At 44.2% G+C, this 72089-nt stretch overlaps 1 long non-coding RNA gene across 1 annotated transcript; it reads left to right on the top strand.

The window, feature by feature from the left end:
* Nucleotides 1-18126: 18126 nt before the first annotated feature.
* LOC138742598 (uncharacterized) lies at nucleotides 18127-53664 on the top strand. Its single transcript, XR_011344280.1, has 3 exons — nucleotides 18127-18328; nucleotides 43676-43779; nucleotides 53068-53664. It is a non-coding gene; the product is annotated as an uncharacterized lncRNA (long non-coding RNA).
* The last annotated feature ends 18425 nt before the right edge of the window (nucleotides 53665-72089 follow it).

Raw genomic sequence — 72089 nt, forward strand, 5'->3', positions numbered from 1 at the left:
CAACATTTTGGGCCTGAGTCCTTCATCAAGCTATGAGAGAATGCCAGCCAGTGTCCAAATAAAGCTTTGATGCTTGGGGTGGGGTGTAGGGTGGTAAAGGAAGGAGATGATTGGTGGATGAAGAGTTTAGTAGAAAGCAGAGAAATCGCTGTTAATACCATCTGGCTAACGGGTGCCCAGATGGAAGATTAGGTGTTGTTCCTCCAATCTGTGGGTGGTCAGGGTATGGCAAAAGGCTATGGACAGACATGGGAGTCTGTAGATGTTACTCAGAATTGAAATGATGTGCTATTGGGATGTCACTTGTGGTTGCGGACGGAGATGAGGTGCTCAGCGAGCAATCTCCCAATCGGCAACCATTTTCTCCGATGGCAGTCTCCAGTCAGATGGCATTAACATTGATTTCTCTTCTTTCTACTAAACCTGCTTGCCTTTTCTTTTCTCTCCCCCTTTCCTATCTTTCCAGTTCTCTCCTTACCCACGCAGCCATCCCACTTCCCCCTCATTCCTGCTGTCCCCTCCCTCCCTGCATCCACCTATCATATAAGTATATAACCATACAACAATGTACAGAACGGGAACAGGCCATATCGGCCCTTCTACTCCACACCGATTTTTGTGAAACTCCTCTAGTTCCACCTACCCACTCCCTGCCCTTAACCCTCCAAACCCCTCATATCTATGCACTCATCTAATCTCCTCTTAAATGACAGAATTGTCCCTGCCGCAACTACCTCTTCTAGAAGGTCATTCCACTCAGCCACCACTCTCTGAGTGAAGAAGCATCCTCTTATATTACTCCTAAAGTTTTGCCCCAACCTTCAACTTATGACCCCTTGTTCCAATCTCCCCTACCCTCAGGGGAAAGAGCCTATTCACATCTACTCTATCTATTCCCTTCATAACTTTAAAATACTTCCATCAAATCCCCTCTCAAACTTCTACACTCCAATGAATGAAGTTCCAGTCTACTCAATCTTTCTCTGTATTCTAGATACTGCAACATTTTTGTAAACCTTCTTTGCACCCTCTCTACCTTATTTATGTCCTTCCTATAATTTGGAGACCAAAACTACACACAATTCTCCAAATTTAGCCTCACCAATGCCTTAAACAGTCTCAACATCACCTCCCAGCTCTTATATTCTACGCTAAGATTTATAAAGGCCAGCATACCAAAAGCTTTCTTCACCCCCCTATCTACATGGGAATCCACCTTCAAGGAACACAACCATTATTCCAAGATCCCTCTGTTCCTCTGTATTCCTCAATGCCCTCTCTTTCACTGCATGCATTCTATTTTGTTTAATCTTCCCAAAATGAAGCACCTCACATTTATCTACATTAAACTCCAACTGCCATCTTTCAGCCCACTTTTCCAAACTGTCAAAATCCTTCTGCAGTCAACGAAAACCCTCCTCACTATCCACAACTCCCCCTATTTTTGTATCATCCGCATATTCACTCACCTTTTTTACCACCCCATCATCCAAATCATTAATATAAATGATGAACAAGAAAGGGCCCAACACTGATCCCTGAGGTGCACCACTAGTGGCCGGCCTCCATCCTGACAGAGAGTTGTCCACCATGACTGTCTGGTGCCTATCTTCCAGCCACCGTTGAACCCATCTGACTATCTCTATATTAATCCCTGGAGACTGAACCTTCCTCACAAACCTTTCATGCAGAACCTTATCGAAAGCCTTACTAAAATCCAAATAGACCACATCAATTGCTCTACCTTCATCAATCTTTCTAGTCACCTCTTCAAAAAATTCAACAAATTCATCAAACATGACTTTCTCCTCACAAACCCATGTTGGGTGTCCATGATCAACCCCTACCTTTCCAGATATTTATACATATTATCCCCAAGAATATCTTCCATTAGTTTCCAAAACCGATGTCAAACTTACTGGCTGATATTTGCTTGGCCGACACCTTGTGCCCTTTTTAAACGGAGGAACCACATTTGCAACCAGCCAATCTCATGGCACCACACCCTCCTCCAATGACCGTTGAAATATCAGAGCTTCTGCTATTTCTTCCCTGACCTCCCTTAAGGTCCTGCAATAAATCCCATCAGGACCAGGAGATTTATCTACCTTTATATACCCCAGCAGTTCTAAAAACCCCTCTTTACTAATCCTTATCTTTTCCATAACTAACCCCTTTGCCTCACTTATCCTACACAATTCAATATCTCTTTCCCTTGTGAATACCAACGAGAAGAATTCATTCAATATCTCCGATTTTCCAGTGGACCTATTCTATCCTTAACTCTCCTTTTGCTATTCACATATTTGTAAAAACCCTTTCGATTTGCTTTCACCCTATTTGCTATAGCCCCCTCGTACCTTCTTTTTCCTTTCTAATTTCCCTCTTAAGGTTATTTCTACAATCTATGTATAATTCAAACATCTCATCAATCCTTTGCTTCTTGTATTTAATGTAGGCCTCCATCTTATCCCGAACCAACTTCCTAATCTCTAGAAAACCATGGCTCCCTTGAATATTTGGCCTTGCCTTTTGTCCTTACAGGAACATAATGATTCTGCACCCTCAAAATCTCACCTTTAAATCCTATCCAATTCTCCTCTACTTTCTTTCCCGAAAAGAGATCAGCCCAAACTACTCCCTGCAAATCCCTTCAAATCTAGCTTTCCCCCACTCAAAGACCTTCATCATTGAACCAGACTTATCCTTTTCCATAATTAAGCTGAAACTAATGGTACCATGATCACTGGATCTGAAGTGCTCCCCAATACACAGCTCCATCACCTGCCCTATTTCATTCCTCAACAGTAGATCTAACACTGTCCCCTCTCTAGTGGGGACCTTGACATATTGTTCCAAATGCAATCCTGCACACATTTTACAAACTCTAATCTATCCAGCCCACTCACTGACTGTGTCTCCCAATCTATGTTAGGAAAATTAAAATCCCCAACTAACACAACCCTATGTTTACTGCACATCTCAGCTATTTCCCTACACATTTGCTCTTCTAGTTCTCTCTCCCCATTTGGTGGTCTATACAACACCCCCATAATCGTAACCCCACCTCTTTAATTTTTTTAATTCCATCCACACCACCTCCCTTGACGAGCCCTCCAATCTATCACACCTCAGTACCACTGTAATATCTTCCTTGACAAGTAATGCCACACCCCACCTTATCCCTCCAATTCTATCACACTTAAAGCAATGAAATCCCAGAATATTTATCTGCCAGTCACAACCCTCCTTCAACCACATCTCACGAATTGCCAACACATCATACTGCCAAGTGTCTATTCAAACCTTTAGCTCATCCACCTTCCTTACAACACTCCTTGCATTGAAGTAAATGCATTGCAGAGACTTTCTGCATCTTACCTTCTGCCTAACCCCCTCTCTGCCTCCACACTATTATTTGTTACCATCCTCCTTTCCCCTTCATAGCATCTATCCCTTTACTCCTCAATTAACTGCAGTTCCACCCCAAAATTTTGTGAATAAGCCTTTTCCCTTTGCCTACAAAATCTCTCTCTGCTGTCCTCCCTTACATTGACCCCTTCCCCCAACCATACTAGTTTAAAGCCCCCCTGGTAGCATTAGCAAATGACCCCACCAGGAGACTGATCCTTCTGGGATTCAGATGTAATCCATCCTTGCAGTACAGGTCCCATCTCCCCCAAAATAGGTCCCAGTGATCCAAGAACTTGAATCCCTGACTCCTACTCCACCCTGTTAGCCACACATTCAACCTCCACCTGATTCTATTCCTCCCCTCACTATCACATGGCACAGGAAGTAATCCAGAGATTACTCCCTTTGAAGTCCTTCTTCTGAGCTCCCTACCTAACTCTCTATATTCATTCTTTAGGACCACTTCCTCCTTCCTCCCTATGTCGTTGGTACCAACATGTACCACGATCTCTGGTTCATTACCCTCCCAATTTAGGATGTCTTAGACACACGTAGTTACATCTCGGAACCTGGCACCAAAGAAGCAAACCACCATCCGGTTTCTTTTGTTGCATCCTGACCATCAAATCCCATATAAGTATTGCCTTCCTCTTCCTTTCCCTACCCTTCTGGGCTACAGAGGCTACAGAGGCTGACCCTGCATCAGAAGTACAGCCACCACTGCCTTCCTCAGCCTGACTGTCCCCCCTAACACTACTCAAGGAGGAGAACCGATTGCTGAGGTGCTCTCTCATGAACCTCACCCTTCACATTCCTCCCCCCGTGACCCTGGTGAGACCACCTGACTATAACTCTTGTCTATGATGGCCTCACTCTCCCTGACCAGAGCAAGGTCATCAAGCTGCAGCTCCAGTTCCCCGACTCGGTCCCTAAGGCGCTGCAGCTCAGCACATCTAGTGCAGATGTGGATGTCTGGGAGGCTAGAAGACTTTATGACTTCCCACATCTGACACTGTGATCAGCAAACTGCCCTCACACTCATCCTGCCTCTTTCTTCTCTCACCTTACAAGAGAAAAATAAAAGATATATATTAAATTCAATGTGTCCGTTTTACCTTGGTCCTGATATGCTCGTCCTCAGCCTCTTGAGCTAAAGCCTCGAAGTCCCACTCCTTCACCGGGCCACTCCTCGTTGGCTGTTCCTTTGCCTTACCCTCTTTTTAATCAGCCCTTGTCCAATTAATCCCAATGACCTCTCCTAGCTTCTTCTCCTCTGCAGTAGATGCCCGAGCTGTTGAATCGCTGCCTCATTACGTGATCCTGTAGCTGAAAGCCCGGTTAAGTCCAGTCATCTCCTGTCTTTGCCAATCCGTCCCCTCCACCCCCCCCACCCCCCCAATCCTTTTGTTTGGACACCTGCCGGCATTCTTTCATACTTTGATGAAGGGCTCAGGCCCCAAATGTTGATTACATATACTACATAAAGGACACTGTTTGACCTGCTGAGGTTCTCCAGCATTTTGTGTTTTTAATATATGAGAAGAATGTTCCTTGAAGAGGAGAGAGAAGTTTTCTTAGAATAACAGAAATGATGGATTTCTCTTCTCTGCAAAAAAAGAGAAAGTTTGTTTTTGAAATAAGGAAGCCAGAAGGTTAAATGAAGGTTTCATTGAGGAGTTCAAAACTATGAATAATTTTGACAGAGCAAACAAAGCAAGGTTGTTTTTATCGTCTTGATTACACAGTAACTAGAGAACATAGTTTAAGGTGATTGATAAGAGAACCAGACATGACACAAGAACTTCAGTTACATTGCAATCTGGAATCTGCAGTCTGAAGAGGTGATGATGGTCAAAATAGAATTAAGCGTTTGGAGGGAAATAAAAATATGCTAGCTTATGGACAAAATTCCATGGGATTAATTAATTTTATTTCAAACTGCTCTAATTACATAAAAATATGAAAAAGAGGAGAACACAAAGGTATTCAGATAATGATACCAAAATTGCACAGAATGGACCTCTTAACTTTCACCAAAGCAGTGTAGAATCCTGGCAAAATTTTGATGCTTCACTGGTTTGACTCCAATTTATCAGTTGCCTTCATGGTGGCTTGTATCTTCTTTTCTGATCTCAATTACCATATCTTCCCCAAACTACCAAATCTTATAATGCTTCTGACCTCTATAACTCCCCTCCACTCCCAATCATAATAACATCTGTCTTTGCTCAATTTCAATATTCCCATCCCCATATTTTCTTCACATTGCCAATCCTCAAAGCTTGCTACCTTCTCAATCCTCAGAATTTCTATACAGTCTCAGCATGGTTATTGTAGCAGTTTGCAAGACACTGCTACAACACCAGCAACCACAGTTCAAACGTGGTGCTGTCTCCAAGGACTTTGTACATTCACCCCATGCATGCATGGGTTTCCTCCCACCCTTCAAAACATATGGGGGTTGTAGTGTAATTGTGTGTAAATGGGCCTGTTACCATGCTGTATGTCCAAATTTAAACTCCAACATACCGAATCATCAAAATTCCACTTTACTTCTGATCTCTAAAAATAACAGTGCAGTACAGATCCCTGCCATTCCTCAATATTTCCAATCCACAAAACACAACCTAGAACGTAAAATAATACAAGCCCTTGATATTGTGCTGACCCATATATTCCGCCCAAAAAGAGTACTAACCCCTCCCTACCCCAAAACCCTCACTGGTCTATAATTCCCAGGATTCTCCCCATTACCTTTTTGAAACAAGAAAACCACATTTGCCATTCTCCAATCCTTCAGTATCCCTTCTGTGGCTAGGGAAGACACAACAATCATTGCCATTGCCCCAGAAATCTCTTCCCTCGCTTCCTGTAGATATGAAGGCTACATTTTGTCTGGTCTTGGGAACCTATCAATCCTAATGTGTTTAAGAAGATCCTGTACATCATCTTTCTTAACCTCAAATTGCTCCACCACGTTTGTTGTCTTTTGACCTCACATTGACCAAGGTCCCTCCGTCTGGTGAACACTGAAGCAAGTATTCATTTAGGACTTCCCCTACCTCGTCTGTGTCCAGGCACATGTTACCTCATTGATCCTTAAGCAGCCCTACCTTCCCTCTAGTCACCCTTCTGTTCTTTTTGTATCATAGAGTGCCTTTGGGTTTTCCTCAATGTTACTTGCGAAGGCCTTCTTATGCCTCCTTCTAGCTCTCCTAAATCTTTTCTCCAGTTTCTTTCTGGCTACCATATAATTCTCATTAGTTCTTCCTGTTTTTTTTTATATTTCTTAAGCTATATGAATGCTTCCTTCTTCCTCAAAACTAGCTATCTTAGCTTTTGTTTAATCAACCACAGTTCTTTATCCTACCATCTTTTCCATTTCTCAGGAAGACAAATGTATCCAGAACCCATGCAAGTTGTCCTGAAACAACCTCCACATTACTTCTGTGTTTTTTTCCTGAGAATATCTGTTCCCAACTTGTTCTTCCTGCTGAATCCCATTGTAATAGGCCTTTCCCCATTTAAACTCTACCATTTTGCCTACTCCTCTCCCTATCCATAGAAATACTCAAGGTCAGGGGGTTATTGTCACTGTCAATGAAATGCTTCCCCACCAAGGTGTACGTCATCTGACCAGTATGGCCTTTCCTCTAGTTAATTTGTCCACATACAGTGTCAGGAATCTTTCTTGGATACCTTTCAAATTCTGACCCATCTACTCTCTTGCAGTAAGGAGTTCCCAGTCAATCAGTCAATATTAGGGAAGTTGAGGTCACCCATAACACTAACCCAACTATTTTTGCATGATTCTACAATCTTCCTACTTATCTGCATCTCAATATCCTGAGGGCTATGTGAGGACCTATAGAATACTTGCATTTGGGCATCTGACTCCCCCCCCCCCCCCCACACTGACTCAGTAGACAATCCCACCTCAATGTCCTCCCTTTCTTCAACTGTGATACTATCCGAACTAATACTCTTTTACCTCCCTTCTAACCCCTTTAAAACATCTACACCCAGTTATCCGGCATCAGCCAATCCTGGCCTTGTGTCAGCCAAGTCTCTGTAATGGCCAGAACTTCATAATTCCACAAATTGATTCATGCTCTTAGTTCATCTCTCAATTCTTAATACTTCTAGCACTGAAATAAACACATTTCCAGCCCTCCAACAGATTGCATTGATGCTCCCTGCACTTCCTCACCACTCCTTACACATTGCATCAATCTTTCCACAATCTGCTCTATTTTCTGCCCTGTCATTCTGTTTCCCATTCCCCTGCCAAATATCTAAGCCCTCTCCAACCGCTCTAGCAAACCTCTCTGCTAGGATATTGATCCCCATTGTAAGGTAAAACATCATGAGATGGGAATGTGTAAGGAGTTACCCTGCCCTGTACAGGGCTGTAACAAGATGTAAATGCATCCTTGTACTTACAAGATAAGAGAGACATTGATGGATTGAGAGGCAGGAAGCTAGCAGGGAAAGGATAGCAACAGTTTTAGTCATTGGACAAGTAATGATATGATGATGTTCTAAGCATGTATCCAAGGGTATAAAAAATCACCATTTTGCTGATAACGGCAGAATGCATTCTCCGACTAACATGTTTAGTCGCAAGTGTTACAATCCGGTAATAAAGAACAAAGAACCCTGATTTCGACTCAGCCTGGTGTTTGTCTCACTCATTCATGAACAAAGCAGACCTAACACCTTCCAGTTCAGTTGTAACCCATCTCTTTTTGTACACATTTTACCTTCCTCATAAGAGATCCCAATGATCCAGAAATCTGAACGCCTGCCCCTGGTTCAGTTTTCAGCCACACGTTCATCTGCATTATTATTGAGGGGAATGGCCACAAGGGTACCTTGCACTACCTGCCTGCTTAGCTTTCTATTCCCTCTCCAGACAGTCACCCAACATACTCCATCCTGCACGGTTGGTGTGTCTACCTCCTTATAGCTCTTGGCTATCAACTCCTTGTTCTCCTTTGAAAGCTAAAGGTCATCGAGCTGCAGCATCAGTTCCCTAAGACAGTCTGTAAGAAGCTGCATCTCCACGTACTTTGCACAGATGTAATTATGAGGGAGATGGCGAACACTCCACTATCACGTACCATTCTAACTATTCTACCTTTGTGCTAATACAAGGTCAAAGAATAATTAATAATAAACTCTCACCAGTGTCTTACCTGAGTCTACATTTCTTTTCACTGAAGCCTCTTGAGCCAAAGACTCAACACCCCACTCTAACTCTGGTTCACTCACACTGATAACCCTCACCCATTTAAAGTAGCTCACCCTCTCATTCCAACTCCCATTTAAAGTAGCCCACCCGCTCATTCCAACTCCCATTTAAAGTAGCCCACCCTCTCATTCCAACTCCCATTAAAAGTAGCCCACCCTCTCATTCCAACTCCCATTTAAAGTAGCTCACCCTCTCATTCCAACTCCCATTTAAAGTAGCCCACCCTCTCATTCCAACTCCCATTTAAAGTAGCCCACCCTCTCATTCCAACTCCCATTTAAAGTAGCCCACCCTCTCATTCCAACTCCCATTAAAAGTAGCCCACCCTCTCATTCCAACTCCCATTTAAAGTAGCCCACCCTCTCATTCCAACTCCCATTTAAAGTAGCCCACCCTCTCATTCCAACTCCCATTTAAAGTAGCCCACCCTCTCATTCCAACTCCCATTTAAAGTAGCCCACCCTCTCATTCCAACTCCCATTTAAAGTAGCCCACCCTCTCATTCCAACTCCCATTTAAAGTAGCCCACCCTCTCATTCCAACTCCCATTTAAAGTAGCCCACCCTCTCATTCCAACTCCCATTTAAAGTAGCCCACCCTCTCATTCCAACTCCCATTTAAGGTAGCCCACCCTCTCATTCCAACTCCCATTTAAGGTAGCCCACCCTCTCATTCCAACTCCCATTTAAAGTAGCCTACCCTCTCATTCCAACTCCCATTTAAAGTAGCCCACCCTCTCATTCCAACTCCCATTTAAAGTAGCCCACCCTCTCATTCCAACTCCCATTTAAAGTAGCCCACCCTCTCATTCCAACTCCCATTTAAAGTAGCCCACCCTCTCATTCCAACTCCCATTTAAAGTAGCCCACCCTCTCATTCCAACTCCCATTTAAAGTAGCCCACCCTCTCATTCCAACTCCCATTTTCTTACTTCTTTTTATTACACTAAATATTCACTCTAAAACTAAGCTAACACAAATTAAACCATGGAAATATATACTTTCTCCAGTTGTTAATATCAGAAAAAAACATTTTAACAATACTTCACAATCTTTCAAAATTTATGGAATAACTTGGGTGGGAAAAAAAAAATCACTGTTCTGTGAACCCAGGAAATACCTGCACTGTCAGACAATCCTATAATCTCCCTGATCTACCCGTCTCCATCACCTCTGCAGAGCTTTGCTCAAAGTTCATGTTTATTGTCAGAATATATGACATCATATATTCTCTTTCCTGTGGGTCAAGCAGAATTTCTATTGATCAGTAGTTAAAAAAAATGCTCAAGAAAAGATATGTCCAAAAGAGAAAAATGTAAGCAAATAAAGAAATGTAAACAAACTGACAGTGCAAGACAGAAACAAAATACGGTAAATATTCAATAGTAAATAAAGTGCAATGTAAAAGTCCTTAAATGAGTCACTGATTGAATTGGTTGCTTAGGAATCTAATGGTGGAGTGGTAGCAACTGATCCAGAACCTGGTGGTATGAGTCTTGCAGCACCTATCTCTGGCTTCGCTTCGCGGACGAAGATTTATGGAGGGGTAACGTCCACGTCAGCTGCAGGCTCGTTTGTGGTTGACAAGTCCGATGTGGGACAGGCAGACACGGTTGCAGCGGTTGCAGGGGAAAATTGGTGGGTTGGGGTTGGGTGTTGGGTTTTTCCTCCTTTGTCTTTTGTCAGTGAGGTGGGCTCTGCGGTCTTCTTCTAAGGAGGTTGCTGCCCGCCGAACTGTGAGGTGCCAAGATGCACGGTTTGAGGCGAGATCAGCCCACTAGCGGTGGTCAATGGGGCAGGCACCAAGAGATTTCTTTAGGCAGTCCTTGTACCTCTTCTTTGGTGCACCTCTGTCATAGTGGCCAGTGGAGAGCTCGCCATAGAACACGATCTTGGGAAGGCGATAGTTTATATAGATCAATATTATTGCACTGAACAAAAGTTGGCTTTCTTTGCTAGATTCCTTGCATAAGATTTATCTCAAGCAATTTCCTGCTCTGCAGTTATCTGGGTGTAGACCTTCCATCTTAATCCTCAAGGCCAGAACATCCTGTTGTCTTGATCAGAAATCAATTCTTACCCCATATATTTCTAATTATTTCTTTGTACTCATCTGGCCATAGCCTTCAGTTCTACTCAACACCTCCTTATGCCTTAACCTTCCTATCCTGGGTGGTGTGGATCCTTGATGATTGCTGTTGCTTTTTGACGCCAGCTTTCCATGTAGATTTTCTTGATGATGGGGAAAGTTTTGCCTGTGATGTCCAGGACTGTATCTATGAGCTTTTGCAGGGCTTTACGCTCAGAAGTATTGGTGCTGACATACCAGGTCATGCAGTCAGTCAGCACACTTTCTGCTGCACACCTACTGATGTTTGTCATGGTTTTCGATGTCATACCAAACTCCTGAGGAAGTAGAGGCATTGACACGCTTTCTTGATGATGACATTCTTGTGTTGGGTCCAGGAAAGATGCTCCGAGATCTGTGACTTTCAAGAATTTAAAGTTACTCACCCTCCCCACCTCAAACCTCCAAATTAGCCCTGATTTCAGACACCCTTCCTAAAGTCCATAATTAGCTCTTTGGTTTTAGTGACATTGAGTGCAAGGTTGTTGCTAGTACACCATTCAAACAAGCTTTCAATCTCTTTCTATATGCTGACATCACCCATTTTTAAACAACCCACTATGGTGCCATCAGCAAGTTTGTAGAAGGTGTTGTCGTCATACCAGGGCTTGGGCTCAGAAAGGTCAGACTCGGGGTTGGAGGAGAGTGAGTCAGTGCCTGGTGTCGGGTGAGAGGAGGAGGAGGAGCCAAGAGACAGAATCAGAGGGTGAGTAGAATAAATAGCTGGACTTACCGGGGCTTGGGCTCAGAAAGGTCAGACTTGGGGTCGGAGGAGGGAGTGAGTCAGTGCCTGGTGTCAGGTGAGAGAAGGAGGAACCAAGAGACAGTATCAGAGAGTGAGTAGAATTTATAGCTGGACTTACTAATTTGGTTAGTCCAATCTATATGTAAATTCGAGCTGGGAGTCGAAGGAGGAGAAGCTCGGAGAGAGTGACGTGGAGGTAAGCAGTTAAATACAAGGGCTTACTGGGGCTTGGGCCTACTCAAATCGGGCTGGGAGTCTGAGGAGGTAGCAGCTGGAGTTTGAGCTGTGAGCCAGAGGAGTCGGAGCTTGGAGAGAGTGACTGGATTAATTGGTCAAGGTTGATTGGTCAAGGGGCCAGTAAAAGGAGTAAAAGGGGAGGGAGCAGCCAGCGAGGAGCGGCGCACTGAGTGAGTGGGGCACTGGAGGAGTGGGACTTCCAGCCTTTGGCTCAACAGGCTTAGGCAAAAGCAGGCGAGGAGAAGGGTAAGTGGCAATATTTTAGCTCAGTCATGCCTATGGGGTTAGTGCTTTGTACTGGATGTCAGATGTGGGAACCATGGGTGAGTCCCACCCTCCCAAATAGCCACATCTGCGTCAGGTGCACCGAGATGCAGTTCCTTAAGGACCGAGTTGGGGAACTGGAGCTGCAACTTGAGGACCTACAGCTGGTAAGGGAGAGTGAGGAGTTGATAGATTCAACTTTCAGGGACATAGTTACCCCAAGACCAGATGTGTCAGGTAAGTGGGTAACTGTCAGGGGAGGGAAGAAAAATACCAGGAAAATGGAGAGCACACCTGTGAATATCCCTCTCAGTAACAGGTATATTTTATTGGATGCTGTTGAGGGAGATGACCTGACAGAAGCTGGCAGCAGTGACCAAGTCGCTGGCACTGAGCCTGGCATGGCGGACCAAAAGGTAAAAAGAAATGCAGTGGTCATTGGGGACTCCATTGTCAGAAATACAGACAGGAGATTCTGTGAGCCAGATAGGTATGCCCGCATGGTGTGCTGCCTCCCTGGTGCAAGGGTGTGAGATATCTCAAATCGGGTCCAGGGTATTCTAAAAGGGGAAGGCGAACAACCTGATGTCTTGGTACATGTGGGTACCAATGACATAGATAAAAAGGAGGAAGTACTGAAAAAGGATTACAGAGAGCTAGGACAGATACTAAGAAATAGGACAGCCAGGGTGGTGATCTCTGGTTTGCTACCTGTGCCAAGTGCAACTGAGGACAAAAATGGAAGGTTAAGAAAAATGAATGTGTGGCTGAGGGGCTGGTGTAAAGGATAGGGTTTTGGCTTCTTGGATCATTGGGATCTCTTTTGGGGAAGGCATGACCTCTACAAGAAGGATGGGTTACACCTAAACCCAAAAGGGGTCAATATATTGGCAGCTAGGTTTGGTACAGCCGTCAGGTGCGGTTTAAACTAATTTGGCAGGGGGGTGGGAACCTGTATGATAGGGCAAAGGACAGAAAAGATAAAACAGGAAAAGTTAGGTTAGGCAGCGAAAGTAAAAAAATCAGAAAGAGCAAGGAGGATGAAAAAATCAAATCTGAAGGCTTCATATCTTAATGCAAGAAGCATTCGGAACAAGGTAGATGAATTAGCTGTGGAAATTGAGATAAACAAATATGATTTGATTGGGATTACAGAAACATGGCTGCAGGGTGGGCAAGCCTGGGAACTTAACATCCCGGGGTATACGATATTTAGGAGGGATCGGCAAGAAAGCAAAGGGGATGGGGTAGTATTGATGGTGAGAGAAGGGACCGACACGATTGACAGAAAGGATATCAACTCGGAAGATGCAGAATCTATATGGGTAGAACTGAGGAATAGCAAGGGGCGGAAAACGTTAGTGGGGGTGGTATATAGGCCTCCAAATAGTAGTGTAGAGGTGAGGGAAGGCATTAAAAGAGAAGTTAGAAAAGCGTGCAATAAGGGAACAGCTGTCATCATGGGAGACTTTAATTTGCATATAGATTGGACTAGCCAAATTAGTAAAAATACTGAGGAGGAGGAATTCCTTGAACGTTTACGGGACGGTTATCTAGACCAATATGTCGAGGAACCAACTCGGGAGCAGGCCATTTGAGATTGGGTATTATACAATGAAAAGGGGCTAATCAACAATCTTGTTGTACAAGGCCCTTTGGGTAGGAGCGATTACAATATGATCGAATTCTCACTCGACATGGAGAGTGATGAAATTAAAACCGAGACTAATGTCCTGAATTTAAATAAAGGGAATTATGATGGTATGAGACGGGAGTTGAGTAAGAATGATTGGGTGGTGTTTATGGGGGAGTTGACTGTGGATAGACAATGGAAAGCATTCACAGATCTAATGGAGAAATTGCAAAAATCTTTTATACTGGTTTGGCATAAAAATAAACCAAAAAAGGTGACTCAACCGTGGATAACAAGGGAAATTAGAGACAGCATTAGGTTTAAAGAGAGAGCATATCAATTGGCCAAAAAAAGTACCACAACCGAAGACTGGGAGCAGTTCAAGATGCACCAAAGGAGGACGAAGGGATTAATCAAGAGAGCAAAAATAAATTACGAAAGTAAGCTTGAGGCAAATATAAAAACTGACTGCAAAAGCTTTTATAAATATGTCAAGAGGAAAAGATTTGTGAAATCCAGAGTAGGTCCATTGCAGTCGGAATCAGGGGAATATATAATGGGGAATAAGGAAATGGCAGACCAATTAAATTCTTACTTTAGTTCTGTTTTTACAAGAGAGGATACCTCCCAAGGATGTTGGGAAACATAGAGACTAATGCAAGGGAGGAACTGAAAGAAATCAGTATATCTAAGTACATGGTCTTGGGGAAATAGATGGGATTGAAGGCAGATAAATCGCAAGGGCCTGATAATCTACATCCTAGGGTACTTAAGGATGTGGCCATTCAGATAGCAGATGCTTTAAGAATTATTTTCCAGAACTCGATAGACTCAGGATCAGTACCCATGGATTGGAGGGTAGCTAATGTTACCCCACTATTTAAAAAGGGGATAGAGAAAAAGCAGGGAATTATAGGCCGGTGAGCCTTACATCAGTAGTGGGCAAAATGATGGAATCCATTATTAAGGATGTAATAGCGGAGCATATGACTAGCAGAGAAGAGATCGGATGGAGTCAACATGGATTTACAAAAGGTAAATCGTGCTTGACAAATCTATTGGAATTCTTTAAGATGGTGACAGGTAAAATAGACGGGGGAGAGCCAGTGGATGTGGTGTACCTAGACTTCCAAAAGGCCTTCGATAAGGTCCCGCATAAACGACTGGCTTCCAAAATCAAGGCTCATGGGATTGGGGGCAAAGTATTGATGTGGATTGAGAACTGGCTGGCAGGTAGAAGACAGAGAGTTGGGTTAAATGGCTTGTTTTCTGAGTGGCAGGCGGTGACCAGTGGGGTATCACAGGGATCTGTACTGGGACCCCAGCTGTTCACAATTTACATTAATGATCTGGATGAGGGGATTGGATGTAATATCTCCAAATTTGCAGATGACACTAAGCTAGGAGGGGTTGTGTGCACGGAAAAGGGGGTCAGGAAGCTCCAGTGTGATTTGGATAAATTGAGGGACTGGGCAGATACATGGCAAATGCACTACAATGTGGATAAATGTGAGGTTATCCACTTTGGTAATACAAACCGGAGGGCAGATTACTATTTGAATGGCAATAGATTAAGAGATGGGAAAGTGCAGAGAGACCTAGGGGTACTTGTACATCAGTCTCTGAAGGCGAGCATGCAGGTACAGCAGGCGGTTAAAAAGGCAAGTGGTATGTTGGCCTTCATATCAAGAGGGTTTGAGTATAGGAACAAGGATACCTTACTGAAGCTGTACAGGGCCTTGGTGAGACCACACACCTGGAGTATTGTGTGCAGTTTTGGTCACCTTATCTAAGGAAGGATGTTCTTGCAATGGAGGGAGTGCAGAGGCGATTTACCAGGCTGATAACTGGAATGGCAGGAATGATTTATGAGGAAAGATTGCACAAATTGGGATTGTACTTGCTGGAGTTTAGAAGATTGAGAGGGGATCTCATAGACACCTATAAAATTCTGGCAGGACTGGACAGAGTGGATGCACATGGGATGTTTCCAAGGATGGGAAAATCCAGAACCCGGGGCCATGGTTTGAGGATAATAGGCAAACCATTTATGACCGAGATGAGGAGGAATTTCTTGACCCAGAGGGTGGTGAATCTGTGGAATTCATTGCCACAGAGGGCAGTAGAGGCAGGTTCATTAAATATATTTAAGAGGGAATTAGATCTATTTCTTCAGTATAAGGGTATTAAAGGTTACGGAAAGAAGGCGGGGATGGGGTACTGAACTTTAAGATCAGCCATGATCTCATTGAATGGCGGAGCAGGTTCGAAGGGTCGAATGACCTACTCCTGCTCCTATCTTCTATGTTTCTATACTGAGCCACACAGTCATAGGTATGTTGCAAGGAGAGCAAGGTGCCAAGAACTCAGCCATGTGGTGCTCTAGAACTGATGTAAATTGTGGAGGAGATGTTCTTACCAATCCTCACTGATTGTGGACCGGAGGTGAGGAATTACACAGTGGTTATTGAGGCTCATATTTTGGAGTTTTTGATCAGTTTTGAAGGGATGATTGCTGAATTGTAGTCGATAACGAGCAGCTTGGTGGTCACGTCTTTGCTGCTAAAAGTCTGGATACACCCCTGGTCTCTATAAACCTCCAACATTAGTCAATATGTCACCGAATTATGGAAACCAGAGGTGTCCAGGCCTTGGTTAATAAAAAAGGAAGGAAACTCTTTGGGGCCTCATCCGTGCCAGCCAGAGTGCCTTCAGGAATTTATCCCATTTGCCTTTGTTAGCTTATATCCCTCCAAAATGTTCCTATTCATGACGCTGTCCAACTTTCTTTTAAAATTGTACTTCTCTTTAGCACTTCCTCTGGCAGTGCCTTCTAAATGTCCGCTACCCTCTGTATGAATAAAAACTCCCCCTCATGTTCTTTTTAATTCTTTCTCCTGTCACTAAAACTTGTTCTCTAGATTATAAAATGTCCCCAGCCTGTCATAAAGGCTGTGACTATCCACCTTATCTTTGTCTCTCATGATTCATAAACCTTCATAGGATCACCCCCAGTCACCCTAATTCCAAGGAAATATGTCCTCTCCAGTTTCTCCTCATAACTCAAGAGTTCCCTGTTCTTGTGAATCTTTTCTATATCTTCTCTTGCATAATCACATCCTTCTGACCAGAATAGCGTCAAGAAATGTGCACAATATTCCAGGTGTGGTCTCACTGTTATAATTTGACATCTGAATCTTTGACTCAATGGCCCATTGATGAAAGCCACCTTGTCTGCCTGTCTGACCATTTTCAAGGAACTTATGCCCCTCGGACTTGTTTTAGAACATTCCGCTGGCCTTATTATTTCTTGTGTGCATCCTGCCCTACTTTAACTTTCAAAAATCCATCCCTTCAAATTTATTTGAGTTGAATTCCATCTGCCATTCCATTGTTCACTTTCCTAGTTGATCTATATCCTCGACATCTCCAAAGATGTTGCCTTATGCAAATATATTAATTGGCCACCTGCATTCTCATTGAAATTAATAGATATAACAATGGGGACCTTCAGTTGAGGTAATCTGGTATCCTAATTGAATCAGGCTGTTGTATGCCTTCTGACATAAAGCAATGTAGTTGGCTCTGAACTACCTTTTGAAATAATCTCACAATCTGTTGAGTTATATCTTAACTGCTACATTAAAGTAAAAGAAAATGCCAGCTGGACCACCTTGCAAGACAGCGGTGCTAGGTTTTGACGTAATATTACATTCAGTCTACCTTGCAAAGTCCTCCAAATTCTTGTCTGAGGACAGCTGTTCCAGACGATGCACTGAACTTGCTGACAAAGCTGAGCTGATGTATTACCTTCCTCAAGATACACTGCAGTTACTCATCTAGTCCATTTCACCAGCACTTCCCAAACTTATGATTGTTTATAACCTCAAAGGACAAAAGTGAAACAGGTACATGAAGACGTCACTGCTCTAGACTGCTTTCCAACTTACACAATATGGAATAACAGACATTCACTGTTCTTGCAGTGGCCAGAAACCTTTGGAGGTTCTCAGTGTTCTCTTCCGTATTCCCTATTCCAGCTTTCCTAACCCCTTCCCTCTCTATTCACCTAGCCATTCCTCCTCTCCTTGATTGCTGCTGTGCCTTCCCTCCCTTCTCCAACCATCACTTCCTGTCATTGTGACCACACCTTCCTACTACATCTTTGGTCAGACACCTGCTGATATTTTTCCATACCTCGATAAATGGTTCAAGCCCGAAACGTCGGTTACCTATATAAAGGACACTATTTGACCTGATGTTTCTCCAGCATTGTGCTTTTACTTCAGATTCCAAACTTATGCTTTCATTTCTTTGCATTTTCACTTCTTCCTCTTTCTTCTTTTTCACCCTATCATAAGCCCATTTTACACAGACACTTCAATGTGGGAATAATGCTTCTTTATTGCATCATGCCTTCTGTGTAAAAGGCACACAGATTGAATGGGGGGCTGTCATGGTAGTCCTGCCTTTAAGCTGGCAGCTGATGTAGTCACAGTACCAAACCAACATGGTGAGCCAGCAGGCCAGGACCAGGATGGGAAAGGAACTGTATTTGTACCATATTTGACAGCATACAAGAACAACAGACATACAAGACCACCCTCCCCCATTTCAGTGAGGAATATTAAGAATTTTTTTAGTGTATTTACAGGTAAATTTTTAAAACTTGACAAAATGTGCAACTAGGACAACAGCAACTATATATATTTAATAATATTGCTGTAATTTACAAGAGAAAACAGCTTAGCTATAAGCGAAAAAAAAAATTTATGAAAACAAACTGCTGCTGTCGGTCCTTGTGTCCGGTGGCCCGCTGAACCCCTCCCTCCCGGCGGGCCGCTGAACCCCTCCCTCCCGGCGGCCCGCTGAACCTCTCCCTCCCGGCGGCCCGCTGAACCCCTCCCTCCCGGCGGCCCGCTGAACCCCTCCCTCCCGGCGGCCCGCTGAACCCCTCCCTCCCGGCGGCCCGCTGAACCCCTCCCTCCCGGCGGCCCGCTGAACCACTTTCTCCTGGCTGCTCTCTGTCCCATTCTCTCCTGGTGTCCTGCTATCCTCTCTCCAGATGGCCTATTGACTGCTATCTCCCGGTGGCCCATGGATGGCTCCCCCAAGTGGTCTGGCTGTCCCTCTCTTTCGAAGGTGGGGGAGTGAGCTGAGCGGTGGTACCAGTGCAAGGACCGACAGCAAGCTGCCGAGAGAGTCTCCTGACATCCTTCTACTAGCCCCCAGTGCTAGATAATGGTGATGCTGGTGAGCCACGCAGCGAAAATGATCACAGTCGGTGCTACCATCATCACCGTAATTTCAACTTCACACACAAGACCCAAGGGATATTTTTGAACCACTTATATGCCTTAAAATATGGTATGTTATACGTGACACTAGACGCCTATCCTGACCCCGTTAGGTTTCATGTCCCGCCTCTTTTGATCCCAGATTGCTGTGTAAAATGACACACTAGCCCAGTGTTATGCCAACATTGTTTGGTTCAGTGTAAACAAGCAAAGCCGGCTGAAAGACAAGTCTTCTTTATGGAAGTACTGCAGGATCTCTGTGTGAAAAAGGTTTATAGACTTACGCTTTCCTCCTCCACTTTTTCTCCTTGTCTTAAAATTACTTTAAAGTTTGAATGAAATACAACTGATTTGCAAAATGAGCCCTATTTCTCTCTCTACAGACATTTCCTGATTTGTTGAGTATTGGAAACATTTTTGTTTAATTTCAGATTTTCATTACTTTTGCATGTGTAAACGTAATGGATTGAAAATTGTCCTCGCAGAATGTTTCATTGAATGATTTTTTTTCCCCTGAAGAAAGCATAAAAAATAGTTTGACACTGCAGAGAATTGAAACAGCAAAGAAATAAATATCAATTCTCATAGTCTTACATCAAATGGCTTTATCACTGCATGCTTTTAAATCAGAGTATTGAAAGAGGCAGATTGGATCATTTAAAAGCACACATTGTTTGCATGTCAAAACTATCTGTCTGGCACCCTTAACCAAGCAATCTTCAATTATGGTTAGGTAATTCTTTTATTATGTGCACTCAAACCAAATTTAGTTCCCTCCAATCAATTCTCACTTGTAGCATATAAACAAAATTGCTTCAAGCTGAGTTTTCAAGAAACCAGATGTTATATTTTATTTATGTATGCATACCATAAGTGATTTAAAAGTTTAGCTGAGCAAGGATTATTGGAAGACTTTATTCAAAGAATTAAGATTGAAAATATAGTCATGATACTGCAAATTTTTTCAAAGTGAGGTGGTCAACTCAAACTTTATCCACAGTCTTTTGCCACACAAGAGCATCAGCATGTTTCACTCCACTCGCAGAATTTGTTTCACAGGAATACTGCATGTTGTGTTTGGCCTTGCAAACTAGGGTCAAACTCCCCTGCATCAATATGCATTCCACACTATTGAATTTCATCATTTTGTTTCAGGCAGAAATGGAAAAATAGCATGCTTGGAATTGGAATACACAACTATTGTTGCCATCATCCTGTCCACTGCCATTTCGATTAGGGTCTTCAGCTGGGCAGCTTAAGCTCCATCCTGACATGGTTCAAATCAAACCTCTATGATGTTTAAAAAAAATGTAAAGCAGTAATAAGCAGTTCCAAAAACCTCATGCATAAAACCTGAGAAGCATAGCCTTTTAACTACAAACAGGATGCTAGGGTTTGGCGGCATTTAACGGAAGGCAGAGCTCCACTCTTGGAGGAGACTTTGATTCACTTGAAAGATGTCAGCTGATCAGGGAAAAGAATGATAGAATGCCAGCAACACAGAGGAGGGATTGGTAATGTCACATTGAAGGTTTATTGTTGTCTGTTCCCTCACAAATCTGGTTAAAAAGATTTAAATTGTTAGGAAGTTCCTTCTTATTGTATCAATGAAGTTGATGGTTATTGCCCCAAATTTTAATTTTGTTTCAAGACTGCCTTTAATGTTGTTAGAGGACAACAGTCTGAAAGATCAAAATTCTCAACTTATCAACCAAAACAAGGTAAAGTAAATGATAAACCATCAAACCCTCCACTCCCACTGAAAGACAGAAAAGAACTTGCAAGAAAAATCTTAAAAGGTCATGCAAACTGTTGCTTAAGTATCTTCTATGGATGGGTGAAGCTCACAACTGCCTGCTTGCCACAATCAGAGAGGACTGGCGACAAAATCCTCCTCCACAATCACCCTTCACAGACAGTAAGTGTCCAGCAAGGCTGCACAATTGCACCCTATAGATTCCCAGAATATCTATAACCCTGTCGTCAAACACCACTCCAACACCATCTATAAATTCACACACGACCCCGCAATCATAAGCCAGATCTCAAGCGACCATGATTTATCATATAGTAGAGAGATAGATCCAAGAAAACATCAATATCAGCAAATAAAGAAATGGTCACAGACTCCCACAACACAAGTGAAGCTCACTCCCCTAACAATGGTGCCGAGTTGAAGATGATAGACATTTTTAAGTTTCCAGATGTAAACAATTTCAAAGACCTCTCCCAGAACAAACACAGCAACACTTCTGCCTTAGAAGCCAGAGGAAAGTCATGATGTCACCTGCATTGCTCTACAGATGCACCATTGAAAATATTCCGTCATGACGCATCACTACATGATATGAGAACTGCTCCACCCAAGACTGCAAGAAACTGCAGAAATGTGTGAACCCAGCTCAGACCGTCACACAAATCCTTCTCCCACCATCACATTAATCCACGTTTGCTTTGGAAAAGCAGCTAACATATTAAAAGACATCCCACCCAGGTCACAATATCTTCTCCATCCTCCCTCAAGATGAAGATTCACCAGTGTGAGATTAAGTTCAGTCAGATTCAACTGATCTGGTCTCTCTCCCTCTCCCTCCCTTCCTCCAGTTCCACACCCACTTCTCTCTCCATTCAGAGAGCTACACCCTCCCCCTCATTACTTCTCAGCTTTTTTCCCCCGCCCATATCCATCTATGACCTCTTGGCCTGTGCTACTCCCCCTGCACCTTCCTTCCTTCTTCTCCTACCTTTTTATGCAAGTGCATGTGTGCTTTCTGCTCATACCTTGGCAAAGGGCTCAGGCTCAAACTGTTGGTTTCCCTTTGCTTCTTATAGATGCTGGGTGACCTGTTAAATTTTTCCAGCACTTGTGTATTACTCTACAATCACTGCATCTGCAGACTTTCCTTTTTAACTTTCTCACTATAGCCAGTACATGTGACAATAAACTTGAACTTGAATTTGATAGGAAGTACTGAGACTGCATAGACCATAGAATATTAGAGCACATACAAACCCTCTGGTCTATGATGTTATGTTAGCCAATATAATCCTACAAAATTCAACCCATGATGTTGTGCTAAACTGTACTCTATAACAAACAAATCCTTTCCTCCTACATACCCAACACCTTCCATTTTTCTTAGATCCATGTGTCTATCGGAGTCATTTAAATGTCCCTACTGTACCAGCCTCCACCACTGCTTGGGGCAATGCATTCCAGTAAATGCACCTCCACATTTTATACTTTCTCATTTTTCATTTCAAGAAGGGACTAATTCACCCCAAAGAATCAATGCCAGCTCTCAGAGCAATTCCAGACCCCTATTTATTTCCAAAAAATGTATTTTCTCTACAGCCCCACAACCCCGTCAGATCATTCTATCACCCAACTACACTAGGAACAATTAACTGCAGCATTTGCACTAGCCAGCATATGTTACAGATATGGAGCATAACCAGAACACTCAGGAGGATTCCAGGAAGGGAGAAGTTGCAAACTCTACACAAGTCCTTCTGGAGGACTAGCTTAGCCTGTTGGAACTGTGAGTAGCACCTCTGTGCAGCCCACCTGAGCTGATGTACCAATCTTGTCCTCTGTATCTGGGACAGGACAAATTCCTGGAATTATATCCCTCTCCAATTGTGCAAGAGAAATGATTGAATCAGCAAACTGTGCTCTGTCTCTGAAAAACATTCCATTGCTTATTAATTTCCCTTGGAAGAAACTGATATTTTCAACAATTTTTACTCTGCCTCATCATTGCCAGGTCTCTGACACAGTGAAGCGGAATTTCCTGTACATTTCAGAATGAACCAATCTACTTGAGTCATTGAGTCGTACAGTATAGAAATGGACAACTCAGCCGACCTCATCCATGCAGATTTTTGACCCATTTGCACTAATCATATTTGCCCTCATTTGGACGTTAACCTTCCAGGGGTTTTCAGTTTAAGTGTGTCTAAAATCTTCCTTAACATGGTAATTGTATCCGATTCTACCATGTTCTCTCACTGCACCATGATTAGATTTTAGATACAAACCACTCATTGAGTTAGATTTCTATTCAGACTCATTTTTCCTCACTTTAAACCTCTGCCATCTTGTTTCTAGTAGCTCTAACATGAGAAAATTAATGAATACCTATCTTCATAAGTTTATATATCTTTATTGGGTGACTCTTCAGCCTCCTTCACTCCATAGAAAACAAGCCCAGATGATCCAATAATTCCCCACCAATAAAATCCTCCAATCCAGACATCATGATAGTAAATCTTCTCTGTACTCTCCCAAATGTAATCCCATTCTTTCTATAGCATGGCCTTCTGAATTTTAGACCATAGCCCAAGTGTAACATTTTTGTAAAATTTCCGCATATCTTTTTTTTAAAAAAATATAATGGTCTTTGAGTTGGAGACTAGCATGAGAAGGCTTTGGCATGTTGAATTAAGGAGAACTCCAAGGTGTTCTATGTGTATGTGAAGAACAGAAGGATGATGAGAATGAGGGTGGGATTGCTCAAGGATAAAGGAGGTGAAATGTGCCTGGAGGAAAAGGAGGTTGGGAAGGTCAATAATTTGCTTCAGTATTCACAAAAGAAAAGGACCTTGGTCAGGGTGAGATCAGAATAGAACAGGCCTGTGTTCTGGACAATATTGGAGATTACAGAAGAGGAAGTGCTGGATCTTCTTAGAAACATCAAGATTGAAAAGTCCCCGGGCCCAGACGTGATTTATCCCAGGTTGCTGTAGGAAGTGAGAGAAGAGATAACTGGCCATAGGGGATGTGCCGGAGGAATGGAGAATGGCAAATGTAGTCCCCTTGTTTAAAAAGGATAATAGGGAGAATCCTGAGAATTATAGACCAGTGAATCTTACAACCGTGGTGTGCAGATATTGGAGATGATTCTCAAGGTTAGGTTCTTTGAGCATTTGGAGAAGGACAGTCTACTGAAGAATAGTCACCATGGCTTTGTGAAGGGAAGGTCATGCCTCATGAGCCTAATTGTGTTTTTTTGAGGAGGTTAAAAAATAAATTGATGAATGTAGGGTAGTAGATGTAGTCTACATGGATTTTAGCAATGGATTTGATAAGGTCCCTCCTGAGAGGCTCATCTAGTAAGCAGCGAGGCATGGGATTAGTGGAGCCTTGGCTGTGTGGATGTTCTTCCTGGAGGTCAGTAACCAGTAGAGTGTCAGATGGATCTGTTTTGGGGTCCCAGCTCTTTGTGATTTTTATAAATGATGTGGATGAGAGGTGGAAGGATGCTTCAGTAAGTTTGCAGATGACATGAAGGTTGGATGAGTTGTGGATGGAGCTGAAGGTTGGCAAAGGTTACAAAAGGATATAGACAGGATACAGAATTGGGCAAAAAAGTGGCAGATGGAGTTCAATCTGATGTGAGGTGATGCATTTCGAAAGAACAAACCAGCAGGCTGAGTACAGGGTTAATGGCTGGTTACTTAGGAGTGTGGATGTACAGAAGGATTTTGGGGTTCAAATCTATATATCCCTCAGGGTCGCCATACAGGATGATAGGAGAGTTAAGAAGGCCTATGGCATGCTGGGTTTCATTAATAGTGGGATTGAGTTCAGGAGTAGAGAGGTCATGTTTCAACTCCACAAATCTCTGGTGTGACCACACTAAGAGTATTATGTTCAGTTCTGGTCACTTCATTTGAGGAAGAACGTGGAAGCAATGGAGAGAGTGCAGAGGAGATTTAATAGGATGTTGCCTGGATTGGAAAACAAGTTTCACGAGGCAAGGTTAGCAGAACTGGGATTTTTCTCCTTGGAGCATAGAAGGATGAGAAAAGATTTAATGAGGTCTACAAGATTATGAGAGGTATAGATAGGGTGGACAGCCAGCACCTGTTTCCTAGGGCAGGAATGGCAAACACCAGAGGACACATGAACAAATTTAAGGAAAGTTAGGGGAGACATCAGGGTTACCTTTTCACCTTTTTACCCATACGCAGAGTAGTGGGTGCCTAAATTGCCTTGCCTGGGATGGTGGTGGAGGCTGAAACATTAGGGACATTTAAGAAATGCTTAGACAGGCTCATGAATGAAGTAAAAGTAGAGGGTTATGAGCAGGGTAGGTTGAATACTTTTTTCTAGTGATATATGGGTCAGCACCACATCGAGAGCTGAAGGGACTGTACTGTGCTGCAATATTCTACGTTCTACATTCTAGACAATTCCGCTTCTTATTCCTCCCTTCCTTCCTTTCCCTACATTTCTCCCAAATCCTCCCAGCACTTCTCTGTTGACCCCTACTTCTTCCTCGCGCCCTGTCAATTACACCCCACTTTGCCAGTCTTGCACCACAGTTCATACAGTGAAGGTTAAAGCATTCTTACATTGGACCACTTTCTACTGCAATTGTTATTGTGAACAAAGGATTGGAGAAAAAAAAGTCAATGTGAATGCTGACAACCAAAATTTATCCTCTGAACACTAACAAATGAACAATTGAAATATTGGCAGACAAATTAGCTTTCAAGGTTAGAATTTGAAATATTAATCAGGTTTCAGTCTTGAAGAGAATTCTCATGGTTATTGTAATCTGAAGGTGCAAACCGTAGAGCTATATTCTACAGCACAGAAATATGCCTTATGGCCCATCTAGTCTGTGCCAAAATATTATTCTGCTTTGACTTGCACCTGGAGCATAGCCCTTCATACCCTCCCATTTTTCTCAATCATCATAATCATGTGTGTATTCATCACTTCAAATGGGAGCTCCTTCAACACTTTCACCCACTCTGTTGTGAAGTTCCCCTGAATGTTACCCCCCCCCACTTAAATATCTCACCTTTAACCCTTAGCCCATATCCTCCAGTTCTTTTCTTACCTAACCTCAGTGGAAAAGACTGCTTACATTTAATGTTCACTGCTTTCTGTAAAACTTTCTCACCTTTTCTTTCCCTCCCCCTTTCCAGTCTTTCCAGTTTTCCCCTCCCTTCCCCCTTTACCCACCTAGCCATCCCTCCTCCCCAATCACTACTGCCCCTCCTTCCCCTCTCCACCTATCATCTCCTGCCGCCACCACCACCACCACCACCCCCCAACATCTTTTTGTTCAGACACCTGCCAACATTCTCTCATACCTTGAAGGGCTCAAGCCCAAAACGTCTGTTATGTCTTTGCTAGATAAAGGACACTGTTTAACCTGCCGAGTTTCTCCAGCATTTTGCTTACATTTACACTATCAATACCCTCATGATTTTATATACCTTTAGAAAATCTCCCTTCATTCTTCTGTGCTCCAGGGAACAAAGTCCTAAACTGTATAATCTATCCCTGTATTTCCAAATCCTCTGCTTCCTACCAATCAGCCAATGCTCTATCCATGACAAAATGTTTCCTGTTATACCAAAGGCTCTTACCTTGTTAAGTTGCCTTGTGTGTGGCACCTTGTCAAATGCCTTCTGAATATCCAAACACACACAACATCCACTGCATCTCTCTTATCTAGCCTGTTTGTCACTTCCTTGAAGAACTCCAAGCTCTCTAATCACCTCTGGTGCATTACCGGTACACAACACCCAATCCAATACAGCTGATCCCCCACTAGACTCACCATCCACTTTTATTCAGCCTGTTTCTCATTTCCACAAACAATTCCTGAAATTTATCAAGCAAGATTTTCCCTCAGGGAAACCATGCCGACTTTGGCCCATCTTGTCACTTGCCACCTATTAGTCTGTAAACTCATCCTTGACAATAGATGCCAGCATCTTTCCGACCACTGATGTCACACTAACCAATCTATTATTTTCTTTCTGCTGTTGCCCTCCCTTCTTGAATGGTGGGGAGACATTTGCAAGCTTTCTACTAACATACATTACAAACCCACCATCTCCCACAACTACCTGGACTACACTTCCTCACACCCTGTCCCCTGCAAGGATTCAATTCCCTTCTTGCAATTTCTCCATCTCCGCTGCATCTGGCCCCAAGATGAAGTCTATCAGTCCAGATTTTCTGAAATGTCTGCCTCCTTCCACAAACGTGCCTTTCCCTCCACCACTATCAACTCAGCCCTTAACCGGACCACCTCTATTTCCCATTCATCTGCCCTGGCCCCCTATGTTCCCAGATGCAACAAACACAGGATTCCCCCTTGTCCTTAGCTACCACCCGACCAGCCTTTGCATTCAACACATTATCTTCCAGAATTTCCTGCACTTACAACAGGATCCCAAAACCAGACACATCTTCCCCTCTCCCCCTCCTCTCTCTTCCATGGGGTCTGTTCCCCCCCATGACTCCCTTGTGTACTCATCCCTCCCCACCAATCACATTCAACCCAGATTGGGAGATCACTTCACTGAGCACCTTCGCTCTGTTCATACCAGTCACAGGAAACTCCTGATGGCCAACTATTTCACTTCTGCGTCCCACTCCCATACTCACATGTCTATCATTAGCCTCATGTACTATCCCAGCAAGATCACCCATCTGGGCACTCTCCGGCCAGAGGACATTAGCATTGTCGGGTTTCTATTAACCTGCTCTCCCTTTCCCTCCCCCCCCACCTCCTTTCCCTTCCGCTTGTCTTCTTTCCCTCAGCTCCCAACCCCTTCTCTTTCTTCACCAACCATTCCTTCTCCCCTGCTTGCTGCTGTGCCCTCCATCCCTTCTCCACACATTACCTCCTGCCTTTGTTTCCATGCTGCTCCCCCTGCACCTCTCCTCTCACCTTTTCATTCGATGCCTGCCAACAATTTTCCATACGTTGATGAAGGTCTCAAGCCCAAAGCATCGGAGATGTATTTTTAACTTTGCTATATAAAAATCACTGTTTGACCTGTTGAGTTTCTCCAGAATTGTTGTTTTACTTTGATTTTCCAGTCCTCTGGAATCATACTAGAATCTATTGATCCTGAGGTTCATTACCAATGCTTCCACAATCTCTACTGTTACTTCTTTCAGAGTCAGAGGCTGGAATCCATCTGGTCAGGGAGAAGTGTCCACACTTTGATCATTCATCTTCAATCTTGCACTCATTACCCTTCCCTTTGACATCTGGCACACTGCTAATGTCTTCCAGAAAGAAGACTGATGGAAAATATTCATTTAGTTCCTTTCCCATCTCTGTTTCCCATTATTTTTCTCTAGCGTCATTTTCTAATGGTCCTATATCTACTCTCACCTCCCTTTCACTCTTCATACAATCGAAGAAGCTACTCATTTCCTCTTTGATATTATTTGGTAACCTATTTTCATATTTTACCTTTTGCCTCCTTATGAGATTTTGGCTTTTTTTAAATAAATTCCTCATCTTCCATCTTCCCACTAATGTTTGTTTCCTTGTATGCACCCTTTTGTTTTTACATTGGCTTTGTCTTCTCTTGTCAGCCATAGTTGTGACATTTTTCCATTCAAACATTTCCTCTTCTTTGGTATATATTTATCCTTCATCTTCCTCATTTCTAGCAGAATCTCCATCCATTGCTGTTCTTCCATCTTCTCTACTTATGTCCCTTTCCAATCTACTTTGGGCAGCCTAATTCCCTTTACTCCACTGAAATGTCAACACATCTGACTTTAGTTTCTCCTTGTTAAATCTGAAATTGAACTCTTAACACATTGTGATCACTAGCCCCGAATGGTGGCCTTTAGCCTAAACTCTCTAATCATCTCTGGTGCATTACACAAAACCCAATTCAATACAGCCAATCGCATCGTGGGGCTCATCAACAAGCTGCTCTAAAAAGTGAACACATAGGCTTTCTACAAATTCTCTCTTGAGATCCAGTAATAACCTGGCTTTCCACGCATGTTGAAATTCCCCAATGACTACCACATCATTGCCCTTCAGACAACTTTTCTACAGGTAGACCCCAACTTATGATGGGGTTCTGTTCGAGGACTAGCATCCTAAATTGAAATTATCATAAGTCAGGGTTTACTTTTACAGGTAGTATTCTGCCTTGTCCCTGCTGGGAGCCCAAGGTGGTGCTGGGTAACTAGGTGTCACCTTGCATCCTATGTTGAGATTTGGAATGCATACATAGATCCCCCTCCCCCTTCCCCCATCCTTCCCCATCCCTCCCCTCCCCCCTCCCCCTCTCCCCCCCTTCATCTCCTCCATCTTCCCCCCTCTCCCCCCTCCATCTTCCCCCTTCCCCCTCCATCTTCCCCCTTCCCCCTCCATCTTCCCCCTTCCCCCCTCCATCTTCCCCCTTCCCCCCTCCCCCTCACCCCTCCCCTCACCCCTCCCCTCACCCCTCCCCTCACCCCTCCCCTCACCCCTCCCCTCACCCCTCCCCTCACCCCTCCCCTCACCCCTCCCCCCTCCCCTCACCCCTCCCCTCACCCCTCCCCTCACCCCTCCCCTCACCCCTCCCCTCACCCCTCCCCTCACCCCTCCCCTCACCCCTCCCCCTCCCTCCCCCCCCTCTCTCCCCCCCCTCCCTCCCCCCTCCCTCCCCCCCTCCCTCCCCCCTCCCTCCCCCCTCCCTCCCCCCTCCCCCCACTCCCTCCCCCCCTCTCTCCCCCCCTCCCTCCCCCCCTCTCTCCCCCCCTCTCTCCCCCCCTCCCTCCTCCCCTCTCCCCCTCTCCCCCCTCCCTCCCTCCCTCCCCCCTCCCTCCCTCCCCCCCTCCCCCCTCCCTCCCCCCTCCCTCCCTCCCCCCTCCCCCCCTCCCCCCCTCCCCCCTCCCTCCCCCCTCCCTCCCTCCCCCCCTCCCTCCCCCCCTCCCTCCCCCCCTCCCCCTCACCTCTCTCCCCCCCTCCCCTCTCTCCCCCTCCCCTCTCTCCCCCCCTCCCCTCTCTCCCCCCTCACCTCTCTCCCCCCCCTCCCCTCTCTCCCCCCCTCCCCTCTCTCCCCCCTCCCCCCTCTCTCCCCCTCTCTCCCCCCTCCCCCTCTCTCCCCCTCCCCCCTCTCTCCCCCATCCCCCTCTCTCCCCCTCCCCCCTCTCTCCCCCCTCCCCTCTCTCTCCCCCCTCCCCACCTCTCTTCCCCCCCTCCCCACCTCTCTTCCCCCCCTCCCCACCTCTCTTCCCCCCCCTCTCCCTGTGCTCTGCCTCCTCCCCCACCCCCGCCTCCTCTCCTTGATCCAATTTACAATATTATCACCCAGATCATTAATATAGATGACAAAAAACAATGGACTCAGCACCAATCACTGAGGCACCCCACTAGTCACAAAAATCCAGTCTGAGAAGGCAAGCATCCACTACCACTTTCTGGCTTCTCTCAAAGCCAACATTTGATCCAATTTACTACCTCATCCTGAACACTGAGTGAATGAACCTTTTTAGCCAACGTTCAATGCAGGATCTTGTCAAAGACATTACTAAAGAATAAGTAAGCAAGATCCATGGCTTTTGCTTCATCAACTTTCCTGGTAACTTACTTAAAAAATACTACAAGATTGGTTAAGCATGACCTACCATGTAAAACCTCATGTTAACCAATTCAAATCAATCCCTGCTCATCCAAGTATTTGTACAACCTCAAAACTCTTTAATCAATAGAAACCATCAATTGGAGAGGCCACAGAACCATAGAACATTACAGAAAACAGGTACTTCTGCCCTTCTAGTCTGTGTCGAATTATTATTCTGCCTAGTCCCACTGACCTGCTCTCAATTCAGTTCTCCATATCCCTCCTATCCAGACATTTGTCTAACTTTTTTTCTTCAATTTTGAAATTGAGCCCACATTCACACTTCAGCTGTCAGCTCATTCCACACTCCTACTATACTTTATGTGAAGAAGTTACCCCCAAATGTTTCCCCTTTCACTCTCATCTAATGTCACTGGTTTATATCTCACCTCTTTGTTCTTTCTTTGGCTTAAGCATCCTTGCATTTACTCTATACCCCTCAATTTGTATATTTGTAAACCTCTATCAAATCTGTCCTCCATGGAATAAAGTACTAACCTGTTTAACCTTTCCCTGTAACTCAGATCCTGAAGTCCCGGCAACATCCTATAATTTTTTTTTCTTTCAACCGAAGGCCATTAAAAGTATATGCAATTTAAATATTACCATATGTAAACATTAAAAATTATAGAATGGATACAAGCCCCATCTAGTCCATGCCGAACATCTTCTTCGACCTAGTCCCATTGACCCTCACTCGGCCCATAGCCATCCACACCCCTCTCATCCATATACCTACCCAACTTTTCCTTAAATATTAAAATTAAACCTGCATTTACCACTTCGAGCAGATGCATATTCCACACTTTCACCATCCTCTGAGTGAAGAAATTCCCTTTCATGTTACCTCTAAACTTTTCCCCCTTCATTCTCAATCCATATCCACTTGTTTGAATGTCCTCCTCTCTCAATGGAAAAAGCCTGCCCACATTGACTCTAACTGTCCATCTCAATTTTAAATACATCTATCAAATCACCCCTCAATCACCTACACTCCAGGGAATAATGTCCCAGCCTGCTCAACCTTTCACTATAACTCAAACCCTGAAACTCTGGCAACATTCTCATAAACCTCTATACTATTTATATCTATCCTATAATTCAGTGACCAAAACTGCACACAATATCTCAAATTTGGCCTCACCAATGCCTTATACAACTTCAACATAACATCCCCACTCCTGTATTTTATACTCTGATTTATGAAAGCCAACATACCAAATGCTGTCTTCATCACCCTATCCACATGTGATTCAGCTTTCAGGGAATTACGAACCATAATTCCTAAATCCCTTTGCTCTACTTCACTCCTCACTTGTCTACCATTTAACGTGTATAACCTTTGCTAATTAGTCCTACCAAAATGTAGCACCTCACATTTATCAGTATTATACCCCATCTGCCACTTTTCAGCCCACTTTTCTAAATGTCCCATATCCCACTGCAAGTTTTAATAACCTTCTTCACTGTCCACAACACCACAAATCTTCATATTATCAGCATACTTGCTTATCCAATTTATCATCCCAACATCTAGATCATTAATATACATGACAAACAACAATGGACCCAGTACCATTCCCTGAGGCACTCCACTAGTCACCTGCCTCTAATTTCACAAACAATTTTCCACCACTACTCTCTGGCATCTCCCATCCAACCATTGTTGAATCCATTTCACTACTTTGACATAAATATCTAACGCTTGAACCTTCCTAACTAACCCCTTATGTGGAACCTTGACAAAGGCCTTAAGTCCATATAGACAACATCCACAGCCTTCCCCTCATCAACCATATTAGTAATTTCTTCAAAAAACTCTAAAAGATTTGATAAACATGATCTACTAGGTAGAAAACCATACTGACTACTCCTAATCAATATCTGTCTTTCCAAATAATTGTATGTGCCATCTCTAAGGATCCTCTCCATTTATTTATCCCCACTGATGTCAGATTCACAACCTATAATTACTAGGTTAACTTTGAGCCTTTTTTAAACACCAGAACAAAATGAGCCACCCTCCATTCCTCCGGCACCTCCCCTGTGGCCAGTGACATTTTAAATATTTCTGTCAGAGCCCCCACTATTTATACACCAACCTCCCTCAAGGTCCTAGGGAATAACTTGTTAGGACCTGGAGATATATCCCTCTTTATTCTCTTTAAAATAGCCAATACTACTTCCTCATTAATCTGTATATTATCCATGACTTCACTACTAGATTTCCTTACTTCACCTGGCTCAATATTCCTTTCCTTGCTGAATAATGAAGAAAAAATCTTCAAGGGCCCAATTTTATCCCTCACTATTCTTTTACTTTTGATGTACCTGTAGAAACCCTTTCTATTTATTTTTACCTTGGACACCAAAGTAGTCTCATATCCTTTTTTAACCTTTCTATTTTCTTCCTTAAGATTTTTTAATTTTTTTTTTTAAAAAAACACTCCTTTATGCCTCAAGCACCTCATTTATTCCCTGCTGTCTATACCTGTTGTACATATCCATCTTCCTACGAACCAAATTCCCAATATTCTTTAAAAATCAAGGCTTCCTATATTTTCTAACCTTTCCTTTAATCTTCACAGGGACATATTGACTCTGTACTCTCAAAATTTCCCCTTTGAGTATCCTCCCATGTTGCATCTTTCCCAGAAAATAAATTATCCAAATCCACACTCTCTAAATCCTTTCACATCTCTTCGAAATTTGCTTTATTCCAATCGAGAATCTTAACCTTAGGCCCAGCCTTACCCTTCTCCATTATTAACATAAAACTAATGGTATTATGATCACTAGACCTACAGTGTTCCCCAACACCTGACATCACATTTCCTAATAGGAGATCCAGTTAGTTCTTCTATATTTTGATTTAGAAAACTTTCCTGAACACATTTGACAAACTCCAACTCATCCAGCCCTTTTACAGTATAGGCATCCCAGTCAATGTGTGTAAAGTTTAAAATCTCCTATAATCACCACCTTACATTTATTGCACATATATGCAATCTCCTTACAAATTTGCTCCTCTAATTCCCTCAGCCCATTAGCTGGTTGGTCTATAATACACTCCCATTAGTGTTTTCATGCCTTTCCCATTCCTCAATTCCACCCAAATAGCCTCACTGAATGAGCCCTCCAATCTATCCTGCCATAGGACCCCTGTAATGTTTTCTCTAGCAAGCAATGCAATTCCTTCAACTTTTATCCCCTCCTGTTCTATCACACCTAAAACAACAGAATCCTGGAATATTTAGTGCCAATCATGGCCCTCCAGCAACTGAGTTTCATAGATGGATACTATATCATATTTCCATGTGACAATCCAGGATCTAAGCTCATCCTCCTTGCATTGAAATATATACACAAGAGAATGTCCCCAGATTCACTCCTTATATTACCATCTATTTTTACATCACACCTCTCCCCTTTTTCATTAAATTTAATATTCTGGTTCCTCTCTCCCATCAAATCTAGGTGTTTTTCTACCCGATCTCATCCAGAAAACTTATCTGCTCCCATAACCAGTGAGTCCCCAATTACAAGAGCTCTCCTCTTTTCCCCATTCCCTTCAGAGCTGAGGACCCAGCCCTCATGCCAGAGACCTGACCACCACAACTTGCCCCTGATAGGTCATATCCCACCCCACCCCTACCCCTACCAAAAGTATCTATGTTAAGGAGAAAGGCCTCAGGGGTACTCTGCACTGTCTGTCTTCCCCCCTTCCCTTTCCTCACAATCACCCATTTAGCTGACTCCTGTCTGTTTGGGGGTGACTGTCTCCTTATAACTTTTATCTATGATTGCCTCTGCCACCATTATGATCTGAAGCACATTCAGATGCCACACCAGTTCCCTAACACAGTCTCTAAGGAGTTGCACCTGGATGCACCTTTTGCATATTTGTGCTCTCCCTGGCCTCCCAAATCCTGCAATCAAAGCACTGAACTACACCAAATGTCTCCATTACCTACTTTAAAATTAAATTAATTAAAATAAACTTACCAACCTTACCTCACTGGGAGCACTTACCTTAGCCTCAACGAAGCCTCTCGAGCCAAAGCCTTGAAGTCCCATTCCTTCACTACACCACTCACTCACTAGCCACTCCTTTACCTAACTCACTCTTTATTGGTCCTTGCCAATGAACTCAATTATCCAATTACTCAATTGGAAAGGCCAAAGTCTTCACCCCATCCAGCCCTTTTCAAACTCTCCAAAAATCTACTTACTTACATGACGTATTCGACTCACCTCTGACTCTGTCACTCCTCTGACTGGAAATAGGTGGCAAACTTCCAAGTAGATAAATTCTACCAAAAAGAAACATGGTGTGAAAACAATTCCCACAAACCATTTATTTGATTGTTTTGGAAGTAGACCTCCAGGGGCAATATCAGATTCCTTGGTGTGACTAAGCCTAAGTTAATTACATAATTTCTCAATTTGTTGAGTATCATTGCAAAAGGATTATCTCATCCTTCTGGGATATGTGAAAAATCGCTCTGTCTCATCTCATATACCAGCATGCCATTTGCTGATCAGCAAAATGGATTGTTAGAGGTGGATGCCAACATTTCCGGCATTCTCAACTTTCTGATAATTTCGCTCGTTTACTGAGTGGAAATGAAGAATGAAAGAGGATGATAACATTAATAGGATTATATTATAGGCTTCCTGTCAGTGGGAAACAGAGCAACAGATTTGCAGTGATACCAAACAGTTGTGATATTTTTAACTTCCACATATGGACTGGGATACCCATACTGTAAAAGGACTGGATGGCTTAGAGTCGGTTAAATATGTTCAGTAAAGTTTCCTTTGTGGCGGCACGCCGTTAGGCAGGCCGGCCCCGCTTGTAACACACATGGTGGGGCAGCCGGTCAAAATGGCGCCATCAGGGGTTTCCCCTTCAACCTCGGCACCAGGTTCATAAGCCCATGCTTGGGAGCCCGCGTGACGCCCTGGTGATGTCAGTGCCCCCAGTGCAGTTCTCATCCAGGTCCGGGCTGGGAGTATAAGGCCAGCAAGGTAGCCTGCAATAAATACGTTCTGATCACTGAAATCAACCCATCTGATTGTGTGTTATTTCAGTTAGCAGTGTAGCTGCCGCTACAATTGATGACCCTGACAGGTTCAAACACCTTTGAACCCAACATGAGCAACCCTTCGGTCAGTGCTATAGCCGTCAAGTTCCCTGACTTCTGGCTGCAGGAGCTGGAGACCTGGTTCAGCCACGCAGAGGCTCAGTTTCACCTCCACCAGATTTCCTCAGACATGACCAGGTTCTACCATGTGGTCACCGCACTGGACCAGGCCACTGCCAAACTTGTGCTGCACTTCATTCAACACCTACCCGCGGAAGATAAATACGAGACCATCAAGTGGGTGCTCACCGGCTCCCTCGGACTATCCAGGTGCCAGCATGCTGCTCAAATGCTGAACCTTGACGACTTTGGGGACAGTCCCTGATTAAGCTAATGGACGAGATGCTCGTACTCATGGGCGATGACACTAACTGCCCACTTTTTGAGTGCATCTTTATCGACTATCTATCTGAGGACATCTGGCCACTACTGGCCCAAGAGAACTTTGCTGAACCGAGGAAGGTTGCTTGTAGATAGCGAGGGTAGGCTGAGTGAGAAGTCTGAGGAAATGGGGGAAATTTTGAATGATTTCTTTGCCTCGGTATTCACTAGGGAAAAAAATGTTGAACCAGTTGAAGTAAAGAAAAATAGTGGGGAGGTCATGAAGCATATAAGGATAACCGAGGAGGTAGTGATGGCTGTGTTAAAAAAGATAAAGGTGGATAAATCTCCCGGACCGGACAAAATATTCCCTAGGACACTCAGGGAGGCTAGTGGACAGTTAGTGGGGCCATTAACAGAGATATTTAGGATGTCACTGGCCACGGGGGTGGTGCCAAAGGATTGGAGGGTGGCGCATGTGGTTCCTCTGTTTAAGAAAGGGTCCAAATGCAAACGTGGGAATTATAGGCCTGTAAGTCTGACGTCTGTGGTGGGCAAGTTGATGGAAAGTGTTCTGAGGGATGCTATTTACAAATTTTTGGAGGTACAGGGATTGATAGGGAGTAATCAGCATGGTTTTGTCAGGGGTAGATCATGCCTAACCCTGTACAAAAACAAAGGCGAGAAATCAGACTGCTCAAACTACAGGGGAATCACGTTGCTCTCCATTGCAGGCAAAATCTTCGCTAGGATTCTACTAAATAGAATAATACCTAGTGTCGCCGAGAATATTCTCCCAGAATCACAGTGCGGCTTTCGCGCAAACAGAGGAACCACTGACATGGTCTTTGCCCTCAGACAGCTCCAAGAAAAGTGCAGAGAACAAAACAAAGGACTCTACATCACCTTTGTTGACCTCACCAAAGCCTTCGACACCGTGAGCAGGAAAGGGCTTTGGCAAATACTAGAGCGCATCGGATGTCCCCCAAAGTTCCTCAACATGATTATCCAACTGCACGAAAACCAACAAGGTCGGGTCAGATACAGAAATGAGCTCTCTGAACCCTTCTCCATTAACAATGGCGTGAAGCAAGGCTGTGTTCTCGCACCAACCCTCTTTTCAATCTTCTTCAGCATGATGCTGAACCAAGCCATGAAAGACCCCAACAATGAAGACGCTGTTTACATCCGGTACCGCACGGATGGCAGTCTCTTCAATCTGAGGCGCCTGCAAGCTCACACCAAGACACAAGAGAAACTTGTCCGTGAACTACTCTTTGCAGATGATGCCGCTTTAGTTGCCCATTCAGAGCCAACTCTTCAGCGCTTGACGTCCTGCTTTGCGGAAACTGCCAAAATGTTTGGCCTGGAAGTCAGCCTGAAGAAAACTGAGGTCCTCCATCAGCCAGCTCCCCACCATGACTACCAGCCCCCCCACATCTCCATCGGGCACACAAAACTCAAAACGGTCAACCAGTTTACCTATCTCGGCTGCACCATTTCATCAGATGCAAGGATCGACAATGAGATAGACAACAGACTCGCCAAGGCAAATAGCGCCTTTGGAAGACTACACAAAAGAGTCTGGAAAAACAACCAACTGAAAAACCTCACAAAGATAAGTGTATACAGAGCCGTTGTCATACCCACACTCCTGTTCGGCTCCGAATCATGGGTCCTCTACCGGCACCACCTACGGCTCCTAGAACGCTTCCACCAGCATTGTCTCCGCTCCATCCTCAACATCCATTGGAGCGCTTACACCCCAAGCGTCGAAGTACTCGAGATGGCAGAGGTCGACAGCATCGAGTCCACGCTGCTGAAGATCCAGCTGCGCTGGATGGGTCACGTCTCCAGAATGGAAGACCATCGCCTTCCCAAGATCGTGTTATATGGCGAGCTCTCCACTGGCCACCGTGACAGAGGTGCACCAAAGAAAAGGTACAAGGACTGCCTAAAGAAATCTCTTGGTGCCTGCCACATTGACCACCGCCAGTGGGCTGATAACGCCTCAAACCGTGCATCTTGGCGCCTCACAGTTTGGCGGGCAGCAACCTCCTTTGAAGAAGACCGCAGAGCCCACCTCACTGACAAAAGGCAAAGGAGGAAAAACCCAACACCCAACCCCAACCAACCAATTTTCCCTTGCAACCGCTGCAATCGTGTCTGCCTGTCCCGCATCGGACTTGTCAGCCACAAACGAGCCTGCAGCTGACGTGGACTTTTTACCCCCTCCATAAATCTTCGTCCGCGAAGCCAAGCCAAAGAAAAAGAAAAAAAGATCATGCTTGACAAACCTGACTGAGTTCTTCGAGGGGGTTACAAAAAAGGTTGATGAAGGGAAGGCTGTGGATGTTGTCTATTTAGACTTTAGTAAAGCTTTTGACAAAGTTCCCCACAGGAGGTTAGGAAAAAAGGTGGAGGCATTAGGTATAAATAAAGAGGTAGTGAAATGGATTCAGCAGTGATTGGATGGAAGATGTCAGAGAAGAGTGGTAGAAAATTGTTTGTCCAATTGGAGGCCGGTGACTAGTGGAGTTCCTCAGGGTTCGGTCTTGGGTCCACTATTATTTGTTATATATATTAACGATCTGGATGTAGGGGTGGAGAATTGGATAAGCAAGTTTGCGGATGACACAAAGATTGGTGGTGTTGTGGACAGTGAGGTAGATTACCGTAGATTAAAAGGTGATTTAGGAAGGCTGGAGGTGTGGGCTGAGAAATGGCTGATGGAATTTAATACAGATAAATGTGAGGTGCTACATTTTGGAAAGGCAAATTTAAATAGGTCATATACATTGAATGGTAGACGATTGAGGAGTGCAGAGCAACAAAGGGATTTAGGAGTTATGGTAAATAGTACCCTCAAGGCTGATACTCAGGTAGATGGTGTGGTGAAGAAGGCATTTGGAATGTTGGCCTTCATATATTGGAGTATTGAATTCAAGAGTAGGGAGGTTATGATGAAATTGTAGAAGGCATTGGTGAGGCCAAATTTGGAGTACTGTGTACAGTTTTGGTCACCAAATTATGGGAAAGATATAAGCAAAATAGAGAGAGTGCAGAGAAGGTTCATGAGAATGTTGACAGGATTTCAGGGTCTGAGTTACAGGGAAAGGTTGTGCAGACCTGGGCTCTTTTTTCTGGAGCGTAGAAGATTGAGGGGGAACTTGATAGAGCTGTTTAAAATTTTAAAAGGGACAGACAGAGTAAATGTGGATAGGCTTTTTCAATTAAGAAAGGGGGAGATTCAAACTAGAGGACATAGTTTAAGATTGAAGGGGGAAAATTATAAGGGGAACATGAGGGAAAATTTCTTTACGCAGAGGGTAGTGGGGATGTGGAATGAGCTTCCAGCAGACGTGGTCGAGGCGGGATCATTGGTTACATTTAAGGAAAGACTGGATCGTTACATGGATAGGAGGGGACTAGAGGGGTATGGACCAGGTGCTTGTCAGTGGGACTAGGAGGGTGGGGATTTGCTACGGCATGGACTAGTAGGGCCAAACAGGCCTGTTCTGTGCTGTAAGTGGTTATATGGTTATATGGTTAAGGGTCAAGAGCTATGGCTCAAGTGATTCCAGGAAGGCTCAGCAGTCCAGCAGGTTGTGAGTCATGGGCACGACCGCTCCAAGCCTTCTTCTAGCGCTGTGGTAGAACATCCGGTCCTTACAGGGGCCACAAGGAGTATAACCAGAGGCAAGATATCTGTTCCAGGCCTCTGCTTCTACCCCCAGTGCTGGGGAGCCAAGGCTCAGAAGTGTTGTCAGCCTTGCTCATTCCAGGGAAACGAGCAGGCCAGCCACTGATAATGGCTGCGACGGCTGGCCAGAGATACTGCCTCCTCTACCTGCGGGACTCAGTCAGCGGCCAACGTTTCCTCGTTGACACTGGGGCCCAGATCAGCATCATTCCGGCCACGGCCATTGAGTCCAGGAACTGGCCTCGAGAACCTCTCCTCTGTGTGGCCAATGCAACATAGATCTGGACTTATGGAGACAAGACCGTCCACTTCCAGATCGGCTGGCAAAAGTTCTCATGGAGGTTCACCATCTCATCCCTTCTGACCGCTATCCTGGGTGATGACTTCCTCCTCGCCCACGGACTGCTGATTGACATTCAGGGTAGGCGCCTGGTAGATGCCCATACCTTCCAGGCCATTCGCCTCAACGCCTCCTGCACAGAGCAGCCGCAGATAGCCATGATCAGCATGCCCAAGTATGAGTTCCAGCATATCCTGGATGAGTTTCTGGCCCTGCTCAAGCCACAGTTTTCCGCTGCCTCACATTCTCACCCAAGGCCCACCGGTCCATGCCAAGGCACGCCAGCCTCTGCCGGATAAGCTCCAGTGGCGAAGGAAGAGCTTTTGCATCTGCTGGAACTGGGGATCATTCGGTGATCCAACAGCCCTTGGGCCTCACCGCTCCACCTGGTCCTGAAATCCTCCAGTGGCTGGCGCCCCTGCAGAGACTACCAGCAGCTCAACGAGGCAACAGTGCCTGATCATTACCCAAACCCTCACATCCAGGACTTTACGGCCAACCTGCATGGTGTGAGGGTATTCTTCAAGGTCGACCTGGTGTGCGGGTATCACCAAATCCTGGTGCACCCTGAGGACATACCCAAGATGGCCATCATAACCCCCTTCAGCTTGTTCGAATTCCTTCACATGCCATTTGGACTCAAGAACGCCGCTCAGACCTTCCAGTGCCATATGGACTCAATGGGCAGGGACTTAGATTTCGTCTTCATTTACTTGGATGACATCCTTGTTGCCAGCAGGGATCGGGCGCAACACAAGGCCCACCTGCGCACCCTCTTCTCCCGACTGGCCGACTTTGGCCTCACGATCAACCCAACCAAATGCCAGTTCGGGAAAGAGTCCATGCAGTTCCTGGGCCATACCATCATGGCAAAAGGAGCCACACCCGCCGCTACGAAGGTTGCTGCAATCAAGGAGTTCCCACAACTTCTATAACCGTTTCATCCCAGGCGCTGTGCGCATCATGCAGCCGCTCTTTGCCCTCATCTTAGCCAAACACAAAATGCTTGCCTGGACTCCAGAGGCCCACAGGGCATTCGAAGCCACGAAGGATGCCCTCGCGAAAGCTACCATGCTCGCTCACCTACACACCGACCTGCGTATGGTGCTCTCCATCGATGCCTCTGCCACAGCTGTCGGCGCTGTCCTGGAGCAGCAAGTGAATGGACCGTGGCAGCCACTGGCATTCCTCAGCCGGCTTCTTTGCCCATCAGAGCGCACGTATAGTGCCTTCGACCATGAGTTACTGGGCATGTATCTGGCGGTGCAGCATTTCCGCTATTTCCTGGAGGGAAGGACTTTTACCATCTTTACCAACCAAAAACCCCTCACTCATTTGCTCGCCATGGCAAAGGATCCCTGGTCAGTCCGCCAGCAGCATTAGCTCTCCTTCATGTCAGAGTTTACCACTGACATTTGGCACAAGGCGGGGAAGGACAACGTGGTCACCAATGCACTCTCACGACCAGCCATCTGCGCACTGACACCCGGCCTTGAGTTCGACCAGTTTACCCGGGACCAGCAGTCCAAGGAAGAGACGCAAGCCTTCAGGACTGCCATCATGGGCCTGCGGTTCCAGGACCTCCCGGCTCCTAGCAGTGAGGACACCGTCCTATGTGATGTCTCCATGGGTACCCCGCGACTAGTGGTTCCCCAACAGTGGCACAGGCAAGTCTTCCACCATATCCATGACCTTTCACACCCTTCCATCAGGTCCATGGTGGCAGATAATTTCGTCTGGCATAGGCTGCGGAAACAGATTGCAGGCTGGGCCAGAACCTGCACCCATTGCCAGCTGTCCAAGGTGCACAGGCACACCAGGGCACCCATACAAGAGATCAAGCACATCCGGGAATGGTTCAGCCACATTCATGTGGACATCATCAGGCCCTTACCTGTTTCCTAGGGAAACCATTACCTTTTCACAGTGGTGGACCACACCACTCATTGGTCCGGGGTGATCCCTATGCCAGACGCCTTCAAGGTCTCCTGCTCCTGTTGCACGGTTGGGTCACCTGGTTCAGCATCCCGAATCTCCTCACCAGCAATCGGGGCACCCAGTTCACCTCTGTGCTCTGGGCACAGCTCTCCAACAGGCTGGGGATCAAGCTACACTGCACCACGGCCTATCACCCGCAGGCCAATGGACTGGTCGAGCGACTACACTGCCACCTTAAGTCGGCACTTATGGCCCGCCTCACCGATCCTGACTGGGTGGACGAACTCCCTTGGGTGCTCCTGGGCATCCACTCAACGCCCAAAGAAGATCTACAGGCGTCATCAGCCGAGCTGGTTTACAGCGCCCTGCTAGCACTACTTGGTGAGTTCGTCAACGCACCTCACAACCCCCAGCTGTCACCGCATGAGCTACTCCCCCATCTCCGGGCCCAGTTAGGCTCCTTCGCATCCCCACCACTGCCCAGACATGGCACATGGGCCTCTTATGTCCTTAGTGAGCTGCACTCCGTGGAGTATGTTTTATTCGATGAGGCCTGTCCTCGGCACCTCTTCAGAGGTCTTACGAATCGCTGTACAAAGTCGTCCAGCATTCAGGGTCCACGTTCATGCTGGACATCGGCGGTAGGAGGGAACTGTTTATGGTGGACAGGATGAAGCCAGCCCACCTCGACCCCACTGAACCAGTAGTTGTGGCCCAGCCAAAGAAGTGAGGCCGCCCGACTATAAAGGACATCGGCCCTGGTTCTGGGTGGGGGGCTGTGTGTTGGCACGCTGTTAGGCAGCTGAACTGGCTCCGCTTGTAACACACGTGCTGTCGGGTGTTTCCCCTTCAACCTTGGCACCGGGCTAAGAATTCCAAGCTTGGGGGCCCACATGACACCCTGGTGACATCAGCGCCCCCAGAGCGGTTCTCAGCTGGGAGTATAAGGCCAGCCAGGTATCTTACAATAAATCAGTTCTGCTCACTGAGCTCAACCCGTCTGGTTGTGTGTTATTTCAGTTAGCAGTGTAGCTGCTGCTACACCTTAATCTATATATAGAAGTGTTAGAGAGTCCAGAGGACCCCAAAACCAGCAGCATTAGATATGCACCACCACACAGGATCACTTAAACAAAAGTAGTTTTTTAATTATAACTGAACAAGGAAACAGAATTAAACTTTAACTTATTACTTAACCTACTTACTTAACCTACCTACCCTGCTTAATCCCCCCTCTAATACTAAGCATTGGTGTGTGTAATGTATATTTAAGATTAGAAAAGTTATTTGGATCACAGTCCAATCTCACTGGTTGCAGGCAAACATTATACAGCCAGCCATCTCCCCTTGTTTGGGCCACAAGGGCTTTGAACAGGCTGAACTCAGAACTCACAATCCATCTTCAGTGGTGTTTCAAACAAGCTTCCAAAAGCCACTGCAGAAAAAAAAAACAGCAGTCTCTTTCTCTCTCTCTCTCTCTCTCTCTCTCTCTCTCTCTCTTTCCCCCTCTCTCTGTGTCACACTCAGATAAAAACCTCCTTGACTCTCTATGCTTGCAAAACCACATGACCTTCCTAAAACTGTACACTCCACCAAAACAGCTTGCTGACTCCCAAAATAAATTCATGATAGATCTTATCAGTTGCCATTTACACCATCTTGTTAAAATCTTCAGCACAGGAGTCTATTGTCTTTGCTGAATTTTAGGCACCACCCTTATGCATAGCTCTTGCATTTTAAAATGAGATCTATTTTGAAGGGTTTGTATCTGTTTGTGACCTAACTAAAAATTCCACAATCTATCTTCCAAAAACATATCTATACATAATATAAAATATAACATAATCTGTCTCAACAGGTGAAGGAGAGATAGTTGTTGTTGTTTACTTGGATTATCAAAGGCTTTTGACAAGGTGCCACACCTTAGGCTGCAGAACAAGATCGGAGCCTATAGTATTACAGGTAAGATACTAGCATGGATAGAAGATTGGCTGACTAGTAGAAGGCAAAGAGTGGGAATAAAATATGCCTTTTCAAGTTGGCTCCCTGTGGTCAGTGCTGTTCCACAGAGGTTGGTGTTGGATCTGCCATTTTTCAAGCAGTAAATAATTTAGATGACAGAATTAAAGGATTTTCTGGCCAAGTTTGATACAAAGATGAGCAGAGGGGTGGGTAGCATTGAGGGAACAGGAAGGCTACAGAGAGACTTGAGCAGACTGGAAATTTAGGCAAACAAGCAGCAGATGGAATACAGCAGAGGAGAATGTATAGTCATGTACTTTAGTAGAAGGAATAAAGAAGTATTTTCAAAATGCAGAGAGAATTCAGAAAGCATAAGTCCAAAGGTCCTTGGAAGTCCAAGTGCAGGATTCCCTGAAGGTTAACTTGCAGATTGAGTCAGTAGTGAAAATGGAAAAAAAACAATGTTTGTATTCATTTCAAAAGGACTAGAACATAAAGACAAAGTTGCAATGCTGAAGCTTTAAAAGACATTTGTGAGACCACATAGTGTATTGTGAGCAATTTTGGGCTCCATATCCAAGGAACGATGTAGTAGAGCAGTGAAGGTCCAGAGCAGATCACCCAGGGATGAGAAGATTGCCATATGAAGAGCATTTAACAGCTCGCCTGTACTCACTGAGTTAGAAGTATGAGGGATCTCATCGAAACATTTTTTTTAAACTGTAAATATGGACATACGGCATGGATCACTTTGGCTCACAAGTCCATGCTTCCCAATTTACACCCAATTAACCTACATCCTCCATATGTTTCAAACGGTGGGAAGAAACTGGAGTCCCTGGAGAAAACCCACGCAGACACAGGAAGAATGTACAAACTCCTTATAGACAGCATGGGTTTCAAATCCTGGTCCCAATCGCTGGCTCTGTAAAGGTGTCGTGCTAACCTCTATCCCAACCATACTGCCGCCAGTGCTAAATAGAATTAAGGTGGAGAAAGTGTTTACAGTAGAGATTCAGATCAGAGAGCACAGCATCAAATGAAAGGACATACCTTTGAAAAGAAGGTGAGTAGAAATGTAATCAGTCAGAGGGTTGAGAATCTCTGGAATTTGTTCCCATAGATGGCTATGGAGGCCAAGTCATCAGGTATACTGTAATTGAAGCAGAGGTTGATAGTTCTAAGGGCATCAAAGGTTATGGTGGGAAGGTAGGAGAATAGGATTGATCAATTTGAATGAAGGAGCAAACTAAATCAGCTGAATAACCCCATTCTTCTCCTCTGTCTATTAGTTTCATCAGCCAAATAAGATATTCCCTCAGGGGGTTTTGATGGTGTAATGGAGAACAAGATAGGAAAAATCAGCTGCAAAATGGCAAATAGAGTTTAATTTGGATAAATGAGAGGTGATGCACTTTGGGAGGACGAGCTTACATGATAAACAGTAGGGTACTGCAGAGTGTGGGAGAACAGGGAATTCTGGGAATACAGATATATCATTCCTTTAAAATGGTGTCATAGTTAGATATGGTCGTAAAGAAAACCTTTGGCACATTGGCCTTCATAAATTATTAAGTACAGGAGTTGGAATGCCAGGTCAAATGTCAAATGTTACTTTTATTGTTGTGCAATAATAATATTCAAAATGTTATATACTTCAACTTTTGTCTGTGTTAAGGCGAACAAAGAGTCACCATGAGCTTTGCCCTAATAATAAGAGAAAGGGAAGCCAAAGAGAGTCCCTTCAGAGACATGGAGTTTCCATGGATTTGTCTCCAGAATTCCCATAGCCTCTGCAGCTGCACCAGTTCAAACCATCAGCAGCCCTATCTCCAAATCCAAATCTCTGATACTATCAGGAAGCCTCATTGCCTGAGGCCCACTCTCAAATCCCAGTTCCAACTCCTGATTCCCATCTGCCTGTGTGGGTCCTTCAGCCACTAAGCTTTCTCTATTCTGCTGTCACGGTCACAGTCCTGTAGCCTCATCTCCTAAGCTTCTGCTTCTCAACGGGAGTGGTGGGAATGTTCTCCCTGTTTCTGATGTCCGACACTCCCCAGGAGTCTGCAATCTCTCGTGTTACCCAGCACAGAAGCTTCAATCTTGGGCATGTGACCCTGTTAAAGGATTTTTATAAAATTTCAGCTCCTTTAACAGGCCGCTTAAAAGCCTATATGGAGCCATCGGAATTAGGACCAGATTGCAGAAGTCTGAGGAACACTTTTTCGGGTCTGCACCGCTGGCAGCACCACCATTACAGCAGCTCTGGCTGTGCTGCCTTTATTTCTCATTTTACTATTGAATGTTGAAATTGTGTAAGACATTGGTGAGGCCATATCTAGAGTATTGTGTGCAGTGATTTTCAAACTTTTCCTTTCCCCTCGCATACAGCAGCATAATAGCCCAAATACACATGAGATTGTCCGATCTTGGAAGCTAAGCAGGCTCGGGCCTGTTCAGTATAGTACTTGGAGGGGAGATGCCTAGGAACACCAGGTGCTGTAGGTATCTCTGAGGGGCACTGGACAAAGTGGTGACTCTGCCTTACAGTAGACAAAAGTTAAAGATTTTCATGAATGTTGCATTCTAAATCTAGTATCACGTGACATTAATGGAACCTTTCCTTTTACCTTTACCCCTTAAGCAAACCCTATGCCATAGGGGCTCTGTGATTAGTAAGGGATTACTTAAGGTGATATGTGAGTGGAAAGAAAAAGTTTTAATTGTAGCTAATTGACTCATTACGTGCATGGTTTCATAACTCCAAAGGAAATGGGCCAATGACAATTTTTCTCAAGCAAAATATTTCAGTAATAATTGGGCCTAGAGCTAATTGACTCATTACGTGCATGGTTTCATAACTCCAAAGGAAATGGGCCAATGACAATTTTTCTCAAGCAAAATATTTCAGTAATAATTGGGCCTAGAGCAGTGCTTCTCAACCATTTTACTCCTCTCACAGACACCTTAATAATCCTAGACTAATCACAGAGCCCCTATGCATAGGGATTACGTAAGGTGGTATGTGAGTGGATGGCTAATGGAGAGCTCGCCATATAACACAATCTTGGGAAGGCGATGGTCCTCCATTCTGGAGACGTGACCTACCCAGCGCAGTTGGATCTTCAGCAGCGTGGATTCGATGCTGTCGGCCTCTGTCATCTCAAGTACTTCGATGTTAGGGATGAAGTCGCTCCAATGAATGTTGAGGATGGAGCGGAGACAACGCTGGTGGAAACATTCTAGGAGCCGTAGTTGATTCGGAGCCGAACAGGCCACCGTGACAGAGGTGCACAAAAGAAGAGGTACAAGGACTGCCTAAAGAAATCTCTTGGTGCCTGCCACATTGACCACCACCAGTGGGCTGATATCGCCTCAAACCATGCATCTTGGCGCCTTACAGTTCGGCGGGCAGTGACCTCCTTTGATAGAAGACTGCAGAGCCCACCTCACCGACAAAAGACAAAGGAGGAAAAACCCAACACCCAACCCCAACCAACCAATTTTCCCTTGCAACCGCGTCTGCCTGTCCCGCATTGGACTTGTCAGCCACAAACGAGCCTGCAGCTGACGTGGACATTACCCCTCCATAAATCTTCGTCCGTGAAGCCATGCCAAAGAAAGAAAAGAAATGTGAGTGGAAAGAAAAAGGTTGAAAACCACTGATTTATTGGAAGGATGTGAAATGAATGAAAGAGTGCAGAGAAAATTAACAATGATGTGACTTTAGGAACTGAGTTATAGGGAAAGTTTAAGACTTTACTCACTGGAGCTTTGGAGAATGAAGGGAGATTTGACAGAGTATTTCAAAATTATGAGGGATATAGGTGGCTAAATGCAAGCAGGCTTTGTGCAATGAGGTTGTGTGAGGCAAGAACTAGAAAACAGGATAGGGATGAAAGGTGAAATCTTTAAGGGGAGCATTAGGGGGAACTTCTTCACTCAGACAGTTGTGAGAGTGTGGAACAAAATGCCAGTGGGCGTGGTTGTTGTGGGTTTGTAATTATATAGTTTATTGTATGTATTGGCCAGTACAGGCATGGGCTGGCCCGCCCTCCTGATGACATACTCTTCGAGACTCCTCTCTGGACTCCTCCCCTGTGACCCAGGCTATAAAGGTCTAGACACCTCTTCCTTCCCTGCACTTCCCTAGTTTAGACCTGGGCCAGCTAGTCTTGTGTGTAATAAAGCCTACCGTTCCCCTCAGTCTTTGTGATTATTGGGGCAACTGGTAGTGCCCAACAGGGTTTGATTTCAACATTTATGAGAAATTTGGAAAGGATATAGAGGAAGCATGGGTGCAGGTAGATGGGACTAGGCAAAGAGGTTACACCAGACTCTTTGGCACCTACCTACCTGCAGAATACTAATGAGTACAGTGCAAACTAGATAGAACAGCGCAGACTAGATGGACTAAAGAGCATGTTTCTGTGCTGTAGTGTTCTATGTTCTAACTTGATTGGCATGGATGAGTTGGGCCAGAACACCTGTTCCATGCTGTGGGAGGATGAAATTTATCATCCTTATTTTAACGTGATCGCCTTGAAACAGGGGCCTAGATTCATAGACATTTGGGGATGGGCAATAAATGTCAGCAGCGTCAGCCGCATCCATAACCTGTGAATAAGTAAATGGAAAATAAACTAAATACTCAATACTCAAATAGAATTTACACTGGACTTAAAGTTGTTGAGGAAAGGCTAATATTAGACATTACCTTGGAAAGAATAAACCTTAACCAAATATGGGGGAGGCATGGTTCGTATAGTGGTTAGTGTAACACGGTTTCAAATCCTGTGCACTGTGCAAGGATGTTCTCCCTTTGTCTGCAAGGGTTTCCTCTATGTGCTCTGGTTTGCTCCCCTCTTCAAATTATACTGGGGTTCTAGATCAATTGGGTGGCATGGGCTCATGTGCCAAAAGGTCCTGTTACTGTGCTGTAGTGTTCTATGGTTCTAAGTTGATTGATATGAATGAATTGGGCCAAAGGGCCTGTTCCATGCTGTGGGATTCTATGACATTAGGGATGAAATCTGTCATCCTCATTAATTTAAAATAATTTGCATTGTTATTTCTTTCTTTGGCTTGGCTTCGCGGACGAAGATTTATGGAGGGGGTAACTGTCCACGTTAGCTGCAGGCTCGTTTGTGGCTGACAAGTCCGATGCGGGACAGGCAGACATGTTTGCAGCGGTTGCAGGGGAAAATTGGTTGGTTGGGGTTGGGTGTTGGGTTTTTCCTCCTTTGTCTTTTGTCAGTGAGGTGGTTTAATATTACAATATACAACACATTTTTAGGCACAATGCAAAAAAAGGTATTCTGCCAAGACAGTCCAGCTGGGAACAGCAGTTAAAGGCATCAGCAAATGTTATCCAAAGAAATCTCATCTCCCAAATGAAAAGAAGATAGTGACACAAAAAAAAATCATACAAATGATTTGCGTCAGATGCAGAAGATGATGCTAAACAACTAATTAACTTGTATGGCCTTAAGAAACGGAAGTGAATCCAAGGATGATAATCCGACACAACTAATATTTTGATACATGATTGACTTTTACAGCACATCTTCCAAGACAATTTGCAGGATCAACAGTATAACCAAGAGTAACTTTGATGAATGTTTTCAACATTCATTGACGTAAGATTGTGGAATGGTACTGTGATACTTAAGGGCAAAGAGATTAGTTGCTTAAATAAGGGTGCAAGCACAAAATTGAAAGCTGGCTCTCTTTTGTATGCTTACATGGCAGCCTCTGCCTTGAAGCTTTAAATTTAGCAGTAACCAATGATTTAAGAGGTCACCTCAAAGGCAAGACAGGCACAGGGATAAAATGGTCCAGCTGCTCTCTTGAGACAAAATCATACTTTATCCTGAAGAGAAATCACACTGATATGTAGTTATGAAAATTCCAATATTCTACAGAATATTTTATCATTCAATGAAACTGTTTTGATGCAAGAGGTCTCCTTAAAATAAAATGTAATTGAAATGCAATATTTGTTTTAATCTTTCACTACAAATTAATTCTGTATTAAGATCAGCCATGATCTCGTTGAATGGCGGAACAGGCTCGAAGGGTCAAAGGAAGGCAATATCCCAGCTGGATATTTACATTAACTGAGGGATCATAAATATAAACAGAACCTATTTTATTGCAAGACACTGCAAGATTGTAAAAAAATATGTAATGATAAATGAAAAAAAAAAATATTAAGTATTTGTCTGGGGTAGGCAAACCATAATAATGATTGAGCTTGTACACAAGTCACCAAGACTAACATGCAAACCCAGATGGCAAACGATATGTTGACATTTGTTCTGTGAACATACACATGTGCGACTGCAGATGGTGGAATCTGAAGCAAAAATCAATCTGGAAGAGGAACTGAGCAGGTTGAGTAGCATCAGTGGGAGAAAATATGTGTCAATGTTTCAGGTCAAGATTCCAGCAGATTCTGGTTTTATTTTGTGCAGGTTTGAATGCAGGAGTAAGAAAGTCATTAAAATTGTAAGGACCTTTGGTGAGACCACACCCGGTGTATAGAGTGGTTCTGATCATCAGACGATGAGAAAGATATAATTAAGTTAACCTACTTAACCCCCTTCTAATGCTAAGTGCACATGTGTATAATGTGTATGCAAGTTCAGCAAAGTTCTTTGATTCACTGTCCAATCTCATTGGTTTTATGCAATGCTTATACTGTGCACAGAAGTTAACATTAATAAAGTTCCCCAAGCTTTGGTGCTTAACAGGTAAATGGTTACCCCTCAGAAAGGTTCCTGTTGGTTTACAGAGAGAGTTTTTCCTGTTCCAGGACATCCATAACTGATTCCTTTTTAATCAGCCACTCCAGTGTCTTGCTGACGAAACTTGCCCCCTTCAGGGTTCTCCAGATGATAACCTCTTTCTTTCAGGTATCACAGAGTTCCTTTCTGTTTCACCTATTCCAAGGGATACACCAGACAGCCAGTCCTCTCCTTTGACCAAAGCTTGCCAGTTTGTCCCTCTGGAACCAATATCTGTGTCTCTCCTCCCTCACTCTCACTCTCACTCCCTCCAGCTCTGAGAGCAAAGCCTACATTTTTTTCTCTACTCTGCCTGCAAAGATCACATGACCTTCCAGACAGTTAATGCTCTTTTCCAGACAAAGCTGCTACTGCCTGTTGTTACATTTGTTGCCTTCTGCAAACAACAGTCCATCATGAGTCTGAGCCTTTTGCACAAGCTCCTACAAAAATTTTGTATTTTAAAGTGCTTGTGTGTGACCTGCTCGAACAAACCTTTCCCAATTTATCTCCCAAACACCTCTATATACTCTGTCACACAGTCCAGAGCTTCTGAAAAGTCTGCCTTCTTCAGAAACGTGGCTTCCCCTCCACCATCATCAGCTCAGCCCTCACGTGCATCTCCTCCATTTCCCCCTCATCTGCCCTGACCCCCTCTGCTCCAAGATGCAACCAACATAGAATCCCTCTCATCATCACCTACCACCCCACCAACCTCTGCATCCAACGCATCATCCGCCGGAATTTCCGGTACTCACTACACAATCCCACCACCAGACATTTTCTTTCTCCTCTCTCGGCCTTCAGCAGGGACCGCTCCCTCCACGATTCCTTCGTGCACTCATCCCTCCCCACGCATCACATCTCTGGCATCTCCCCTGTGCCTGCAGGAGGTGCAATACTTGCACCCACACCTCCTTCCTCACCAGGGTCCAGGACCCCAAACAGGCCTTTCTTGTGAAGCAACACTTCACCTGTACATCCAGAGGATTCATTTATTGCATCCAGTGGTCCATCTGTGGCATTCTCTACATCGGAGAGACCGGTCACAAACTGGGAGATCGCTTCACGCAGCATCTCCACTCCGTTCACAACTATAGTGACCTCCCAGTGGCCAACCATTTCAATTCCAGGTCACACTCCCACGCTCGCATGTCTGTCCATGGTCTGATGTACTGTCCCACCCTGACCACCGCAGATTGGAGGAGCAAGAACATTAAATTCACTGCTTTCCACTAAACCTGCTTGCCTTTCCTTCCCCCTCTCCCTTTTCCTGCCTTTCAGTTCTTTCACCTGTACAGCCCTGCCTTTGCACCCCCTCTCCCTCAATGCTGCTGTTCCATCCCTCCCTTCTCCACCAATCATCTCCTGCCCTGCCACCCCTCTTCTCCCTTCCACTGTTTCATTCTGATGTTCACTGGCATTTTCTCATACATTGATGAAGGGCTCAAACTTGAAACCTCGGTTATGTAACTATGCCTTTGCTATAAAAAAGACACTCTTTGACCTGCTGAGTCTCTCCAGCATTGGGTGGGTTATACTTCAACCATGGTGTTCACAGAATTCTATGTTTTATCCCCAATATGCCCATGTGGCATACTCAGATGGACACAAAGACACAGTCTCTGTCAGGGACTTGGCTCCCTCAGGAGCCCTGGAGGCCATGGCTGATCTCCCACACCCCCCCTCACCCGGAAACACACACAATGCACTTGACCCTGGTACCCTACCTCTGTCTTAAGAGAGGTTACACTGGACTCATCGGGGCCTAACCACCAGCAGAACACTGATGAGTATGTACTGGTGTCCGAGACCGTCCAACACCCAGCTGCGACACCGCAGCCACAACCAGTGTTACGACAGTCCCAGCGAACAATCAGATTACCTGAAAGAGTGAACTTGTGACTTTGCATTGTAACCTCGTAAGTCCCATTTTACCCCACTGGACTCTTATCTTAAAAACAAGGGGTGAATGTGATAAACCATTGTTATGTATAATTGTCTGGTCAGTCACACCTATTGGCTGGTTGTACCTATTGGCCCTCCCCACAGGCTTCTGTATAAAATGACTGTTCCACAGCCCCCCCGCAGCTCAGTGCAGGACAACTGAACATTGTGGATGTGCTTGTGTTATTAAGTGAATAAAGGCCTCTTGGTTTCTCTGCAATAATCTTTCAAGTAATTGATGGTGTATTACACTTGTTACAGTATTAATGCAGCTGGCTAGGCATCAGGTCAATGGGAATTGCCAGGATATTGATAGTGAGGGACTAAGTATTAGTGATGCATTGAATATCAGACAGGCAGTCAACCTCTTTCACTGGAGATGTTCATTGCCCAGTATCTTTGTGGTACAAATGGCACCTGCCACTTCATCGCACTCCCGAATGTTCTTCAGGTTTCTGGACATGGAATGACTTTGTTCTGTTCAGATTTGATGTTCAGACTGATGTCAGGGCTTTGGTCAGATTTTAATTCTTCTTTGATTTTTATACAATAGTGTGGCTTCCTCAGCACTTTCAGTGGAGAATTGAGAGTCATCCATGTCAATCCATTTGGAGTCACAAGTCAACCAGAAGCAGTAAGGATGGCAGATTTCCTTCCCTGAAAGCTATTCATCAGTTGTAATGCCTGCTTGAAATATGGTCTTCACACAGTCAATTAAAGGAGCCAACGGGGTTTTTTAAACATGGTCCCTGCCTGAGATGGTGGAGCCTATGTTTGGCAGTAGACGAGGAGGGGTTGCAGACTCCAGGAGATCAACAGACTGGTGCAGGGCACTGGAGTGGGAGAACATTAATCCCACCATGGAGTTGGAGCATGGGAGATGGCACCACTGGGTAAGTGACCATGGCAGCAGACCAGCAAGCGGCACAGCAGCCGTAGGACCCTCGCAACCTGAGACTGACTGGTGGGAATGAGGCATTGAGAAGGAGCTGAGGGCACAAAGGGATGCCAAAGGAACTCTGTATTGCTTCTCTTTCTCCTATTATTAAGGGTACACCTCATTGCATGCCTTTTTGGCATGAAAACTGTTAACAAATTTTATGTATTATTGCATTTTCTGTATTAGTAAACAACAATAAAATAATTTTGATGAGTGATCTAGAAAAGTTTCTATTCCAATCTGAAAATAATACAGGTCATTTTACTAAAGACCAGTTAAGTTCCAGTTTATTAAATGCATTCAAATTTGATGGCTACCATGGTGGTATTTGAGAGATTGTAACCATACATTGTGCACTGCAGCTTACACATACTTATCCACATTTCCTAAATCTTGTTATTCATGATAATTGCCAGGGTGGGCTGAAAGAGGTTTGGTGTCAGAGGTAAGGTTTCCACAGCTTCAGTCACAACTTGGAGCTCAGCCTCAAACATTTTTCTCAGATGTTCTCAGTCACCTTAAAATGATATAACATACTCACTGGTCCAATAGAATTCCTGCCACATGATTATTCAAAATGGAGAAGCAGCATCCAGAAGGCACCCAGCATCTTGATGGCAGGACTTAGAGGAAAAATGCAAACATTGGAAAGAGCTTATCATGCCAATGATCCCAAACCCAGACTCCATGTCAACCACACTCTGTGTCATCTGACGCTGAGTCTCTATGTCCTATGCAAGAGTCTTCAGTCCTACAGATCTGAGTGGAAGTAGAATTCTCCACAGCCTCTTCAAGGTGGGAATATTGCACTTTTATTGTGCCATGCCGTTCTATGTAAAAGATACGAACACAGAATCGGGGGGGTGGGGGGGTTATTGTATTTCTGGCTTTAAGCCAGCAGCAGAGGTGGTCACAACTGCCAAATACCATTATGCCAGCCAGCATTGTTTGGTGAAGTGTGCAAAAAAATAGCTTAGTGACGGGTCGTCTTTACAGCAGTTTCGTGGGATCTCTGCATAAAAAAAGGGCTATCTTTAACCACAAGCTGGAGACCTGAGGAGGTCAGAGAAGCAGAACGTGCTGAGGCCATGGGTGGATTGGAAAATCAGAAGATTTGCCTTTTTAAAATTATTATTCAAACTTTTAAAAGTGAATACATTAGTTAATTCCTGAAATGGAACAGCAGTGATAAACTATGCTTGAAAAGGCTTGCTTTCTTTGGTATTCAAATCATGTGGTATACCATCCCGACTGCTCCAGGAAATCTTCATATCACAGACTCTCCTACACTGACAAACAGTCTGCAAGATAAATCTAACTGAAATGCAGAGTGTTATCAGCATTTTACTTGACAGGAATACAGAATCCTCTGTATTACTCCTTCAGTTAGTTAAATGAATCCCACAGGAGTTGCATGTTTCCTTGTAGAGGAGTTTTATTTTAAATCAGTTATAATTGTGGATCATTGATAGCCTCTTTAACAAGTGATCTCCATCTTTGGAAGAAAATGGTGAATGGAAGGGAAATAACTTCTGATTAATGACAAGTCAGTAATCTGAAGGTGCCACAGGAATCAGTAATGAGAATAAACTGCACCTTTTGTTTGTCACGACATCATGCATACTTTCATTCAAATGCTTGTGGATTCAAATCTTAAAAAAAAATGCTACAACTCAAGAAATGGTCCACACAAAAATATTGTCGGACGATTGATCTCTCTGCATGAGTGCTGCCTGACCTTATGAGTTCCTGCAGTTTCTGATTGTTAAAACAAAATCTATGTTGGCACTTCTGTGTTGTGATGAACACATTAAAGTTGGGCTCATTCTACTCTCTCAGGTGGGTGTAGGGGAATTTGTGATACAAATGCAGAAAAGAACAGAGTGATTCTTCCAGGTTTTTGGGCCACTATATTTAATTCATCTGTCGTCACTAAACTAAATGTGATCATTCTCACCATGCTCTTTTTGGGGCTTGTATGTAAAAGGTACACTTGCATTTCAAGTCGTCAAGTTTATTGTCAGCTGATTGTACAAATACGACCTGACGAAACAGCGTTCTCCATCCTTGGTGTGAAACTAGGCATAATGCATATACAGACAAACAATACATCTGCAGGACAAGTATATTATCTATATAAATAAATATCTTGTTTTGTGCAAATGAAGAGTCTCGGGTGGTTAGTGTGAGCAGTTCCTTTGGTCATTCAGCCTTCTCGCTGCCCATGGGAAGAAACTGTTCCTCCGACTGGCGGTGCTGGCACTGTATCTCTTCCCTGATGGGAGCAGCTGAAAGATGCTGTGTACAGGGTGGAAAGGTTTCTCAATGATATTGTGCATCCTCTTCAGACATCATCCCGGTAGTTCATATCAAATGGGGGGAGGGAGGGGGTGGGGGAGAGGAGGGAGACTCCAGTGATTATGTCTGCTACTCTTATGGTCCTGTTGATTGACTTCCAATCCATTTCTCTGCTGCAACCGTATAAGGGTATAAGGTTGATACAATAATGGCCAGTAGCCTTGTTCACTTCAGTCTTCTTAAGAAATGCAGTTGCAGTTGTGCCTTCCTGAAAAGTGAGAAGATGTTGAGTGTTCACAATAGGTCACTAGTAAAGTGAACTCCAAAAAACTTTGTGCTCTCAGCTCTCTCTCTCTACTGCAGAGTTGTTGATGTCTAGTGGAAGGTGGTCACTCCTGATCCTCCTGAAGTCCACAATCATCTCTTTCATCTTATCCACATTGAGACTCACGTTGTTACCCTCGCACCATTTCACGAGATTTCCCGCCTCTTCTCTGTAGTGTGACTCATCATTGTTGCTGATGAGACCAACTACTGTTGTGTCATCTGCCAACTTGATGACACTGTTGGAGCTGGATCTGACGATGCAATCATGGGTCAGTAGAGTGAATAGGAGTGGGCTTTTCTCTACATTATATCAGTGAATATATTTCCAGAGCATAAAGTTGATTATGCTGTCCTGAAATCAAGAAGGACACCATAAATGCAAGACTTTCTTGTTTACATTGGCTGGGATATGTGGAGAGTAGCTGAGTATGACCACTACTAACAATGTTAGCATCCTGAAGAACACAGATTCAACATTAGGAGGGCTGCAGTTGGTGAGAGTACTAATCTACCTTTTACCAATAAATCTGTGTGTGATTGTATTATGCAGATTATGTCCCACCTTTATCTGAGGGCATCTTGCATCTTCTTGTGGGGTGTTACATTTATGCCCATAGAGAGACAACTCAAAACATGTGCAGCAGTTTAAAGTGGACCATTCTTGACGTTCTGTGTGCCTCCAGCGGCTGCCGAATTTTATTTGTCTGTGTTCTTTTCTCTTTGGCTTGGCTTCGCGGACGAAGATTTATGGAGGGGGTAAAAAGTCCACGTCAGCTGCAGGCTCATTTGTGGCTGACAAGTCCGATGCGGGACAGGCAGACACGATTGCAGCGGTTGCAGGGGAAAATTGGTTGGTTGGGGTTGGGTGTTGGGTTTTTCCTCCTTTGCCTTTTGTCAGTGAGGTGGGCTCTGCGGTCTTCTTCAAAGGAGGTTGCTGCCCGCCAAACTGTGAGGCGCCAAGATGCACGGTTTGAGGCGTTATCAGCCCACTGGCGGTGGTCAATGTGGCAGGCACCAAGAGAGTTCTTTAGGCAGTCCTTGTACCTTTTCTTTGGTGCACCTCTGTCACGGTGGGCAGCGTGGACTCGATGCTGTCGACCTCTGCCATCTCGAGTACTTCGACGTTAGGGGTGTAAGCGCTCCAATGGATGTTGAGGATGGAGCGGAGACAACGCTGGTGGAAGCGTTCTAGGAGCCGTAGGTGGTGCCGGTAGAGGACCCATGATTCGGAGCCGAACAGGAGTGTGGGTATGACAACGGCTCTGTATACGCTTATCTTTGTGAGGTTTTTCAGTTGGTTGTTTTTCCAGACTCTTTTGTGTAGTCTTCCAAAGGCGCTATTTGCCTTGGCGAGTCTGTTGTCTATCTCATTGTCGATCCTTGCATCTGATGAAATGGTGCAGCTGAGATAGGTAAACTGGTTGACCGTTTTGAGTTTTGTGTGCCCGACGGAGATGTGGGGGGGCTGGTAATCATGGTGGGGAGCTGGCTGATGGAGGACCTCAGTTTTCTTCAGGCTGACTTCCAGGCCAAACATTTTGGCAGTTTCCGCAAAGCAGGACGTCAAGCGCTGAAGAGTTGGCTCTGAATGGGCAACTAAAGCGGCATCGTCTGCAAAGAGTAGTTCACGGACAAGTTTCTCTTGTGTCTTGGTGTGAGCTTGCTGTAATACATAGCTTAATGAGCATCTCATCCCTCACTCCTACATTTAATCACTCCAGGACAACCTAGATGAAAGAAAAATCATGATGGAAGCAATACCAAGCATATCTGAAAGTTTAGTAACAAACTGATGAATCAATAACACTGGACTAAAATATATTAAACAGCGAAAGTGGAATGTGATGCAGTGAACAACTCGATCCTCTGCTCTTTTCATGAAAAATAAGTAAGCTAAGTAATGGAAAGTAGAGGGTTCAAAGACATTCAATTCTCATCACTGGCAGAGACCAGCATGTGAGGGCGAAAAGCAAGACTGATTGTGTTTGCAACATTTTTAAAAAAAAGTATTATTAAATTACTGGATACATCAATGGCAAACAGACCTGACAATATCCCAGTTGCCCTATGGAAGACTTGAGCTTCAGAATGAGCCAAATCTTGAGCAGTCACATTGCAGAACTACTCACAATGTGCAGAACTACTCAGATATGCCTTCCACATTTAACTTAGTAAGTATTCCCATATCAGTCATCAACAATGTGATAAAAGGCGACATTGGTACTGTTAGGAGGTGGTAATAATCTGCTCATTGAAGCTCAGTTTGGATTTTACTAGGATCAGATGCTTTCAGTATTGGTTTAATAATGGAGAAAGAGCTAAAACTGAAAAAAAAAATTACAAAGCAACATTTCACCTGATGAGCCATCAAGGATCTCTGGTAAAACTAAAGAGAAAGCAGCCTAAATATTGGAGTGCTGTACACCAAGGTGCTGCAGAAGCCCAGCAGGTCATGCTGCATCCATGGGAAGTAAAAGGCAGTCATATATTTGGACCTGAGTCCTTCAAAGGGAATTCAAAATGTTGACAGTCTTTTACTTCCTTTGGATGCAGCATGACCTGCTGAGTTTCTCTACCTCTTTTGTGTATTGACCCCAGCAACTGCAGATTTTATTTTATCTTCAAAATTTGGAGTCATTTCTCACATGCTGGAAACTGGTCTTGGATATTGGAAGTCAATCGTCCACGCTATAGGATATCACCGCAGGAGTTTCTCACTGCAGTTTGTGAGGCCCAACTCGTTCCATTATGTCAGAAATAAAGATGTTTTTAATGATTTAATTACATTCAATTCAGTTGACAGCTCCTCAGAAAATGTAACATTCTATGTCGATAAGCAGTAAGTCCTGGAAACGTCTTTTATATATCTTAACTTCTTTGGATGCTGTGAGATATGCTGAGTTCCTCCAGCATTATGACAATCACAGTGGCTGCAGACATTCATGTTTCACTTCTTCATATCGCTGTCAGTTTGGGGAAGAATAGTGATTTCATTTAAAATATAGCAGGTTTTTCCCTCATTTATTGGAAATAAGCCTTCATGATGTATTGAAGTCGGTCAGAATTTATCTGGATTTCAAAGATGTGAAGAATTTATTCCAAATTGTGACTACGATCTATTTCTTTGATATTTTGGACAGCATGCTCCTTTGGAAAAGTTTTGTTTATGCTGTTTATCATAGTTATAACAACTTCTAAAATTATCAAGCCACTTTGATCAAAACTGAAAGGAAAATATTCAGAAAACACTTGCTTTTTGCTATCTGGATTTATGATGAAAAATAATGAAGGCTTAACTACTGTTTTCATTGTTTGATGAAGAATTTGGTGAACATTGCCATTGAGCATGAATGGGGAAAGTGAATCCAAGGAAAGTAACTGCTCTGGATAGGGCACCTGGCTGCATACTAAAAACCTGTGCCGACCGATTTGCCAATCTATTCATGGATATCTTCGACATCTTACTCAGGCAAGTCATGGTTACCCATCTGTTTCAAATAGGCCTCATTTGGGCCTCAAATAGGCCTCAATTGTTCCGGTGCTCAAGAAGAGTGTGGAAACCTAACTAAATAACTATCAACCAATGGGACTCACATCCACAGCGATGAAGTATTTTGAAAGGGTGGTGTTGAAGTGCATCAGCTCCTGTTAGACCAGCTACATGGATTCGCTCCAATTTTCCTGCAGTAGCAACAGGTCTAAGGCAGATGCCATCTTATTAGTCTGAAAAGCCTCAGTATCCTATCCCTGCTCTTAAATTCCATTCCTGGGTAAACCCCTTGACAGCAAAGATCCATACATCAGGATGCTCTTTACTGACCTCAATTCCACATTCAACACCATTATCCCCTCAAAATTAATCAGCAAACTCCAAACCTAGGCATCAATATCCCACTGTGCAATTAAATCCAAGATTTCCTCATCTCCAGACCACAATCAATGAGGATTGGTAAGAACATCACCTCCACAATCTCCATCAGTACCAGAGCACCACACGTCTGCATTCTTAGCCCCCTGCTCTACTTGCAATACACCCGTGACTGTGTGGCTCAGTACAACAATGGTATAAATTCACTGACATTACTGTGGCAATAGGATATATAAAAAGGGGTGATAAGTCTGCATACAGGAGGAAGATTGAAAACGTGACTGAATGGGGCTCCAACAACAACCTCACACTCAATGTTACCAAAACCAAGGAGCTGATTATTGACTTCAGGAATGGAACACCAGAGGTGTACGATCCAGTGATCATTGGGAGATCCGAGGAGGAGTGGGTGAGCAAATTTAAGTTTTTGGGAGTCACTTTCTTGGAGGATCTTTCATCACAACATACTAATAGCATCGAGAAGAAAGCATGACAGCTCCTCTACTTCCTCAGGAATTGCTTAGGTTTGCTAAGACATTGGAAATATCTACAGATGTGTGGTGGAAAGTGTGCTGACTGGCTGCATCATGGTCTGATTTGTGGACACCAGTGTCCCTGAGTGGAATACCCTGCAAAAGGTAGTAGACACAGCCCAGGACATCACAGGAAATATTGTCCCCACCATCAAGAATGTTTCCAGGCTATGTTGCCATCAGAGAGCACCAGCAATTGTCAAGGTACCACACCACTCAGCACATGCTCAGTTCTCATTTCTGACATCAAGAAAGAGGTGTTGGTGCCACAAGACTCACACCACCAGGTTCAGGAACAGCTGCTACCCCTCCACCATCAGACTCCTCAACAATAAACTCAATCATGGACTCATTAAAAGGATACTTACTTTTGCACTTAATTGTTCACATGCACGCATACATATATTACTGAGTACAGCTTTTTAAACTACAAATAAGTAGTAATTTTGCTTTGTCTACAGGAAAAAGAATCACAGGGTTTTATGAGATGTAACCTATGAACTCTGACAATAAATCTGAAGTTTGAATTTTTCAGTGGAAAATTACACTGAAAGCAAAATCAAAGTTTTAACATGAAGGTAACATGAAGAAGACTGTTAATGAGGACATAACCAAGGACTTACCTGCTAATACATATTTTCCAATGAACATGTCCTCATTAACAGTCTTCTTATGGAGCTTTATGAATCTTGGGAGCTGTATGATATGGTGTGGATGTCCAAAGGAGAATAGGAAGAGGAAGAGGAAGATAAAAACAAAGTGGAGGAAGAGGAAACAGAAAAGGAGCAAGTTTCAAATAGTTAAATCCTTGATGTGGAGGCTGATGGGATGAAGGAAAGGACCAAGGAAACCCTATCTCTTGTTCCGTATGGTGGAAGGTGGGGTGAGAATGAATAACGCAAAATTGAAGAGATGCAAGGCAGGACTTTATCAGCCACATCAAATGCGAGGTGGAAGCTATGTTGGTTGAAAACAGAGGACATTCCAGACAGTGTGAAATGTAGAACCTCATTTGGGGAACAAATGCAACAGAGATTGAGAAACTGAGAAAAAGAGATGGTATCCTTACAAGAGAAAGGGTGGAAAGAGATTATAATCTGAGTAGCTGTAAAGGTCAATGGGGTTGTAATAGATTTCCATGGATATTTTGTCCCCGGAGATGGAGAAGGAGAAATCATTAGACCATCAGAATTTAAGACCTAGGAGCAGATTAAGCTATTCAGCATATTGAGTGTACCTTGCCATTTAATCACGAACTGATCCATTTTCTCACTCAGCCCCAATGCCTGGTTTTATGCCTGACAAATCAAGAATCTATCTATTTCTGCCTTAACTACACCCAATGCCCTGGCCCCTATAACAGCCAGTGGAAACAAATTCCATAGATTTATCAACTTCTGATCGAACAAGTTCCTCCACATTGCAATTCTAAGAGGACGAGCCCTTCAATCTTGAAGATGTGCCTGCTTTTCCCAGACTCTGCCACGATGGGAAACAACCATTCCACATCTACTCTTTCCACACCTTTCAACATTCAAAATGTTTCATTGAGATCTCCCACATTCTCCTAAATTCCAATGAGTACAGGCCAAGAGCTGACAAACACTTTCATTCCTGGAATCATCCTTCTGAACCTCCTCTGAACCCTCTCCATCATCAGTGCATCCTTTCTTAAATGAGGAGCCCAAAAATGCTCAAAATACTCCTTGAAGTGTCACCAGTGCCTGAAAAGCGTCAGTATCCTATCCCTGCTCTTAAATTCCATTCCTCTTGAAATGAATGCCAGTAATGCATATGGCTTCTTCACCACCAACTCAACTTTCAAGTTTAGCTTCAGGCTATCCTGCACAAGGACACCTAGGTCCCTTTGCATCTGGGTATTTTCAATGTTCTCCCCATTTGAAAAATAGTCTGATGGTTTTCTTTTTATACAAAAGTGCATGGCCATAGATTTTCCAACATTGGATTTCAATTGCCTCTTCTCTGTCCATTCTGCTAATATGTCAAAGTCATTCTGCAGCTTCTCTGTTTCTAAAATACTACCTGCTCCTCCATCTCCCTTCATATCATCTGCAATCTTGGCCACAAAACCTTTTATTCAAAATAATTCAAATCATTAACATACAACATTTAAAAAAATGGCCCCAATACCGACCACTATGGAGCACCACTAGTAGCCAACCAGAATATGATCCCTGCATTCCGACTCTCTGCTTCCTGCAAATCAGCCAATGCTCTACCCATGCTAGTATATTTCTTACTATATCATGGGCTTTATCTTATTAAATAGCCTTATGTATGGTACTTTGTCGAAGGCCTTCTGAAAATCCAAATACACAACATCCCCTTGATCTTCTTTATCTAGCCTGCTTGTCACTTCTACAAAAATTCTAAAAGGTTTGTCAAGCAAGGTTTCCCTTTAAGGAAACCATGCTAGTTTTGCCATAACTAGGCATTAGCCTCTGAGTACTCTGTAACCTCATCCTTGACAATCAACTCCAACTTCTTCCCAACCACTGATGTCAGGCTAATCAGTCTATAATTTCCTTTTTTTTTGTCCTCCCTCCCTTCTTGAATAGTGGGTGGCATTTGTGATTTTCCAGGCTCCTGGAACAATACCTGAAGCTATTGATTCCTAATAGATCACCACCAATGCCTCCATAATCTCTACTGCCTTTTCTTTCAGCACCCATGTGTACTCCATCTGGTCTGGGAGACTTATGCACTCTTAGGCCATTCATCTCTCTGAGCACCTTCACCCTTGAAATAGTAAGTCCAGTAACTTCCCTTCCCTAATACCATCTGGCACACTGCTAGTGTCTTCCACAATGAAGATGGATGCAAAATACTCATTTAGATCTTCTGCCATCTCCTTGTCTTCCCTTATTATTTTTCCTGCATCATTTTTTTCATGGACATACAGTATATCTCTTTTATTCCTTATATATTGAAGAAGCTTTTGAATACCTTTTGATATTATTTGCAAGCCTACAATCATACTGAGTTAAACCACTATAATGTAAAATTATCTGGTCAAGCAATGCCTATTGGCAAGATGTACCTGTGGCCCCTCCCCACACCCCCCTGCAACTCAGTGCAGGACAGCCAAACAGTAAAGCCTATTGGTTTCTCCACAATAGTCTCCTGAGTGATTGATGGTGCATCAATTTAATTTACTTGAAGTTTTCTACAATGGAGAATCGACCCTCGATCGCCTGAGGAATCTACCAGCTTCGAACTCTGGCTGTGCTGTTTTGAGGCATTTCTGCAGGCCTCCTCTACCATTGAGTGATCAGAGACCGACAAATTGCAATACTGCACTCCTGGGTCAGCACCCTGATGTACTCCATGATCAGGGACACCACAATGTACCAGGAGGCCATTGACACATTCAAAGGGCAATACCTGCGTAAAATGAACGTTGTCTATGCTAGACACCTTCTAATAACCAGAAAGCAACAACCCGATGTGTCAAATGCCAAGTATTTCCAGGCCCTGCAAGCATTCGGCAAGGCCTATGAATGCAAAGCTGCATCCACCGCACAGTATGCGGAGGACCTGATCCGGGACACCTACGTTGCAGGGATCAGGTCAAATTACATACAACAAAGACTTTTGAAGCACGGGGAGCTCAGCCTGTGGAGAGCAGTTGAGCTGGCAGGTATGCTGGATGTGGCTCTCCAGAACATGGAGGCCTACTTGACCGACAACACAGTCACCTCAGGGTCACCTCAGATGCAGCCATCCTGGGATGCGCCACCTCCCCTCTGCTCCACTAATGACCAAACTACAGCAGCAGTGCTCAGCAAAATGCTCCTGATGCTCTCAACCAGCTCTGGTAAAAACCCAACCGCAGCTGCGAAGTTTTGGGAACCCCAAAAATGCTACTTCTGCAGCCTGGGCAAGCATGAGAGGAAATGTTGCCCGGAAAAAGATTTAATCTGCTCCAGTTGCGGAAAGACGAGTCACTACACCAAAGTGTATAAGTCCAAACCTATTCCTAGCAGCACCATGTGTGGATCATGGGGTCTTTCTTCCACAACACCTCCATTACCCAGAACCAGCAGCATCATTTGTGATCCGTAGGGGATGCCATCTTGGATGGCACCTTTAGGACCCAGTTGCATTACATGCAGGCCATGGACGCTGCCATCTTCTGGATCTGGCAACACCACATGTGGGCCCTGGGGGCTGCCATCTTTGACACTGTCATCTTCTACTGCAGCAATGTGCAGTGACCCGACCCTAGTCTCCATCACCCTCAACCAGGAGAGTCCACACCAACTCACCAGGTCAGTGATGGGCATTAAGGTAAATGCCTACATGATGATTTTCTTGTTTGATAACACAGAGAGTTTTATACATCACAGTACTACTGGTGAACCAAAAGGTCTCGCTGGCTTTCAAGTAACTTACAGCTGATGTTCGGGGTTTCTGTATTGTGACTTTAACAGTGCGGGGTACTGTATATGACAACTTTAGACTGATGGTAATATCGCAGTTCTGTGCTGCTATACTGCTGGGGCTTGATTTTCAATGTCGCCTTAAAATCGTGACGATGGCATTTTATGGGCCCATCCACCCCTCACCTTACGAATTCAGCAATTCAATACCAATCCCCCACCATACACATCCACCCTCCCTCACTATGTTCGACTTGTAGGCTCTCCACACTTAAAGTCGCCACTCCGTCGCTATTCACCAACCTCATCCCTGACTGCAAACCTGTCACCTCTAAAAGCAGATGGTACAGTGCCAGGGACAGGGCCTTCATCTGGGCAGAGGTACAGCACTTACTTAATGAAGGGGTTAACGAAGCCAGCAATAGTCCTAGGAGGGCGCAGGTAGTGGTAGTGTGGATCGGGGAAAAGAATAGAATGGTCATCGACTACAGTCAGACCATCAATGGATACACTCAAATGGATGCTTACTCCTTTCAGTGAATTGCCAACATGGTCAACCAAATTGCCCAGTATTGGGTCTTCTCAACCATCGACCTAAAGTCGGCATATCACCAGCTATCTATCGCTCAAAGGACAGCCGGTATACGGTTTTCAAGGCCGATGGCCGCCTCTACCACTTCCTACCCATCCCCTTTGGTGTCACAAACGAAGTCTCTGTTTTCCAACAGGAGCTGGCCCGTCCTGCTCTGGAGGCATGTGAGGAACCATACGTCTAACCCATTGGTCGAAAGAGTCCACCACCTCCATGCCAATCTCGATATGCCTAGATGGCATATCTGGAAGGACACAAGGACACCATTTCCATCAGGGACTTGACTCCCTCAGGAACCCTGGAGACTGTTGCTAATCACCCCACACCCTCTTCACTGTTGAACACACACAATGCACATGACCTCTGGTATTCTGCCTCTGCCCAGAGGGAGGGTACACTAGGCACAGTGCCTACCTATCGGCACAAAATTGATGGATATGAACAGGCGTCCGAGACAGTCCAGGACTCCGCTGCTGCACCGTAGCTGCAACCGGCTCTAGCACAGTCCTAGTGAACGATCAGACTGCCTAAAAGGCTGAACTAATTACTTTAAATTATAAACGTGTAACATTGTAAGTTCCACTTCACCCCACGGGACACTTTTTTTAAAAAACAAGGTGTGAATGTGGTAAACCTCTGTAATGTTAATTATCTGGTCAAGCATGGTTATTGGCCAGTTGTACCTGTGGCCCCTCCCCACATGCTCCGGTATAAAGGTGACTGTTCCACAGCCCCCTGCAACTCAGTGCAGGACAGCTGAATGGTAAGGATATGCTATGTTTTCAAATGAATTAAAGCCCATTGGATTCTCCACAATAATCTCCTGAGTGATTGATGGTGCATCACATATATCCATTCTGACAAGTTTCATTGCACAGTCTGTAAGACAAGTGAGGCAATTCTTGATTTTGACTTCATTTGTTACTGTCCTCGAGTTTCATCCCTGAAATTGATCTTAAGTAGAATTGTGTTCCATTTTATCTTCCATATGCATCTGAACAGCTTTTTTGGATTTTGCAAGTTGATAGCCTTCCTCCTTTCGTGCATTTCAACTTGCCGTGCAAAATCTCACAAGCAGCTAAATATTCATTGCTTAGATGCCACAAACATAATAAAGAGACAGAAGCATAGATTTGATGTGCTCATTCTAGCTGTCCAAATTGGTACAGGTTAGATGTGCATTTTATACCAACAAATTTCATGGTGCATCTGACCTATTTTAAAGTAAGAGACATAGAACATAGAACATTACAGCACAGGAAAGGCCCTTTGGCTGATAATGTAATGCTGACCTAAGCAAACCTACTTCACAACATTTTAACTGGTTTTCTACCTCACAGCCAAAACTCTATATTTTTCTTACATCCATCTAACAGTCTTTTGAATGTGCCTAAAGTACTAACCTCTGGCAATGCAGTCACAGGCACCCACCACTTTCTGATTTAAAAAAACTTGCCTCTGATGTCTCCCTTAGACTTTCCTCCACTGACCTTAAAGAGATGCTCTCTGGTATTTACTATTGTCCCTCTGGGGAAAAAGGTGCTGTCTGCCAAACCTATCTATGCATCTCATAATCTCATAATCTTATCTCTTCTTCTCTTTGGCTTGGCTTCGCAGACGAAGATTTATGGAGGGGTAATGTCCACGTCAGCAGCAGGCTCATTTGTGGCTGACAAGTCCGATGCGGGACAGGCAGACATGGTTGCAGCGGTTGCAGGGGAAAATTGGTGGGTTGGGGTTGGGTGTTGGGTTGTTCCTCCTTTGTCTTTTGTCAGTGAGGTGGGCTCTTCGGTCTTCTTCAAAGGAGGTTGCCGCCCGCCGAACTGTGAGGCGCCAAGATGCACGGTTTGAGGCGATATCAGCCCACTGGTGGTGGTCAATGTGGCAGGCACCAAGAGATTTCTTTAGGCAGTCCTTGTACCTCTTCTTTGGTGCACCTCTGTCATGGTGGCCAGTGGAGAGCTCGCCATATAACATGATCTTGGGAAGGTGATGGTCCTCCATTCTGGAGACGTGACCTACCCAGCGCAGTTGGATCTTCAGCAGCATGGATTCGATGCTGTCGGCCTCTGCCATCTCGAGTACTTCGATGTTAGGGATGAAGTCGCTCCAATGAATGTTGAGGATGGAGCGGAGACAACGCTGGTGGAAGCGTTCTAGGAGCCGTAGTTGATGCCGGTAGGGTACCCATGATTCGGAGCCGAACAGGAGTGTGGGTATGACAACGGCTCTGTGTACGCTAATCTTTGTGAGGTTTTTCAGTTGGTTGTTTTTCCAGATGCTTTTGTGTAGTAATCTTATATATCTCTATTAAATCATCACTCATTGTTCGTCCACCAAAGAGAAAAGCCCTATCTTGTTAGATAAGGCAACATTCTGGTAAGTCTTGTCTTTACCCTCTCCAAAGCATCCATGTCCTTCTTTTAATAAAGTGACCAGAACTAATGAAGGCTAACACACCATATGCCTTGTTAATTACCCTATCAACTCACACAACAACAAACTTGAGGGATCTTTGGATTTGGATCCTAAAATCTCTGATTCTCCACATTGTTCGGAATCCCACCATTAACCATATACTCTGCCTTCCAGATCAACCTTAAAAAATAGTGCAAAATCCCCATTATCCAGCACTTATATGGATCACAGATGATGGAAGCATGAATTTTTTGGTTGACTGAGACAGACTAACTCTTCCAATGCCTAACCAATATACTTTCATTAAGAACACACCATTTTAAAAGACAAAAGTCAGTGCAAAATGTAATTTGAAATGAAAAATCAGTATTGTAGCTTTTAATTATGTAAAGTTCACTTTAATCAGCTAATTCCTGTAACTTATAAAATTTAAATTGAAATTCAAACCCCGGTCACTGGTGCTGCAACAGTGTTGGTCTAACTGCTACACTAATCATACCATCATCATAATTAATACTCTTCTCCAAGATAACAGATAAAACATTACTATATACTGTACCTAATAATAATAATTAAAAAAAAGACTCTTACTGGGGAGGAATAGGGGGACATTTTGGGACACTCGCCCCACTAATGAGCAGCATCAACTGGTTCTTCATCCTGGTGTCCTAGTCAGGCCTTTGGCGCAACCCAACTCACCTCAACGCAAGAGTCCTGGTCAGTTCCTCACTGCAACCTGACTCACCTGACCCACCTCCACACCAGTGTCCCAGTCAGGTCCTCAGTGCAAAGTTCTCATACTGACAACCCGATTCTCCTCCATGCAAGAGTCCCGGTCAGTTCCTCACTGCAACCTGACTCACATCAACACCAATTTCCCAGACAGGCTCTCGGTGCAACCCAACTCATCTCTTGAATGCAAGTACCCTGGTCAGTCCATTGGAACAACTTCCCTGCACTCACAACCTGAGTCACTTCCACACAAGTGTCCCAGTCAGACCATTGGTGGACCTTCCATGTGCTTAGAACCCAACTCACCTTCATGCCAGTGTCCCAATCAGGCCCTGGTCTCAACCATATTCACCACCATGCAAGTGTCCCGATCAGGCCCTCGGCGCAACCCAATTCACCTCCATGCCAGTGTCCCAGTCAGGCCCTCGGCACAACATCCTCGCACTAACAACCCAACTCACCTCCATGCCAGTGTCCCAGTCAAGTGCTTGGCACGACCTGATTCACCACCATACAAGTGTTCCGGTCAGGCCCTTGGCACGCCTTCCTCGTACTAACAACCCAACTCACCTCCACGCAATGGAGACTGTGAAAGGAATGTGTGCGCACTCAGGGCATTGCCCATTCAGTAGGGCAAACCTGAGCATGTACAACAATGTCAGCACTCCCCCATGGGGTCCATCTGCCCAGTCATAGCCATTAGATTTATTTATTTATTGCCTCTTTTTTTTCCTGGCTGCTTTTACTGTATACCACCAAACTTTTCATGATGGTCCATATGGTACTTTTCCACACAACTCGATTTCCTGTCTAAATCCTGTTGCGACTGATGGGAGTCATTTGCACCATCAACAATACCTCGAACTTTGTATCATCTGAATAATTAGCATTTTTGATGGCATATAAGGCCCACTTCTTATTCCCCAAAAATGGCTCCAGAATATCCCCAGGCCTTATATCTTATATGCAAAGTTGAAATTAGGGTGATGATCGTGAGTAAAGCCGACAGTGATCATCATCGCTGCAAGGTTCATTAACTACCATCTATCATTGGGTGCTGGGGCAGGCTGTTGGAGGGAGAAACGGAACAATTGGATCAGTATGGGGCCTGGTGCCGGGCTGTCAGGAGACACTCCAAACTGCCTGCTGTCAGTCCCAAGCAGTTCCCACCACCCCACTCCTCCCCGGGAGAGAGCAGGCAGCAGGATTAGCATGGGGGACTAACAACAGACCACTGGGAGAAAGCAGGCAGCAGCCCAGTGGGAGAGAGTGGGACAGCGCGGGACAGCAGGCTGCCGGGAAAGAGCAGGCAGTGGGACTAGCATGGTTTGTTTTTATAAAATATTTTCTGTTATAACTAAGCTACTTTTGTTTTCTCTTGTAAATTTCAGCAGCATTAATATTAAAAAATATTTTCCTGTTAATCTACTTGTCCACATTTTTTCTGCTATACTATAGCTACATATTTCAATAATTTTAAATGCTTACCCGTAAATGCACTAAAAACATTTTATTTAAAATTCCCTACTGAAATGACATGCTCTTATAAGCCCGTGGATTTTATATACGGTCCTTAGCCATCCCCTCCACATCTTCATCCAAGACATTTGTAAAAATCCCAAAGAGCAGGGTGCACCACCAGTCACTGACATCCAGACAGAGTATTTTCCATTTAGTACTATCCTCTGTTTTTTGCAGGTGAGTCAATTACAAATCCTCATAGATAAAGTTCCTTGGATTAAAAGCATCATGACTTTTTAAATGAGCCTACCATGGGGGAGCCTGTTAGATGCCTCACAAAAATTCATGTTCACCACATCTGCCTCCTTAGCTTCATCATTTTCTTTTATCACCTTTTCGATAAACTCAGTCAGGCTCGTGACGCATGACCAACCTTCTACAGAGTCATGCTGACCATCCCTGAGAACACTATGCCTCTCTGAATGCTCAGAAGTCTTGCCCCTAAGAATCCTCTCCAATAGTATCCCACCACTGATGTAAGATTTACTGGCTTGTATTTCCAAGATTCTTCTTCTAAACAAAATGTATGCATTTTCTATTCTCCAATCCTCTGGTACCTCTCCTATAGTCAGGAAGGATGCAAAATTTATTGCCAATTTATTGTCTTCTCTTTCTTTTTGTAATAAACTAGAGTCCAGTCTCAGAGACTTATCTCTGAATAATTTCAAGAAGATCCAGCACTTTCTTTTTTTAACCTTGACATGCTCCAGCACATTGGCTTGTTCTACACTGACCTTACTTTGACCAAGGTTCCTCTACCTAGTGAATACTGAAGCAAAGTATTTATTTAGGACCTCTCTCACCTCCACTGCCTCCAGGCACATGTTTCATCCTTTATCCCTAATCAGTCCTATCCTCCTTCAGTCATCCTTCTGTTCTTTGCATTTATGGAAAACATTTTAGGGTTTTCCTTAATCCTACTTCCCAACAGCTCAAACAAACCTACACGCAAGAATATTGGCTTCTTCAAGTTTGGGTGCAATCCATCAATTTTGTACATGCCACACCTTCCCAAGAAGAAATCCCAATGATGCATAAACCCAAGCCACTTCTCTGCACCAATTTTTCATACACAGATTCATCTGCCATAGCATTCTATTGTTGCCCTAACTGGTGTATGACACAGGCAGCAATCCAGAAATACCACCCTTGAGATCCTGCTTTGTGACTTCCTACCTGTTGAAGGAGAAAGAAATGTGAGGGCTATACTTATTAAGGAGGGATGTGAATTGTGCTAATGTGATAACAGGGTAAGGTAAAGAAAGGTAAAAGTAAAGATTCCATTATTGCCATGAAATACTACATTTAAAATCTAACATACATGAAATTCTTTGCCTACTGTAAGGAAGACAAAGAGTCACCACTTTGTCCAGTGAAATGAGGCCCCAGCGAGGAAAGAACTTGCAACACCTGGTTTACAAGACCATTGCTCTAACCACTGAGCTATCAAAGGCTCAATAGTAGTACAGCAGTGAAAGCACCCAAGTTTAAGAAACACAATTATGTGATATCTTTGCTATTAATAGGAAATTCGATCTATTTTGAGTAAGTCGCAATGATAATGTGCACCATTATTGTAATCAGAAACTTAGACCATTGGTAGCTGAGTTAAACTCAGATAAATAAGCATCCTATTCTGTATTCAACCTTTATCTCAAGTCACATCAAGTCAAATTTATTGTCATGTGATTGTACAAGTCCAGCCTAATGAAATAGCCTTCTCTGATCCTCAGTGCAAAATATGCAGACCCACAACCAGACATAACACACATACAGACAAACACTATATTTGCTGGACAGCTATTCATATATACAAATAAATAAATAAACAATGTTTCAGAAATACAAAAGTTTTGGATGGTTATTGTGAGCAGTTCCTTTGGTCATTCAACATTCTCATTGCCCGTGGGAACAAACTGTTCTTCAGCCTGGTGGTGCTGGCT

This window comes from Narcine bancroftii, chromosome 1 (assembly GCF_036971445.1).
Source record: "Narcine bancroftii isolate sNarBan1 chromosome 1, sNarBan1.hap1, whole genome shotgun sequence".
Taxonomy (NCBI): domain Eukaryota; kingdom Metazoa; phylum Chordata; class Chondrichthyes; order Torpediniformes; family Narcinidae; genus Narcine; species Narcine bancroftii.